This window comes from Trematomus bernacchii, unplaced genomic scaffold (assembly GCF_902827165.1).
Source record: "Trematomus bernacchii unplaced genomic scaffold, fTreBer1.1, whole genome shotgun sequence".
Classification (NCBI taxonomy): Eukaryota; Metazoa; Chordata; class Actinopteri; order Perciformes; family Nototheniidae; genus Trematomus; species Trematomus bernacchii.
The window spans coordinates 9,998,348-10,069,565 of NW_022988050.1; the positions used below are offsets into that span (position 1 = coordinate 9,998,348).

The window sequence follows — 71,218 nt, forward strand, 5'->3', positions numbered from 1 at the left end:
CATGGGCATCTACTTGATCATCATAGCAACGGTAGACATGCTGACTCGTGGCTTGTACTACAACAGCGCCATAGACTGGCAGACGGGCCTGGGCTGCAGCGTTGCGGGCTTCTTCACGGTGTGTTTGGAGTTCTGTGCAGGCAGATCCTAGCACTACATAAATAACAACACTCATAAATGTCTGCCTGTTTGTTTCCATGACAGGTGTTTGCCAGTGAGCTGTCAGTGTTCACTTTAACAGCGATCACTCTGGAGCGCTGGCACACAATCACACACGCTCTGCGGCTGGACCGTAAACTTCGCCTGAGACACGCGTGTGTCGTCATGACAGCAGGCTGGATCTTCTCCTCTATCGCTGCTCTGCTGCCCACAGTCGGGGTCAGCAGCTACGGCAAGGTGAGCGCTCTGTGAAGGCTGCACACTCTCCATACTCCCTGTGGAGAATATTACTATATGTTCCTTCAGAATTTGCTCCAGTCCATATGATTAGGGATGCAAAATGGTGAGTCAATTATTTTTCTACAAATGGACATACTGATTTATATGCATTGAAACATGCTTCAAACCATGCAAAAACAACTCATTAAATGCAATATTGTGTATGTTTGAGATGACATTCAGTAGATACAGGGCAGTTATTTTTATTAGTTTTTAAGCCAATTATTTCTCAAGTTTGATCCATAAAACATGATAAAAAAGTGAAAACTGTCAACCTTCTACAGCCCAAGGTAACATAATTAAATGTATTATTGTGGCTGACTAACATCACTGGTATTCAAGTCTTTAAAACATTAAAGAACCTGAAGATCATCAAATGTTTTTTTTACAATTAATTGATTAACAAAATGATTGCAGATACATTCTGTCAATCAACATATTCATTAATAAACTTAATCATTTGAAAATACACAAAAATGAATCATATCACACAGTATGCTCACTGAAGTGTCTGATAATGCATTTCCAATATCAAACTCAAATGTTTTTAAAGAAAGTTACAAGCTGTACAAATTCAGTTATATAAAAACGACTTAAAGGTTTTATTTTCTGGTGATGTAGTTTCTTTGTTCATCTGAATATAAAGATATTTCCATAAAGAGTAGATGTCTGTTTAATATCTTGGCCACAAACCTTTGAGAGACTTTAAAGCTTTCTTTGTTTAGCGTATTCATTCCAGTTTATATCATGATAATTCAGTACATGCAAGGCCTTTGTACACTGTGAGATTCTAGAATATGTTGATGTTCACCTGTCTGTATTTGTGTGTGTTACAGGTGAGTATCTGCCTGCCCATGGATGTGGAGTCTCCGATGGCTCAGGTCTACGTGGTGTCTCTCCTCCTCTTCAACATCCTGGCTTTCTTCTGTGTGTGTGGCTGTTACCTCAGCATCTACCTGACCGTCCGCAACCCTTCGTCTGTGCACGCCCACGCCGACACTCGCGTGGCCAAACGCATGGCCGTGCTCATCTTCACAGACTTTGTCTGCATGGCTCCCATCTCCGTCTTTGCTGTGTCAGCCGCCCTCAAGCTCCCTCTCATCACCGTGTCAGATGCCAAACTGTTGCTGGTCCTCTTCTACCCCATCAACTCCTGCTCCAACCCCTTTCTTTATGCCTTCTTCACTCACACCTTCAGGCGGGATTTCTTTCTTCTCACGGCTCGCTTTGGCCTGTTTAAAACCCGGGCGCAGATTTACCGGACGGAGAGCTCCTCCTGTCAGTAGCCAGGATAATACATTCACTCTAGATGGGTGCCCACTTTCATTTAAAGGGGACCTATCATGCTAAATGCACTTTTGTACGTCTTTTATACATGAATATGTGTCCCCGGTGTTGCAGGGAACTCACCAAGTGTCAGAAAACACAACCCTCTCTATTTTCCTCCATACCCAAATCTCTAAAAAAGGGGCTGCAACGGATCTGATAAAAACTGATCCAGATTTGAACACTGTCCTGACGTCAGGACGGTGGCGCTACGGCTATTGGGCCAACTCCACCAATCAGGAGGAGACAACCACGGACATTGCCGTTCGAAAGCGCTGGAGACGCTGTAGTACATATGCCAGGCCTGTAGATGGTGCTGTTCTCACTGAATCTGCCCTTACACAAACAGAGCTAAAAATTGTCAAATTGAGCAAAATGAGACATGGCTAAAATGCATGATCTGTTTGGTATTTTGAAAAAAAAAAGTATAAATATGCCTTATATGGGTATGGTCCTACACTATATTATTCAAATATAGCATGATAGGTCCACTTTAAATATCCATTAGTAAAAAATGTTGCTGGACTATCGAGAGTCATATTTTTCTCCTCAGACACCCTATTTCTCTCAGACATTTCTCTAGTTGGAGGAGTTATTGACATAACATACAGGATAGTGCTTCCTTAAAGTGACAAGAAACTAAACTTTGCTAAAGAGATGCACCTGTTGTCTTGTGTACAAGCTGTGGAAACACCAAACGGACAGCTCAATCCTCAATATGATGCACAAACTCCTCCTCTTGAGCTTTGGATGACATTGAATGTTGTTGGTTTTCTTGTATCTCTGATAAATATATTCAATATATTCTGCCAGCCACTGACTGACCTGTAACAAGTGTCCTTCCTAAACCATGTGACCCATGGGTGAATTTTACCGTGTGCAAACTCCTCTGACGTCATTGGCGTCACCCACCTTCACCTTTGTGCCAAGGTAAACTTTATTAGCTTTTAACCGTTTGACAGTCAACACAATACTTTGGTAATATTTACTTGGTTCTACGGTTAAAATGTACTTATCACAATGATGATACAAATGGTATGCATTGCCATGAAGGAATGAATGAATGAATGAATGGATGAATGGATGAATGTTCTATATTATTTTAATGACTGATTGAACTCCAGCAATATTCTTTTAGATATGTTATATGTTGAACTGCTTTGCCTGTCATCTCTGCTCTGTCTCACTGTGTTGTCTCCTGGGTTCTGTAGTGCCCGGAGTCTGTCTTTTTATTTTCTTCCTCCCAACCCCCATCCCCTCAGGAAGCCTTTTGACTCCTGTCAGGTCATCATTGAAAATAAGAATTTGTTCTTAATTGATTTTCCTGGCTAAATAAAGGTTCTACTACTACTAAAAAATGACATGCAAAATACAAGTAACACATTAAATAAAAGGAGACATTTTGAGTTAAAGCACTCAAATGTAATATATAATTTCTTGTAGAAGTCAAACACATAATCAAAGTCATATTTTTGTTTCATTGTATGCACAGTAGCTACGTTGACCAAATCTAGGTCAAATAGCTGTCCTAGATAATTATTGTGTTGATTTGAACAGATGGGTGGAGTTTACTGCATCATGACAACATAGATCCCAAATCAATTATTTAACTCTTGTGTACGAAATGCCATCCATCAGGTGCCTCAAAATAATGAAATAAACGGAATTGTTTTGAATCAGTATAACAAAGGTTATACGCACATAATAGATCAGCATTCAATGTTAGGATTAAATGATATTCAATAAGAAGCATACCGCAGGGACCTGCTGATTAATAATCTTCTCATAAACTCTCCAAGCCTCCACATCTCTCTATACCCTTCACTGTCTTAAAAATGAAGGACGAGTACTTATTTTGCGATGTATATACATTTATTGTTTTAAATGGAAGTATTATTATGTGTCTCTTTTAAAAAAATATCTATATCAGTGTGTTTTCTATAAAATACATCTTTGCAATGTTTTTTTTACATTTTGAATGGTGAATTTGAACGTGTGAGGAGAGTTAACAAAGGAAAACACACACTAACACACACAACATTCAGCTGTATTTGTTTTAGAAATGTTGTCCTTCATAGCATCCAAAGCTATCAAGGACAAAGTGACCCTACCAACCCCTGCTCTGTGTGCCAGGGTGGGTGGTGGGTTGTGGGAGGGGAGACTACACAGCTGCTCTTTCTGCTTATTACAGAAGGAAGGATATAGCAGCTAGATAAAACCCACAAACACTGAAGCAAGAAACCCAGGGTTTCAAGGCTGCAGCTGCAAGAAGGAATCCAAGTCCATCTCATTGATATGGATACACTGCCTCCTACATGCCAACGTTGAATGTGTGGCTGCATTTATATTCTTCAACCACCAGGTGATGCTACTGATGTGGGAGTTTTTGTGCTCTTCAAGTACCAATTGATAGTATTCCTTATAAAATGTGAAGACATAGCACATTCCATATTTCCAAATCAACGATAGAAATTTCATAAGAGATTTGCAGAATTCAGAAGTGCCCTTCTCGAATACAGATTCAAACTGTTCTGTCTGTTGCCATCTGGCAGGCGGTACTGCAGCATCCGGACTGCACCAGACTAAGGGACAGTTTCATCTCACAGGCCATAAGACTGTTAAAGACCTGAACTTTTGAAAGAACATCCATAACATCTGTTTGCAACTTATATATATCAATATTCCAATTACTGTATATAGAGTACTCTGCACAATTTCTATTATATTTTTATTTACTTGCACTATTATCTGTTTTATTGTGTTGCACTGTTGGAGGAGCCTGTGACCTAAGATTTTCATTGTCATAACTACACTGTAGCTATGACAATAAAAGCCTTGAATCTTGAATCTTGAATTTCAGTAATACAAGGGCAGAGTAAACACATAGCTGGGAGTTGAATCAAATCATTAAGGAACCAATCACTTTCCTTTTCCCACAGCCTCAGATGCAAGGACCTATAGTGCTGCCATGCTGAAAAAAGGGAAGATAAGGTGGTTTGGCTCCAGCTAAATTTAGCAAAGGAATGTTATGCAGTAGTGTAAAACATGCATTTGTCCACTTAAACATTACTGAATCACAGGGCAAAATATAAAACGGAATTTCAAGGTTTTTAAAAACCCTTAGTCCTTACCTGCCCTTACAGACAATACAGCTGAAAATCTTTAAAGTCCCTGGACAGAGTGCTGGGGAAAAATAGCACTGAAGTGTTAGGATGCTTTAAGTAAAGGTATGTGAAGATACTCCACTACAAGCAAAAGTATTGCTTTCAAACACTTGTCACAGTTTTTAGCAATGAGATAACCGACAAATAAATGGACTCATTGTTTGGTTCATAATGTTGCTGCATTAAAATATATGGTGACTTATACTGGTGAGAAGGGTGTGCTATATATTCTACTTTATAAAAATGGTGTGTAGTTTAATCTTTAGTAATGCATCAAAGATCATTGTATGGTAACCATGGTGTCACTGTCCTGTGAGAACCAAATATTTTTAAAGAAGTCTACATTTAACAAGCTCAGACAAACAGCCCTTCTCTCAGCGTTTTGACGATGCATTTTACAACTCATCCCAGAGGATTTTATTTTACCTAACCTAGGGGAGTAAAAAGTAGAGTTTTCATTGTAAGATTAAAGTGCCTCAAATTTGAGCAATTGTGCTTCATTGGATTTTTATCTGGAACTACTTTCAGATTCAATATGGGTATACAGTACTGTTGAATTAACTGTTGTAAATCAACTGTCCAACTCTACAACAATACATAATAAAGCAATACAAACCAACCAGATATCAGCAGAATGTAGTTTATTTGATAGCAACTCTGGGTTAACTTTGATTAGTTCAACCGAAGCACTTAAAATGATTGAATAGATTACCTCCCTGTGTATTCTAATGTAATTGTCCTTAAACTTATATTCATGGGTTACTTTAAATGATTAATTGCTGCTTTTGTTGAAAATGTAAAGCTCTGGTAAGAGCTCCTACATAAAGATTATCTCCAAATACAAAAGTAAAGTCACAAAAATACAAACAATTAACCTCTGAATAAAACAATGTAACACTACGACAAAATTATGAGCTCATACCCTTGTACTTTGCAGCCAAACAATGCCATCTGGTGGTCCAAATATATGAAATGATACCAATTGACCATGTTAATTAAAGTGTGCACCTACATTATATCATTGTGACTCCTGCAGACGTAAAAAGTGGCTTTAAAAAATATTGGAAATAAGTCTCACCGTGCACTCATGTCAGTTAAAATGAATTCTAATTGTATTGCTATAACAAATTGCTATAGGCTTTTTCAGTGTTTTGTTTTGAAATTCAATAATACATTGGTTTACTAAATGTGTATACTTAGTTGACATATTAAACACCCAAAGTGTAAAATGGCAGAAAGATAATTCAATGTATTTGTTAATTATTCTGTTAAAATCATTAGGTTATTCTAGTTTTTAACTAATCATAAAACTTACTTTTAAAGGACCCTTACATTTCCTTTTTAAATCGTTACTCCACTTTAAATTGTTTATCTGACATTGCATGCACTCTTCTTTGGCAGTTGCATCTCAATCTCACTTTAAGATTTTAAAATGTGAAACTTATATAAACTTCTCAATGTAAACATTGCATTCAACATGACCACAATCTCTGTCCTCCATATGCTCAGTGTCTTTCAAACACTCACATTTTCACTGACATATGGCAAACTATTAAATCAATTAGATAGAAAGACAATTGGACACAATCACAGCTATGCTCTTTGTTAATAATGGGCCACTGTTGAAATGCTTTGTTTAATATTAGAGTAGATCTCTCGTTATGTATCACTGACAATGGGGGGTGCAAAATGTATTATTTTTAGCATTATCATTGCCTGTGCATTGATCAAATCGCCGCTTGACCGATCCCGAACCCCAACAAAAAGGTTTGTCAAGTCGTCTGATATGAGGCGGCTGGTTGGTCGCTGCAGACGTATATTATATAACGCCAAAACTGATTGGTTGAGAGGACACTCTGCTCTTTTTTTCTCGCGATTGTTTCCCGTGTGGGTTAATGGCTCCTCCTGCTACAGACTGAGACGGAGCTGGCACCGAGCAGCGATACGGGGGGAGCTGTACCACCACGGAGGAGAAAAAAAGCGATAATACCCCAAATACCAACGGGTTTTTGATTGCAATTGCTTGGGTGTATCCGGGAAAAGGGCTGTGAGGGTGGTAGTTTGGGTCGATAGCTACATTTAGAAGCGGGCGGTCGAGGAAAGCAGTCTATTTTTCAACAACCAACTCCCCAGATGAACTCCGTCAGAGCCACCAACAGGAGACCCAGGCGAGTGTCGAGGCCGCGCCCGGTGCAGCCCGAACGGAACAACGGGGATAGAGGTAAGCTAGGCCACAGTCAGCCAATTATGTAACAACGCGGTGTCAGGCGGTAACAGTCTTCACATAACGCCAGCTTGTGTTACCGGTCAAGTCTCCACGGCTGGTTCAGCAGGAAACACCGAGGCTTCTTGCTCTGTGGCTTAGGCCAGGCCGCGCTTTGTTTGGCTTGAGTGATTGGGACTAGCTAACACCGCTAGCTAGCTCACCAGGTTATGTGGAGGTTGGGGGTTGTCTTCGCCCAACGTAATGCGTATTTAGCTAAACCTTTAACGTTAATAGCGCACATTCAGGTAACTTCAGTTAGGGATAAAGGGGTAGTCTTCATACGTGTTGACCACAATTTGCGTGTCTTCTCAGCCGTCGCATTCCCAGCTGTCACTAACGATTCTGAGGGTGTAAATCTGCGGCGTCTTTGGACTGCCATTTTTGGGGTGTAACGTTAACAAAAACATTAGCAGCGAATGGGTGCAATGCTAGCTAGCTGCCCCAGCTATAAGAGGCCACACAAGATCAGCTGTGATAGATGATACGGCGTGTGTTTGGTGAATTCACCGAGTCTAATTACTGTGCTTGAAGTTAAAAGCTAACATAGCCAGCAGAGTGAACCCACATCCTCTTCCTTGTTCTCTGAGCTTGCTAGCCGTAGCTCGATTTGTTTACACCGCGGATTTGCCAGCTACGCAGTTCAGTTTTTAGCTATTAGCTGCACGTCTTATCGACTTGATCTGCGGTCCATCATTTGACAGTAACAAATCAGATGTGTCTGATCCTGCACATATTGGACACAGACACAAATGCACACTCTCTGATATCAGCTGTGAATGGCTAGACATTAAAGACTCGCAACGGGGCTGCAGGGGGTGCATCTGCCATTATCAATCACTAACCTTTGTCTGCCTTACCACCTATTACCCTGTCTGTTAGCTTGCGCATACAGCATGTGAGCTGAATGCAGACCATTGTGTCATAGTGTTGGCTGAAATTACTGGAGACCGCTAAGTTGTGTATTTAAGCAAAAGAAGCATGATTCGGCTTCTCGGTGCTTTAAAAAAAAAATAGCTTGGCCTTGGTCTATACTGCAGCTTTGTGCATTGAAGTGCCTCTTGAGAAAGTGGTTAATGTATGGAAATCTGTTTTCCTTTTTGTCCAGATGAGGAGGCTCCTGCAGCAGCTGCAGCAGAAATGGCTATTGAGGAGTCCGGCCCAGGAGCTCAGAACAGTCCCTACCAGCTTCGACGCAAAACCCTGCTTCCCAAGAGAACCGCTGCTGCCTCTGCCACCGCCTCTGCCTGCCCGAGCAAGGGCCCAATGGAGGTTAGACAAATCAAAATGTATTTTTTCGTGCAATGTGCATGTCTGAAAACTTATGTGTGTTAAAATTAGAGAAATGGTGATTGATTTTTTTCTTTTGAACGAACAATGATTTTGTTGCTGTACATTTTCTATTTCATTACTTAGTGCTTGCATCTTGGCATTAGGTTAATACCCTATTTCCCCTTTTTTACAGGGAGCTTCCACTTCATCAACAGAGGCCTTTGGCCATCGAGCCAAGCGGGCACGAGTGTCCGGTAAGAGCCACGACCTGCCAGGTGTGTGTTAAATCTCCGCAGCTGTGGCAAGGAGATAGTGTTAGCTTTTTTCCTTCTTTATTGATTTTTTCCCTTTTTTTTTCTGTGTGTGCTGGTTAATCTTGTTACTTTCTAATCTATTAAATAGCATGACTCCATGGTTTAATTAGCTTGGAGTGAAAATGTATTTTCATAAAGCTTACACTGAGTGTGTGTGTTGTTTTTTTTTAGCAGCCCCAGCAGAGCAATATCTGCAACAGAAGCTTCCAGATGAGGTTGTTTTGAAGATCTTCTCCTACCTACTGGAACAGGACCTCTGTCAGGCAGCTTGTGTCTGCAAGAGATTCAGCCAGCTAGCCAACGACCCCATCCTATGGTCAGTGCTGCTCAAGAGATGGAAACGTGTCATTTAATTAAAAGGCAGTCACTAAAATACATTTTATGTGCTATTTAATATTCCAGGAAGCGTCTATACATGGAGGTATTTGAGTACACGCGTCCCATGATGCATCCTGAGCCAGGCAAGTTCTACCAAGTCAGCCCAGAGGAGCATGAACACCCAAACCCCTGGAAGGAAAGCTTCCAACAACTGGTAAGTCTACGCTCATCATTTTCTGTGTGTTATCGCATGAAGAAGAATAAATTGCTCTGAAGAGCATCAATATTGTGGCACAGACTTGTTTATATTTACATTTTCTCCATATGTATGTAAAGATCAACAATGTGCGGTTTCTGTTAAGTCATATATGGCATTGCAATGAAATCCATGAACCTCACAAGGGTTATAATATCTGCTCTGCAAGTGCTTGTAAAGCTAGAACACACACAAACACATGACAGTGAATCAATATCTGTAAATATATTGATTTAGATTAGATATCTTAATATGCGTTGGGAATAATGGAAGCAAAACTATCACCACAAAATGTGTAAAACTGTAAAAATCACTTGTATGCAGTTAAATAAAAAATCTTCCGCAGTCAACTTTTGACTTTGAATGTACTTTTGCTTAGGTGGTAGTTTTTACTGTAATGTCAGTATTTCTAGAAACAATAACGCGCTACTTAGAATTTCACAAGCTGTTCCTTAGTGTCTTTGTCCGGGGACATTTGGGTCGACCTTTTATGACCAGTAGCTGCTAAAACTCTCCTTCTGCTTCTTCTTCTTTCTTTTTTAAATGCTTAAACAGTTTTTCTCAGAAGCTGACAATGAAGGCTTTCTGTTGTTCATTAACAGACAGATCAGTGCAACATGTCTACATGAGATCACAAAGCTGCTATAAGCCTGTGTCAACAATAGTATCTTGTTATCTTAATTTGTGAATCTAGAGTTTTTCACAGACTAAACATTGTCTAGGTCCACAGGCTAATGGGAGAAACACATGTTTGGTTTATTGATTATAATGTTATGGAAATACATTAGTGAAAAGATTTTAAAGGAGTTCAACCTCTTATTGTCAATGGCTTATAACTATGATATCTATGTCTAAAGCAAATCATGCTGTGTTTTTGAATCTATTGTTAAAAGTCTAAAAGGAATATTTGCATATTGTTGTTTGGGGCCACCAGTTGTTCATAATGTTTGGTTCAGGGTTTGCAGGATGGCTAACCGAGCAGGAAGAAGGAAAAAAAGCACATTTATTCTACAGAAAATGAGACACGTTTTTGTTTGTCTTTGACCCTTTTTAAAGTAGAATAATTTGGTGATTGTGTTTACAACTAGTACACACCAGAGATGTAACTGTACACAGAAGTCATGATTCGGTTTTGGGGTCACAGCTTGGTGGTAGTTTGGTTACAGCTGGGGAAATGTTTTTGTTTTGGAAAGACAAACATAAAGACCTCTAGCTTGTGACTAAGGAAGCTTAAACTGAAAGTGATCTCTAATGCAATGAAAGAAAGGGGAAAAATTGAGAAATAAAAGTTTGAATATGTGCATTTGGAGAATTACAATTGATTCCACTTTTGCAACATGCCAATGTAAATGCCATTTGCTCAAGTGATTGTTGATCTCGTTCCGTTATGTTTTAAAGGGTCCTAATCCCCAAATGACTGATCTACTCACTGTTGCTTTTTGTTGTTTCCTCAAATAAACAAATGTCTTGCTTTACTAACAAACCTTTAGTGGGATACCTACTGATTCTGTGTGATGACCAGAAACTTGACCTTGGTGTTTTCTGTGTTGCAGTACAAAGGAGCGCATGTAAAGCCAGGCTTCGCTGAGCATTTCTACAGTAACCCCGGCAGGTACAAAGGCAGAGAGAATATGTTGGTAAGTCAAAGCTAAAAGAGAAACCCTTGAGGATAAAACATGTTGACCATAGCACTGAAATCAATGCTAAGCCCAGCTAATGTAAACACCTGCTTGCATCTTCAAAACAGCCTTATGATGAATTGCTGGAATGTATACTCTGCCTGAAAGTGTTTGTACCTTTCTCCTGCAGTATTATGACACCATTGAGGACGCGCTGGGTGGAGTACAAGAGGCCCACTTTGACGGTCTAATCTTTGTCCACTCTGGCATCTATACAGACGAGTGGATTTATATAGAGTCCCCCATCACCATGATTGGTGCAGGTAAGCATGTTTCCTCCACTGGAAAGTACTTAAGGCCTTGCTGCTCGAGCCGCATGCAATCAATATCTCTCTTAAGATGGGATACTGTCTCAGCGGTCTTTATATCTGTGTGTATGAGGGTGTTAATGAGCGTTCTCTGCTTTTCTCTCAGCTCCCGGTAAAGTAGCAGACAAGGTGGTGATAGAGAATACTAGAGACTCAACGTTTGTCTTCATGGAGGGCTCGGAGGATGCCTATGTGGGATACATGACTATCAAGGTAAACCTCTCATACTTTCCTTGATTTTACTTACTTTCAATCAAACTTGGCTGAATATTACAGACACTTTTTATAGTCTTATCTCTCTGCTCCACCGTTAACCTATGCAGTCATTGTCCCATTTTTAATTATCATCATTTGTAGTTGAGGATACAATTCTTATTTTCTGGGTTTCTGTGAGAAAGAACCAGAAATGAGGCAAACGTCAAACAAAAGGGCTTTTAACGATGCTCACAGGTTCCTAAATGACTAAAAATAAATGTTGTGGTCAACCTGAACATTTCTCCCAGCAATGCGGAGTATTCGAAAGTGACACTTTGACCAAGCTTTGGAAGATGTTTTGCTTACAAAAGATAATTGCCTGATATGAGTACTTCATCATGCATTCAGTTTCAGGGAGGGTTGCACACGAGTAGATAAGTGATATTTTTTCATATGAATTCAAGCAAGAAGATTTTTTTTTTTTTTAAAGGTGCTGCATGGACTTTTAAACCGTGATGAAGGGTAAAAAGAAACTGGGCAGACAGATAGTTCCCGGAGCCTTTGCCGGTGCTCCTCTCTCGCCGGTCTGCAATAAGTCTTTTTGCCCCTGTATCTCGGTAAAGGGCTTCATCTGCATGCACCACCTGCCCTGCAGTGACAGAGCCAGCCAAAAACCAGCATAGCCTCGCCCCAGCCGGGCCCTGGTGGGGGGAAAGTTAGTAGAGTTGGCAGCGAGCCAGTAAATGGCCAAACTACCTGTTTCATTACTTATGATTTACATATACAAAGGCTAATTAGATGGTTGGATTAATATTAGAACCATCTTGTATTTGTTTTTCCTCTTGTAGTTGAAACTATAGTATGAAAACTATAAGCCGTTTCCACATTTAGATAATCATGTACTACCAAATGTCTTCCTTTTTTTTGTTTACATACAAAGCTTTTCAAATAACATTTTGAATGGCTAATTTCACAGGCCACATCACAAGAGCTTGGTTTGACAGATATGTGGAAGGTGTCATTTTTACAACAATGTTTGATGTTTGGGTGGAGTTTTGAATGCAGAGTTAAACCAGCTATACAAATGTATGTGTAAATATGTATTTGAGAATGTTAAAGTTACGTCTCTTGCATTTTCTTCAGTTCAGTTAAAAATCACTCGATGTGACATCGTATTGATCATTCTATGTTTCTTTGGTTGTAACCTATCCCTGTTTCCTGGTTGTAATCTGTTAGAGCTACAGTTTTAGCAGCACTAATGCCCTCAGTAGGAAGCGTCCTGTGTGGATGCGGTGGGTGGAAAAAGCTTGATGTGTCGTCAGTGTCTGACCTCTGCTGTTCTCCTCTCCTCAGTTTAATCCTGATGATAAGTCAGCGCAGCACCATAACGCCCACCACTGTCTGGAGATCACGGTCAACTGCAGCCCCAACATCGACCATTGCATCATCCGCTCCACGTGCACAGGTAACGCACACACTGAACACTTTTGTACGAAATATGGGTGCATGAACAGAGGAGTTGACAGATGCAACATTAGCGTCATAAAAGTAGCATTTCCTGCAGGGTACTTATCCTTCCTCTAGTATTGTTCAGGTTTATTTGTTTTTGTGTACTCCTGTGTTAAAACAGTTGAGTTCTTCCTTTTTTTTATAGTCTGAAACGGTGTCCCTAATTTTTGTATTTCACTAATTGATCAGTGTGTTCATAATGTCCCAGAAAGAAAGACTAAATCTGTCATTTGGACTAATAAACCATGAGCAGTAGCTTTTTTTGGAACTAACTCTTAATATGTTAGTTTATTCTCTCATGATAAATAGTTGTATATAAATATAACACATGCCTTGTGCATTGACGCTTAGTTTCCATCAGCTTTGCTGTCTTCATAGTCTAATTCAGACCATGTTGTATGAAATGTCAAAGCACATTTAGAGTCAATAAATCCTGGGAGAGATTTGTAGTGTGTGGACTCTACTTCCACTTATAACACGTGTATTTCGGTTTATTCAAGGCATTCATTTTGTTATTCTACAGTATTGTTGTTTTATAGTTATTTGTTAATGTATATAACCCAATTTGTGTTTTTTGAAAATGAAAAGGATATTGTGTTTGTTCATTTCGTTGCAGTTGTATATATGTCTTAAGTGTCATTTGGCTTGGCTTCCTATTTTGTATGGACATGCTTTTATTTTGAAGGAGAGTTAGCGCTGTTGACAGGAAGTTGTTGTTGCTATGGAAACAACGTGACGGACAAAAGGAGCGGAGATTAACGGACAAAAGTAATATCTACATATAAAGACGGAGAAAGTAAACGATAAAGTTTATGGTTAAGTGTTAGCACCCCCCAAAGAGGCACAAGCTCTTACGTTGATGTTGGAGATTTCAATCAATTGAATTTGGCAGCCGCAGTGCAGCGTGGCTGCCAAAAAAAGAATATCCGAATAACGAAATTGAAAACCGAATAGTGGGCCAACGACCGAATATTCGGGTACAGCCCTAGTATTTATTTTCTTTATGCTGTAAATGAATGCTATTTGTTAATATGAATAATGTGCCTCAAAATTGGATTCCAAATAACTTAAGTCTTGATGTTATCCACGTCACACATGTGTGCTGAGCCGTTTACTGACCTGTCTGATATACTGTATGAACATGTGTTAATACAGCCCTCAATTACATCAGAAAATTACCAATTGAATTATGATATGAGTCTTTATAGAAATACAAAGTTTTGCTTGTTTCAGCTTCTTAAGGATTGATTGCTCTTGTCTGTTCATGTCACTTAAAACCCTAACGTTGTGTGCTGCCTCTGTTTTATTTGTAGTGGGTTCAGCTGTGTGTGTGAGTGGCCAAGGAGCGTGTCCAACCATCAAACACTGCAACATCAGTGACTGTGAAAACGTAGGACTGTACATCACAGATCATGCACAGGTAAATCCTCCTCTATACTACCACTATCGTCCACAATACGTGCACTAATATCATGCAGGCTTCTGACTCCATGTTCTCTCGTCTGTTCCAGGGCATTTATGAAGACAATGAAATCAGCAACAATGCGCTAGCAGGAATTTGGGTGAAAAACCACGGTAATCCCATCATTAGACGTAACCACATCCACCACGGGCGAGATGTGGGGGTGTTCACCTTCGACCACGGCATGGTAAATACACAGCAACTGCTTCACATCATGCATTTCACACAAAGGAACTTCTCAGACTTCTAATTCCTCTTTCTGTGTTTCAGGGTTACTTTGAGAACTGTAACATTCATAGAAACCGCATAGCAGGCTTCGAGGTAAAGGCCTACGCCAACCCCACGGTGGTGCGCTGCGAGATCCATCACGGCCAAACGGGGGGCATTTACGTCCACGAGAAGGGGCGGGGGCAGTTTATAGAGAACAAAATCTACGCCAATAACTTCGCCGGTGTGTGGATCACGTCCAACAGCGACCCAACGATACGGTGAGGATGAAGACTTCCCACAAGACACATATGAGCAAAATGTGATGTTATTGGAGACAGGAAATATGTTAAAGGGGACCTATCATGCAAAATGCACTTTGTGATGTCTTTTATACATAAATATGTGTCCCCGGTGCGTCGGGGAACTCACGCAGCGTCAGAAAATAAAACCCTCTCTTTTCCTCCGTACCCAAATCTTTTAAAAACGGGTGTACAACGAGCGGATGCAGATTTCCATCCGAACTGACGTGTCCATCCGTGGTGACGTCGGCGGACCCACAGAAAGTTGCTATCAGAAACAATGCCTGACGTGTTTTGGACGTCTTTGTTTACATTAGCAAGCCTCGCTAACACTCAGAGCTAACCTGTACTGTAGAGCACATGTGTTTTTAAAAATCAGGAAATATAAAAAGGAACTCACCTTGTGATAAACCTGCAAGAGAAAAAGCATTTGAGCTCCATACTATTTCAGAAATAATCCTTGACGTGGTTTAGAACAGGATGGCGTTTTATCACAGCAGAATTTAACTTTATCTCCGGTAGAATTCTGATCGGGCATTAGCTCCGCCTCCTCTTATTTATTTATTTCAAGCTAAGGACCCAAAATCTGCGTTTCTCTAACAGGGCTTCAAAAGAGGGGTTTGAGCAGTATGAGGCATGGCTACAATGGGTGAACTGTTTGGTATTTTGAAAAAAAAACTTCACAGACATGTTTTATATAGGTATGGCCCTACAATATATTTTTCAAATATAGCATGATAGGTCCACTTTAAGTTCAACATGGCTGATTGTTATTTTGGAAGAAAAAATAGTTTTGTAGGAAGTTTGATGTCTCTGTCTCTACCTGCATGTTTATTCCAATGTTGTGTTTATTCCTTTTGTATCCAGGGGAAATGCTATATTCAACGGTAACCAAGGAGGGGTGTACATATTTGGAGATGGACGGGGTTTGATAGAGAGTAACGATATCTATGGTAACGCCTTGGCGGGAATCCAGATCCGAACCAACAGCTGCCCCATTGTACGGCACAACAAGATCCACGATGGACAGCATGGGGGCATCTATGTGGTAAATATCCTTTGGAACATGGTTGAAATGTTACCCCTTTCCCCAGCAAGTACACTTTTCAGGTTTTAATAAAAGCTGAAACGCTGCCCCGTCAGAGGTGCGTGACACTGATCCTGCTCTGTGTTTCAGCATGAGAAAGGCCAGGGGGTGATCGAGGAGAACGAGGTTTACAGCAACACCCTGGCTGGAGTGTGGGTGACCACGGGCAGCACGCCGGTCCTCCGCAAGAACCGCATCCACAGCGGCAAGCAGGTGAGATTAACGTGGTCTAACATTCACCCTGTAAACACACGTGGAGCAGAGATTGTCATTAACTTGGCTGATTACTACTCTTGCAATCGATTGTATTTATTTTGTAAGAGCTATAATTAACAGCATACACGCAAACCTTTTTGAGACCGATCTGTCATGGAAAACTCAGGAGTATGTTCATAAATAGACATTAGCTTTTTAAATAACTTCCCACAAATCTGTATCAAGTCAAAATATCTTCTCTGATTTCAGGCAAAGTGCTCTATATTACTGGACAAATCCATTGCAACTCAAAAAGAATCTCACTATATCCTACTTTAATTTCCCAGAAGACAATTGGTGCATTATTTTATGACACATTTTAATGTTGATTTTATTTATTTTGGACTTGCGGGTGTTATGGATTGTGAGCTTAATGTGTACATTTGACCTGTACATGAGACTATAGGAGCAGCCACTGATCATGGCCAATCAGCTGACAACCAGTCAGTTTTTATCTGAGGCTAATCGATCGCTGCTTCTGATGACATTTCCACAACTGATGTGGTCTCGTGTGTTTTGACTTGCACGTGTCAGAAGCAGCTGCAATGACTCTATTGGATGCTATACTCTCACATTTGGATTTGAGTGACAGCAATACTGTACACTTAGTTAAACATATCAAACTTATTAAAGCCATTCAGACTTTTAATTTCCATTCACAATTCTTGGTTTCTTAAGGAATCTGGTTATGATTTGGCACTTCATAGTTGTAAAAAGAGTTGTTGAAGATGCCAGATAACGTGAGTTAGAGTTGTGTATTTTTCCCAAAAAACTGAATTATGTTAAGTAATAAAAATACATACACCTTTCAAAAAGTATAAAATGCTCTTTCACTAAGGTCTGGCGGTCTCAGCATCATCTCACTTCTTCTGTCTTCTCTCTCTTCTGGGATATTTTGTATAGCTAAAACACTCTGACCATGCTGTTTAACAAACCTGTATGATCTTTTCTCGTGTTAACTAAACGTTGTGATCACCTGTCTTTTTCTATTTTTAGGTTGGCGTATATTTCTATGACAACGGGCACGGTGTGTTGGAAGACAATGACATCTACAATCACATGTACTCTGGTGTACAAATAAGGTAACAGCTTCCTCCAGTCTGCAGTGTGCTCTCCTAACATAGATCATATGAAATGCATCTCTAAAGTCCTGAATGTTTCTGATCATTTTTGTTGATTCTTGACAGGACCGGTAGCAACCCAAAGATCAGGCGCAACAAGATATGGGGGGGGCAGAACGGAGGGATTTTAGTTTACAACTCAGGTCTGTATCTTCTATTCTGCTGCTCCCCTTGTCCCAAATGTATTGATTGTGTATCGGCATGTCTAACCCTGATGTTTAATACAACAGGTCTGGGCTTCATCGAGGACAATGAGATCTTTGATAATGCCATGGCGGGGGTGTGGATCAAGACTGACAGCAACCCCACGCTGAGACGAAACAAGATTCATGACGGCAGAGATGGAGGCATCTGCATCTTCAACGGAGGCAGAGGTACCTAAACGCCTAAAGTCTTAAACATCACATAGATTTTGGTGCACGTCTGAAACTTGATCGTACTATCAATGTACAATTGAGCTTCATCGTTTAAATGCACACCCTGCAGTTTGTTCCTGCACATCTACAGTTTGAACCATGATTTAATTTTCTCTTTAGGTCTGTTGGAAGAAAACGACATTTTCAGAAACGCGCAGGCCGGAGTGCTGATCAGCACCAACAGCCACCCGATACTCCGCAAGAACCGCATTTTTGACGGCTTCGCTGCAGGTATTGAAATCACTAACCACGCCACAGCCACACTGGAGGGCAACCAGATCTTCAACAATCGCTTCGGAGGCCTGTTTCTGGCCTCGGGGGTCAACGTCACCATGAAAGGTAACTGCTGCTTTTTGGACATTACCGCTCTGACCGGCCTGGTTCCAAGCTGTTAGGATCTGCTTCCTAATCTCATTTCCTGCCCCCCCCCCCTCTGTCAGATAATAAGATTCTGAATAACCAGGATGCCATTGAGAAAGCAGTGAGCAGAGGGCAGTGCCTCTACAAGATTTCCAGCTACACCAGCTACCCCATGCACGACTTCTACAGGTAGGCTGCGACGCATACAGGAAATCAAGTAGAGGTGAAAGGAATAAGATACTAAATGTATGTTTAACCAGTTTTATAGTCTATTGTTTTTAGTGACAGTTAAACAAATATCTTTTATAAAAATAATTGTTTGATTTCCAACAAGAAGTTGAAGTAAGTTCTAATATATATATATATATATATATATATATATATATATATATATATATATATATATATATATATATATATATATATTTTTTTTTTATTTGATTTTGTAGACCAGCCGATTGATTAAATGTTTGCATTTAGGAAACATGATTTCATTTCCATTCATTTGGTAATTTTCTAAATGTACAAGAATGGCCATATGTCTGCCATAAATCTATTTGTTTCCCTTCTCTCCAGATGTCACACCTGTAATACAACAGATAGGAACGCCATCTGTGTTAACTGCATCAAAAAATGCCACCAAGGGCACGATGTAGAATTTATACGGCACGATCGGTAAGACATGTTTTGGTTCCTTTCTGAAAATTGTTCTAATGACTACCACATCATGGAGGTAAAAAATAATCTGTTTTATAATCCCTGACATTTATTCCCTTTAGGTTTTTCTGTGACTGCGGAGCGGGAACGTTGTCCAACCCCTGCACGCTGGCGGGAGAGCCCACGCACGACACGGACACTCTGTACGACTCGGCGCCGCCCATCGAGTCCAACACGCTGCAACATAACTGAAGGCGTCCGGTCCAGTTACACCCTCCCACATAAGCATATAAACACATTACGTTGCACACAGCCATACGCACGCACACGATGACACACATTACACACACATATCAACTCGCAGCCATAAGGACCCAGAGAGACTCTGTGATTGCGGCGCTCTCAGATGGGATGGAGGTGGAAGAGGCTGCAGAGGAAGCAGCTTCCGCCCCGCTGCACGCTGCAGGCACACACAGACTCCTCAAGAGGGAGCCGTGGAGCTGAGAGTAGACAGAACGGCCACAAGAGAAGACAGAACGGCCACAAGAGATTCCTCACTGAGTATTTCTTATTGCAGTCTGAAGACAAAGATGGGAAGGGGCTAGGCAGAGGGGCTCGGTGGCAGAGTGTGAAGTTCCCCCCGGTGTTCATCCTCGGCTCCCAGCCCACTTCTTCTTCCTCACAAGAACTGCTGTCAAAGTGACTTCCTGCTTCCTCGCAGCTGCCATCCCCATTGGCTGCCCAGTTGTAATTAGGCAACGGATGGGCGGATGTTGCTCTTAGTGTGGATAAAGAGAAAGATAGTGTGTGTGTGTGTGTGTGAGACGGAGCACTTGGGCTTTTTAAAAAAAAAAAAATATGTTCTGATCAATGGATTTTATTTCAATGCTTTCTCATGTAGTTTTGTATTTTCAAGCAAAAAAGCTGACTGTATTTGATTGTCTTTTATTTTATTATATATTATTATTTTTCTTTGGTTAGCATCCTCCTCCCACTCCAGAAACTCAAATGTCCCAGTGGTGAAGTTCTTTCTGTGAAAGAGAATCTCGTTTAAACACTAAAAACCCTCTCCGATATATTAGCTAAAATGGCAGGTGGGGGGCTTACCCTTGTATAAAGGTGTGTATGTGAGTGTGTAATGTACAGTGAAAGTTGTGTGTGTGTGTATATGTTTATAAGTTGATGCAGTCAGTGTTTTGAGGAGAGGGTTTCCATAGGAGGCGTCAGAGCTCCTTTGAACTGGAACTGATGAGTCCCTCTGCAGACGTCCCCACCCTTCCTCCCCCCTTCTCTCCCCCGTGTATCGTGGTGACTGTGGCTCCTCATGCAGCCTGAATCGTATGCATGTACCATAACATCTAGACTTAATATATTGTGAGTATCAATAACCATTATGTAGATGCTAGTTGGAATTCAAAAAGGGGTATACTTTCTTAGAAAGACAAAAAAGAAAACAGGAAACTGGCCATTTCTAAGAAAATAAAACTTTATTAGATCACAGGTGTCTGTCTTTAAATTCCTGTTATGGTGGTTCACCATGAATGTCTGGTTTTATGATTTGCTGCTGAAGAATCTCAAGTGTTTGGACATGCATTATGTATTCAAACAATCTGCTTTTTTAAAATGGCAGTAACGGGGGCAAGAAATACAACTCAAACATATCCAGTAATACTTTTTTATTGCAAAACTATACATTTAAAGCGCTCTAGTGGTTACTTACAGCACATGAACTAAGAGGTTTGTTTGTCTCGATTCTTAAATCAAACTGTTTTTGCAGGAACACAGCGTGAAAGGATCTCTGTGATATACGTGTTGTTTTTGGAGAGGAGCTCCTGCTTCATCTTCCTCAGCGCTGTCTTCACCTCTTCTTCACTCATGGTGGCAGCAGGGAGAGACTTGGCCTTCTCCAGGAACTCCTGGATCAGGGTTTCCCCGTCCTGAAGCAGAGAGGCACATCAGGTCAATTGTTCCTGAGGGATGTTACTACTGCCAGTACACCACATCCATCTGTATACAGTCATTACATCACTTTAATGATAGTCTGATGCTGGGAAGCTTGATGGAATTGTACTAGGTAAGGTCAAACCTATTGCCGTTTGTGTACAATTTGTATCTGTAAAATGTCAATTCTTAAGGAACCCTGAAGGGAAAACCAGCTTTTCAGCCTCAAAACAACATTTACTGTATGTATTTTAAATATATAAGTATAGTACATCATAAAAAGGATAATGTCATACTATACCATATATTCTAAAACGTTTGTCCTAAATTGCCATTGAAAAGGTCAGTATGTCTCAAACTGTAAAGTGCATTTATGTTTAAAAAAAGAAGAAGGTATGAACACTTTTTATCATTGGATACCACAAATAATATAGAATTTAGAGAAACATGTCATGCTTCTAATGAAGTTGGGGTCGGGTTCTTGTTTCTAATGAGGCCATGATGCATGATTATGTAGGTTGCCATGACAGCTGGACGGTGAAGCACTGAGCCCTACTTGTTTGTCCGTGCGTCGTCTCTTGGCCTCGGGCCCCTTCTCCTGCTTCCCCCCCGCTGGTTCCTGGAACTCCTCCAGCTCCTCCGCCTTTTCCTTCGCCATGGCCACCACCGATGGCGGGAAGCAAGCCAACTCGGCCACATGGATACCGAAACTCTGGTCGCACACACCTGAACACAGAGTCAGGCGACGGGTCAGGTCACAAAGCTTGTTACACTACATTCATAAACTCCCCAGCCCTAAATATGTGCCCACCGTGTTTGATCCTGTACAGCATGGTGAGAGTGTTGTGTGAGGTCAGAGCGGTGACGTGCAGGTTGTGGACGGTGGACTGCTGCGCTGCCAGGGCCGTCAGCTCGTGGAAGTGAGTGGCGAACAGACAGAAGCAGCTGATTTTGGAGGCGATGTGTTCGCTTATGGCCCAGGCCAGACCAAAGCCGTCGTACGTGGACGTGCCTCTTCCGAGCTCGTCGATTATGATGAGAGAGTTCTCTGTTGCCGAGCTGAAGGGGCAAAACGTGCAATGAGAAAAATGCGTTGTGCATCATTTTTAGCTGTTGGCAATTTGTGTGTTTGTTGTTACCGCAGGATGGCAGCCGTCTCCAGCATCTCAGACATAAAAGTGGACACTCCTTTGACCTGGCTGTCTCCCGCTCCCACCCTGGCCAGGACGCTGTCAATCACACTAAGCTCCGCCTTTTCACACGGCACAAAGCAGCCGATCTGCGCCATCAGAGCGATCACTCCCACCTGACGGATGAACGTCGATTTACCGCCCATATTTGGTCCTGTGGAGACAAGAGTTATGTTTGACCATTGTCATGTGCCTTAATTCTCAGAACTAGGGGGCAAATTACAATGTTTACAGATAACAACCTGACCTCTGGGATTGAAACACAATTCTCACACACAGGGAACAACACAGAAAGAGATTCTTCTTTGTTTGTATTGGCTGTTGTTTGACTGATCTCTGAATTGACGGAATGGGTGAAAAGGAGACTGAGAAGTCTCTTTTTATTCTTGAAAAGGGGATAATACCAAAAAAAGTCCCTTATTTACTCCCATAAGCTTTGATGTGTTTCTCAACAGACTTGCAATGAAAGTGTTTCATATGTCACTTTGGAAGTGCGATATCTGGTCACACCTGTAATGATGTAGAAGTTCTTCTCTCCCTGGGTGAAGGTGATGTCGTTGGGGATGAAGGCGGTGTCAGCGTCAGTCTCCATGCAGGGATGTCTGGCCTGCGTCAGCTCCATCCGCCTGCATCCGTCCGCCAGCAGGCGAGGCCGCACGAACGGCACAGGAGCGGAGACGGACGCCACGGCGAAACTCACCACGGCATCCAGCTGCGCAATCACGTCGCTCATCGTCTGGAGAGGATCCACGTAGCCTGGTGGGTGATAAAAGGTTCAGCACTTCAAATGAATTAGCAGAGAAACACGAGACTGCAGCATGTGCAGGCTCCGAAAAGATGTGTATCTGGTTAAAGAACACCATCTGACTAGAATGTTATTCAACTCTCTGTTTAAAGTACATGACAGTGTGTTGCCCTTTGAAGAAAATGTGCATGAAATCATTTACTAGAAGGTCACATAAGACAAATCCGGGATCATCGTGCCGACGTAACGTCTTCTGTCTCAAATCAATGCCATGCCGATGAGCCACAGTGAGCAGCATGTGATGGCGTTCCTCACCTGAGGCGATGTTGATAATCTCTTTGACAATGGCGTCCTGGGCCCCTTCGTACTCCTCACGGTTCTTAGTGTACTCCTCGTTCAGAGAGCTCAGCTTCCTGTAGACATGCGAGACAACAGAGAGTCAGCTGACAGGAAGAGAGCATCTATACGAGGAGGACATGAGGTGTGTGTGTGTGAGAGACTGACCCGTTTGTGAAGCGCACTCCGTTCTTCTGGACGTCCAGCGTGCTGAACTTCTTGTTGTTCCTCAGAGTCTTCTCCTCCTTGCAGGTGACTCTCAGGTAGAAGCCCAGCATGGCGTTAGACTCCAGCTTCACCGTCTTACCAGCATCCAGACCTGAAACACAACGCTAGTGCGGTGAGCTCAGACACCAATTCAAACATCAGTGGAATCACATACATTAATGTACAGACAAAGAGAAAAAGGACCATACACACACTTTGCAAAAACGTATACACTCTATAAAATAGGTAGCCACATAAATGGAAACAAATGTACAAAACACTGAAATAGCTACATTTGTTTGAAGAATATAATATAAGTGTCTATTGTGTTTACTTTACTTGTTCTTATGCGATAAAGTTAGGCTTGTATTCACTTAAAGTGGACCTATCATGCTATATTTGAATAATATAGTGTAGGACCATACCTATATAAGGCATATTTATACTTTTTTTTTTTTCAAAATACCAAACAGATCATGCCATGCCTCATTTCGCTCAATTTGCACTTTTTTAGCCCTGTTTTTGCAAGGGCTGATTCTGTGAGAACAGCACCACCTACAGGCCTGGCATATGTACTACAGCGTCTCCAGCGCTTTCGAACGGCAATGGCCGTGGCCGTCTCCTCCTGATTGGTGGAGTTGGCCCAATAGCCGTAGCGCCACTGTCCTGACAGTGGCGCACGCAGTTGACACACGCAGTTGCGTATTTGGCTCGAAAAGCGTGGGATGTTGGTCATTTTCTCCATCTAGGATGACACGCCTCCCAGACGTTGGATTTCGCTCTTGAGGAAGAGTTATTGACAATGCTGTATTCTCCGAGCTTCGCCTTCACCTCAGCCATTTCGAATGTGGCGCACTCAGCAGCAGATTGATGCGGTGCAGAGGTTAGGATTATGCGCGGTCCCGCAGGGGATAGGTCTGAGGATTTAAACATTAAATTAAATTATTATTTGTAATATATTTATTATGCAACACCCGCGACCCGAGCCGCATCTTCTTTGTTTTACCCAGAACCGAACCTGGATTTTTTTTTTTTTTTTTTTAAATACCACCCGCGAATCCCTTTTTTTTTACCCGCTGGTACCCGACCCGATGCAGGACTCTGATGTAAACATGTCACAGCAGAGCCACTAAATACAAGTATGAACCTGAAAATTAGCATAATTAGCACAATTTTAACAATCAGTTTGACATGTTCTGGTTTATCATAAAAATGTCTCAACAGATCTGAGTTACTGCCATCACACATTTCCTGGGAGAAGGACATAAGGGTGGCCAATTGGCAAAAAAAATAAAGATCTCAATCAAGTCAAAATGTGTCTATTGGAATCATACAAAGTTAAATGTTTCTATAGTTCCAAGTAAAATGTAACAACATTAATTTCACGGTGTTGGACAGATGGCTGCTGTTTAGGAGGCTTTCTGACCGTCTGTGGGAATCTGCCACAGAGATCCTCCACACTGATAAACCTAAGAGTCTATACCGTCTGTACTAGGAGACAAAAGATTAGTTATCTGTCAGGAAAAGTTGATTTGTAACACTGGGTGGTCTGGCTGCTCAATGGAAAATTGTGTTGAATTTGAAGATAAGAGCTCTAACCTGCTTTAGCTGAAGCAGTAGAAGTGTTTTTGTCCTTTCTTTTCTAATGTGAAAATAAAAAAACTACCATGAGTAAAATCCTATATTAAAAAAAAACACATTTAGAATTAGTTTTTTATTTTTCGTTTTTTACAAACATTGAAGTTTAGATGGCCTACAGACAGAGACTTAGAAAACGTCATTCTTTTTTTATATATAAAGACAACATTCTCAAAAATAGTTTATGTTTTTTTCCATTCAGCCTGATATTTAATCTTGGTCTTTAATTTGTTTACGATCTGAAGAATTTACTACACTGAAAAAAAAAGCGCTTGATGACCTCACGGTGTAATCGACTTGCTTTGACTTTTTTGTCAGCAGATGCGTGCAGTCACTCCATTTAAATACAGAATAAACTCATTTTCACAGATATCCGCTAGATAGATAAACTTGGTCTCAGTGCCGTGTGTGTGTGTGTGTGTGCGTGTGTGTGTTTGTCACCTAGTTCTCTGGCTGCACTGTTCAGCACCACCTTCATGCTCTCCTCCAGCTCGTCCATCTTTTCTCTCAGCTCGCTCAACACGGGGTCGAATGACGCCTTCACCAGGAACTCATGGTGGTCAATCTACACAAAACATGCAAGAAAAGAAACATGTAAACAGCGTGAAGAATTAAATAGAATATTATGGGAGCAATGTTCTTAAATTGTACATAAAATACTAGAGCAAAGACCTGGTTCATGTCCAGCGTGGTTTCAATCATCTCCTGGTATTTAACAAAGTCAGAGTGCAGGTCTCTGAGAGGAGAGAGGAACACCGCCTCCAACAGAACCTCGTAGCTACCTGCAACACACACAGGAAATCAAGCTATGTAGTACACACGGAAGATAAATGAATGCACTGCAGTGTGTGTATGTATGTGGGCTACTAATGCATGTTAATCACTAGTTTATCAGCTACACCTCCAGCATTCACTCAAGTGCACATTTACCAAAATATCAAACAAGAAGTTTTAGAATTCATAAAGAATGTAAGCAATTTAGCAACAATCAGAAGGTTGAGGGCTATGCTGCATTGCTTTTGATAACTACAGTACAGATTAATTGTATATGAATGGGCTACAGCAGCTGGAGACTATGTCAGGTAACAAGGTGTTCAGTGGAGAGAAAAGTGACTCTTTATTAGGTTCTGGACTAGTAATGGACAAATCCAGAATTATTTTTGCATCATGTTGACAGTAAATAGCCAGATTAATGAAGATGATGATGAAGGCCATAGGAGGAGCAACAAACTGCACCAGCAAAATCAATTGGCCCCATAGTGTACAGTGCAGTAACACATAGCATGACCTGCAGCTTTGTGTACCTGAGTATCTCTCCAGGGCGCTGATGAGTGTCGGGAGGTGGCTCACAGCCTGGTAGACGCGGTAGCAGTCCTGAAGAGTCGCAGAGTGACGCTGGAACTTCTTGGACAGACGGTTAAGGTCCGGAAAACGCCGCAACAGATCTTCCTGACAGGTCTGTCTGAGCTCAGAGTCACACACAAAGCTCTCCACCATGTCCAGCCTATAAACACGCCACAAAAAACACTATAAGAATCCTCAGTTTGTCCTATGAGCTTATTGAATTTCCCTAGAATGTCTCAAATGTATCTTTTTTCTAAATGTATCTATAATCAGGGGTGCACATCACTTTTTTTAGTGAGTTACTCAGATGAGTACCAGGAGATAGCGTTTGGTACTCAACCCACATGAAGCGTGGTTTTAATAAGTATAGTCTTCCTCACTGTCCCCCTCCGTGTCTCCTTCACTGTCCTCTAGTTCCTCTTCTTGCATGGTAGATGATGAAGATGCACCTCCCTGTCCCCGTTTAATCCTCCCATTTGCTTTCTCCAAAATGTGAAGTCTTTGCATTTCCTGAGGCCAAGTTGAAGGATACCAAGAAATGATCACCTGACTTGAAGTCATATCTGATTTCAGATGTGGGAAGTAACCAAGTACACTTATTTAAGTACCTTACTCAAGTACAATTTTAAGATACTTGTACTTTACTTGAGTATTTCTATGTTATGCTACTGTGTACTTCTACTCCACTACAATTCAGAGGTAAATGGTGTACTTTTACTTAGACTTTAGTTCCACCTGTAGTAAATTCACCAGCTACCCTGCACAATACAAAGTCATTACAACTAGCTGCACCTTTACCAGCCTTGATAATTAATGCATCAATAATTATAAAACATATCATAGATATTATTCTGAAATGGACCAATCTGCACAATGACTACTTTTACTTTAACTATATTTGGATGATAATACTTTTCTACTTTTACTTGAGTAACATTTTGAATGCAGGACTTTTACTGTAACACAGTATAGCTACACTATGGTGCTTCTACTTTTACTCAAGTACAATATCTGAGTACTTCTTCCACCTCTGTCTGATTTCAAACTCTTCCATTAAGTTTGCAGCTCTGTGTTTTGCTCCAACTTGTTGTAAATTAAACGGCAGCAGCTTGACCACAGAGCGTGAATGTTGCGATCAGCTGATTTGGCGCAGTTCTCAGTGTGTGTGCGGTTCACAAGTGACATTAATTCAGATTTGTGTCATGTACCTGCGTACCAGTTATGTGCACCCCTGTCTATAATGTAGGTATCCGACACATTGAAATAACAACACACATGTCATTTTATCTTTCAACAGCTTCTTGATCTATAAACTGAAGGTCCTGGTTCATTCATATTATATTACGTAGCTTAAATCACTGAACAGACGTGAGGTGATCCACTGGTGAGAAAACAGAGGTGATGGGCTTCAATTCTGCCAAGACTAACGCATTCAAATACGCCTCAGAACATGAAGAAATCTTTGGTCTCGACAGTTTGGTCCCATCGCTGTATTACCTCTCCTCTATTTTGGTTTTGTCCATGAGAGGCTGTTTGATCCACTGGTTGACCAGCCGCTGACCCTGCGGCGTGCGGCACTTGTTCAACAGACCGGCCAATGAATGAGCTCCACTTGTGTCATCGGGGGCTCCCTGCAGGAATCCATTAACAGGTAAGGATAATACACATTTCCCAGGGTTTCTATAACACATGTTTATCCCTGGGATAAAAAACAACAATTAAAACACATTTTTGATCATTAGCATCATTAGCATAAGCACAGCCTCACCAATATATAATGCTCCAGCAGCGGCAACACACGAGGCTCAGTACACACTATCCTGGGTAGTTTTCATTTCATGACCACAAGGCTTAAAGATTTCAACTTTCTCTTGAGAAATAATGTTCCGTCTGCCAATTATGGCATGCAGGACATCTCTAGTCACACCATGAGCTCTGTGGCTTTGGGAAAGAAGCCAATCAGAGGCACAATGCTTCCTTGTTGAGTTTGTGAATTTGGTCTGCACTCAAAATCTAAAAAGTACATAGTTTAAGCTGCAGACTTAAACTTTGTCTGCGTATAACGCTGTTAGACGCTCACATTACAAAACTCAACTTAAAATGTGGAATTCCTTTTTTACCTCCATTGTATCCACAGGTATAAGGTTGATAGATATGTGAAATAAACCCTTGTCAAACCAAACTGCATGCATGACAGGTAAGACAAAGAATTGTTCTTTTGTGATTTGGATTCCCTGACCCTTTCTGTAGTTTCTAGCTTCTTAAGTTAATTGGGTGAAAGCCTTGAAGACCTGGCTCCTGTCACTGACCTGGAAGAGGTTGAGAGCCCTGACGGCAGCGTTGTCCAGCCTCATGTACTGACCCAGGTCCAGAGAGGTCAGACTAAAGGAGTTAAAGTTGGACTCGTCAGAGAGCAGCTCAAGGAAACGCACCACTGCAGCCAAGCACGACATGGCCACCTGAGAACAAAACCACACACAGACTACCATAAGTGAGAGGGGATATCAAGCGCTTGGAAGATAAATAGAGATTTTACAGTAGCCAAATCTGGCATTTACATTATCTTGTACTGGATACTCGTGGGTCAACAGTTGTCAAAAGGTTTTATATGTTCCATGGGCTTATTATCTAAGAAATCTGAATATTAAGGATCAGATTGTCCTGTTCAGTGCACTTGGGTACAAGTTCAGAATGCTTGCTTACTCATTTATTTCTTGTTTTGTTACACTACGAGGGAATTTGCAAGATTATAATTATAATTTCTCCTGGGAAAAACATCATGCAACAGAATCTATAGTAATGTATGTGGTGCTGTTGGGTTTCTAACTCCTTGAGTGTAGGAGAGCTCTTTCTATGTGATCACCTGTTTGTCCAGCTCCGGCAGCGTGCTGCTCGCCACACTCTCTCCCTTCTTGGCCCTCAGCAGCCGGTTCAGATCCTGGACCGTGTCTTTGCTGCTGAACTCCGCTCTCTTTCTCTCAGAGACCAGCACGCCGCCTCTCTCCACCACCTACACAAACACAGAATAACAACGATGTCTTCACACCGTAATTGCACATGCATTCACAACCTATTTCTGCCTATACTGTTAGTGGGCGTAAAAAAATGAATACATTAAATATATTGGAAAGATCCAGTTAGACTTCGAAATTGATTGGACAAGACATACAAAATCTGGTCTTGGCAATTATTATGGGCATTTTCTCCCATTTTATAATAATTATTTTTGTTGCAGCGGATTTATTTTTTGCTTTTTTGAGACGTATACATTTATGGGAGTTTCTCATACATAGGCTACAATACAAAAGCTGCAGAAGCTTAAATATTAATGAACAGTTTTTTATATTTATGGAGCATATAGTCACTCACTTAGACTTCCTAAGTGAGTGACTATATGCTCCATATTTAAGATGGAGGGCAGAGGTTTTGCTGTCATCAGTCCCTGACCACCACATACCTGCCGTAGTTTACTGCTGTCAGTGTTGCCATCGCCCTGGGCCAAGAGACACTCTTTGGGGCCGATCTGGACAAGAAGAGACTCCAGGTTGGAGAAGATCTCGTTGTCAGGAAACTCACACACTCCCATCGTCCTCTGGGCAGCGTCCACATAGCCAACCCCGACCACGCGCTGTCCGTCAGCTCCTGTAGCAACACGCACGGCTACAACTCCTGCACCCCCCACTGCTCCGGTTCCCCCGCCGAACAGAATCTCTTCAAACTGAGTCAAGTTTCCTGGAGAGGCCTGAAAGGGAAGAAAATGGGCATATGGACCACAGGCAAGAGATATAAAAACAGAGAAACAAACCTTCCCTACAATAACTTAAGTGGTGAACCAACATTGTCATATTATCATCTTTTGTTAGCGAACAGTGGCTAACAAAGACATCAAGCAATAACAGAGCATCTTAACTCAGTTTTTAGTCTCTACCAAATCTTGAGGGAAATTTCTGGCAAATACACAATGAGACGAAACTTACTATAATTATTGGTAAAGCACAGAAACCCTTTTCACGTTGCCAGTGTTTAAGCAATGGCTTTTGAGAAGGATATTAATTAATTGCTTTGTAAAATTGTTCAAGATCTGAAGATTTATAAAGATGTTTGACGTCTTTTAACACTTTAAGACGCCCTTATTAGGGTGATCAAAGTATTTAAGTGGATTCATACATATAATATATATATATATATATATATATATATATATATATATATATATACACACACATATACTCTTGTAAAGAGTATATATATATATATATTCTTTACAAGAGTATATGTGTGTATATATATACACACACAAGCAGGTGTGTGTATATCAAGGATATTTGATTAATATTTGATTAATTTTCTGTCTATGCTTGGATTCTAAAGACGTCGACTTTTAATGTAATGTAATGGTGGTCATACTTTATGCTTATGTTGATCTCTGATTATGTTGTTTTTGGTTTATTTGATCTCGATATAACTAGGGGAGGAAGGATTTCATAATGTATTGTTCTGATTATTATGCTTCTTCATTCATGCACTACTGCTGAGTCTGCGTTACCCTGATGAATGCTATCTATGTTTGTTTGATGTGGCACACTGCAAAACCAATTGCACTTCGGGGACAAAGAGACTGGGCACACAGACATGTCATCGGTAGTCATCACGATACCTTGTACTCGAGCTTCCAGTCTTTGCTGCTCTTGCTGTGGTTTTTGTAAACTTCCACTCTGTACTGCCTCACCAGCAGCAAGTCTCTCACAAAGGCCTCGAAGTTCATCTTGCTCAGGCAGACACTTTCCAACTTGCGACTCCCTGTAGACAAACACGCCCATATTAGTTTTAAAACAACTGTTTGCCCACATGTTATGCAAAGCTCTTTAGCTAATGTGGCAGAAGGTGTGGCTAATACATGCATTTGTAAGTTAGCTAGCTTAGCTTGCATCTACAACTGTTAGCTTGCAGCCGCCAGTCTGCAGGCTCCAGCTACTTGGTTAGCTAGCTAGTGGTTAGGTTACCTGAGCCCAAATATTTGATGACCCCATTCGTCTTGAAAACTTCCTTGGCCGCGAATACTGCATCTTTTCCGTGGACAGTGTAGAAGTCATTACGGTCAAATATTCTGAAAGTTGTGTCCGGTTTCTCCGGCATGGAGAAAATAAAGCTTAGAAAGCCACTTTCGGCTGCACTGTCCATAGACAGGTTGTGTTTCGGTTGCACCGCCATGCTGGAATCTCCCGCCACCACTGTGGCCAAACCGGAAACTACGTTCTTCTTCTTCTTTATACGGTTTTATGGCGCGTGGCAACCAGCGTTATAGGTGCATTACCGCCACCTACTGTATTGGAGTGTGGACCAGAATGATCTACCTACCCCCAAAAAAGAATAAAGAAAGAAAAGAAAAATGTTTAGTTGTCTTTATTTATTGAGTTTGTCTTAAATACTATAAAAGTCTCCCTGACCCAATGTCTAATATATCTTTGAGTGTTGGTTGTTCCACTCCAAGCTTCCTGATTTCTGTCTTCAGAGTTTGTCTTTCTTGTCTGTATTTGTCACAAAACAGAAAAACATATTCTACTGTTTTTTTGACCTGGCAGTTTTAACCATAGATATATATAAACACTAGATGGCTCATGGGAGATTTTCCAGCGTAGCTCACCGGCCGCCATCTTGCTACAGTCAACAGCTACTCTGGTACGCGCTATGGTAGCTGTTGTAAGGTGAGTGATCTGCACAAAAATACTCTTAACTCGCTGAAATCGTGACTGATTTACAAACGGTTTGGTTTATTATAAACATTATTAGCATGGCTATGATACAGGATGCTTGGACATGTTGAAATTGCAGCTTTTCTTTATGTATGTGTGGTTGTATTTATTAGCTGGCTAATAACAAGGGCTGTGAGTGAGACCTAGTATTACAAAGTTGACCCAGCAACTTTACACCAGTGGGAGAGGCAGAACTGCTCTTTCTTTTCAACATAACTTAAGTTACACATGATTTCTTCCAAGTGGTTTGGCTTGTGAAAAACATCTTACATTTAGATACATTATGATACAGGAAATTGCTGGCTTTGTGTTTACAGAAGTACCTGACTATGCCGGACTTTTGTGCAGCCTACGGATGGTCTAATCGCCGCAGTCGGGAAACAAGAACCCGTGGAATCACCTTTCACGTGTAAGATATGACAATATTATGACTATAATTAGGATAATCGTTAATTACTTAGTGGATGTATGTACATTACAAGTTCTGCTACACAGGATCAGTGGGGCTATGTGAGATAATAGTATTGCAAGATTGTTGTTGACCCAGCCTCTTTAGAATATGTTGCTACCATTTCTTTACACAATTATTTAATGTTTCTTTTGGACACCTTTTTTATAACTCTTAGTGTGGTTGTCTTATTCTTAAAGTATACATACATTACATACATACAATTACCCCAAAAATATGATAATTTCGGTGTGTATTTTTGTCCTTACCCTTAATGTTAAAGGAAAGAAGGGAGGAAAATATTGACAATAATTGATATATCTGGCTACCTTTCTCATGTTTTTAAGGTTTCCCAAAACCGGAGAGAGGAGGAGGCAGTGGGAAGCTGCCCTAAGAAGGCAGGACACTGCTCTGCAGTGAGCACTTCAGTTGTGAGGACTTTGACAGGACGGGGCAGACTGTCCGGCTTAAAGATGGTGTTGTGCCAACAGTATTCAACTTCCCAGCTCATCTTCAAAGGGTATGTGTATCATTGGCCAACAAGAATTCAAGGTGTATAAGATTGATATATAAATATGTGATTAAATGTCACACTTTAGTTTTTTTTTCTGCAAGTTTAGGAATAAATAATGTGTTGTGTATTACAGCACATTTTAAACACTCAAAATGTCTTTAATTATGTTTATTTTAGCCGGAAGCAACAAGAAGCACAACCACTTCTAGAAGAGCGGAAGATGAACCTCAGCCTAATGTTGTGAGTATTCTGAATGTGGCCAAGACCAGAGAGATGGTCATTGATTTCAGGAGGGTGAGGACGTCTCCTCTGCCCCTGTGCATTCTGGGAGAGGATGTGGCTGTTGTGGAGGACTACAAATACCTGGGAGTGCACTTAGACAATGGGCTGAACTGGAGGATCAACACTGACGCTGTGCACAAGAAGGGGATGAGCAGACTCTATTTTCTGAGGAAGCTGAGATCCTTCCACGTGTGCAGCAAGATGCTGGAGATCTTCTACCGGTCTGTGGTGGCTAGTGCACTCTTCTTTGCTGCGGTCTGCTGGGGGGGCAGCATCAGAGCCGGTGACACCAGCAGGATCAATAAACTGATCAGGAAAGCTGGGTCAGTCATCGACATCAAGCTGGACCCCTTTGAAGCTGTGGTGGAGAGGAGGACACTGAACAGGCTGTTGTCCATCATGGATAACCCCCCCCCATCCTCTCCACCTGCAGCTGGACAGTCAACGGAGCTCCTTCTCCAACAGACTGCTGCAGCTCCACAGTGCCATAACTCTGTACAACAAATCACCTCTGGCTGGAAGATAACTCTCTGCTCCATAGTTTATCTTGAATATAACCACGTTGTACATTTTACACATATATAATCTGTTCAATATTTAATAGTTAAAGGTGGGGTATGTAAGTTTGAGAAACCGGCTCGAGATACACTTTTTGTTATATTCCATGGAATGCTCTTAACATCCCGATAGCAATGAATATTTTAAGTGCTTTGACAAAATATCCATAAATAAATATCATCTGTGGAAGCCGTAGTACTGTAAAAAGCACGACCAATCATCTGAGCCGGCCCGGCTAAAATAACTGGATGGCCTACCTGCCTGTCAGCCTTCCATCTGTGCACAAACTTATCTCGTGCCCTCATTGGTCATGTGCGCGTTCGTGTGTGTTGGAGGAGGGGCTCTGTAAGGAAGTAGCAGATCTTTTCCGGCTGTGTATTTTCAAATTCAAGCGCACTCGAGCTGGTTTCTCCAAAATTACCTACCCCACCTTTAACATTAATATTCCATATGCCTTATATTTATGTATATGTATATTAGATATATATAATATCCTGCCAAACTCAACATGTATATTATTTTCCTCTTTCTTTATTTTCTTTATTTTTCTTGCTTATTTCTAATTTATTGTAAAATGCCTTGTCCCTTATGCTGCTGTAACTAAAAATGTTTTCCCAAATTGGGATCAATAAAGTACCATCTTATCTTATCTTATCTTATTTGCATGTGGAATGTCACTAACAAATGAGAGCATCATATGGCTTGTCATATTAAATCCTTTATCTCGGTGGTACCCAGGAAGGTCTATGATGGTGGGGAGAGCCCAATATCATTTGAGGTGGTACTCTGTGTAAAAAGTTTGAGAACCACTGGCCATCTCACTTGCTCTATGTCACTCATACACTTGAATAAACATGTGCAAACATTGAAACTACACCCAGGGGTTGGCAACCTTTACAATCAAAATAGCCATTTTTGTCCAGAGCCTCAAAACATATTTCTGCCTTATAAGGGGACAAGCCTATTAAGATCAATTTCTTAAAAGTACGCTGAGTTGTGTTTTCTGTTGGAGAACGTAAAACATTTTTAGGAGAATAGAAACCACACCAAGTTGTTGTTCTTAATAATAATAATACATTTATTTTGGGGGGCCGCCTTTCATAACCGCTATAAGCACTCATTCCTACCTATGTCGATTAAGCTTCTTAACATTCACATGAAATGATATGTAGTCAAATGTAATGAAATGTACTTTTTTTTAATGTTGGCCATGAGGGTTGTGCAATAGGTCGCCATTGTCAGTATGTACGTGTGTGTATTGTGTTTGTTCAAACGGTGTATGACTGATGATATGTGTATGTCTCTTAATGTCCACTATGTTTGTATATGTACATGGATGCACTGCAGGACGGAGTCCAGAACAAATTTCCTTACGGGGACAATAAAGTATATCGTATAACACCCAAGGACACCTTACAGGGCATAGGGGCAATATAGGGAACAATTAAAACTGGATTTAGTGAGATATCAGCCGGGGTAAGACAAGACAAACAACAGTAAATGGACTACAGAAGGACACAAAAGGACACAGGGTACAGTTTATATTATTCTTGGGCTTTTTTCGACTACAAGAACTCAGCGCACCGTGCTGTGAAGTGGTAACGTATTTCAAAGGTTCTGGATTTGTTTACAAATCTAGAAACTAAATACAAAACTAGGACGATATGAAGATCTCATGTCAAAAATAATTGTGATAAATGAGACAGAACTGGCCTGTCTGTGAGCTCATTTTATGTTGGTTTGGTTCTTCTGATAAAGGTGTGAATATCTAAATAATATACCACCATATGCTATTGTCATTAGTTGTGTCCCTGTTCTTCAAGCTAAGGCATTGCTAAATTAACAACTCTTGGCTTACAGAGTGGTAACATGAGACCGATTTTTATATATAAAATATAAATATATATTAATTTTATAATTTATTTTAAATATTAACAATATAATAAAATAAATGGAAATATATACACCGGCAAATATTTAATATAAATACCTTGTGTGTGTGTGTGTATAGCTATTGCTTTATCTGCTTAATGTTATTTTCATATGAAAGTCCATGATTATAAGTATGCAGTATCATAACTACATATTTGATGTTTATAAAAAACCAAACCGTTTGAAAATTGGTTGAAAATTGAGCAAGCTATGGTTATTTAAATAGTAAACCATAATGTTATGAATGAGAGCACTGCCTGTAGCAAGATGGCGGCCATGTGGCAACGTCGGTCTCCATTGGCCAGCAGCGCAGGTGAGTCATCTAGTGTTTTATATATATCTATGGTTTTAACTACGTTCTTCTTCTTCTTTGGGGTTGTTTGTGGATTGCAAAGCAACGTAAACTATGCGTACAGCCTGCTACTGTATCGCAGTGTTTTGATTCATGCATTGATTGTTTGCATACAGCCTGCTACTGTATCGCAGTGTGTTGATTCATGCATTGATTGTTTGAAGAAGTCATATTAGCATTTTTACTTTTTATAAGCCTATTTTGTCTTGAATATTTCTCATTAAAAAAGTATGGATTTTTAAATGTACAACATCATCATTTTGGCATCTTACATGTTTAAAGCGAAATGATTATATTGTGTATTATGAATCGTTTGCATATGTATGTTAGTTTTACAACTGACATGGACAAAATTAAAAGAATGTTTGAAGTTCTTAAAGGACTTTGAGTGCAGTCAAAGAAATTATATAATTCGTCAGCTGTGGGGACAATAAGTGTTTTGTTCTTTTAAATAAAAAGGGCAAAACATGAAGGTTAATTTCATGCCTGCATGTGAGAGTTACGTGACACATCTGCTCCCTTTTCGAGGATCAGTGAAAACCCATGCAGCCTTTAAGTTTCCAAGAAACTGCATGAATAATGTCATCAGCAACCATTCAATACTAACGTCTTGTGTTTGTTTGTAGAACAACAGTGATACTGTGTTAAATACAGGGACTGCATAATTGTTAGAACGCCTGTTGACACGGCAGTGAATGGCCATGACCGCTGAAGACCTGCCACACGTGAATATTACTTGTGATGGTCTGAAAATTAGGTATTGTGAACCTTGGCACTATGACCACCATGACTCAATATATGACCTGTCAAAGTCCTTAGGCCGAGACTCTATCAAGCACAATACATTTGGAGCAGTTTGGAGTACTCTCAAGTTTCAACAACTTCCTCTTTCATGGCGAGTGTCTCAAAATGGCGGCGACGCAACGGCTAGGGCTTTCCATGTAAAAGAAAGCTTTTAATAACTTGTGTTTCTTAAGAAGGTCTAGACCCAATGTGAAGTCGATCAGATTTAATCTGTAGGATATATTTGTTAAGGTACAGAGCCATTAGATGTCAATTATACACAAATAAATCAAACTAAATTCAAAATAGCTGAATTTATTTGTTCAATGTGTGATACTTGTGCTGTGCAAATATCGTAAATCTAGGGTGAAACGTACATCCACTGCTGCTTCGTTAAAGTTTTCACATAGAATATATATCAGTTTATAACCCACTGGTGAATTTATAAACGGCGGTTGCTTTTGGTGTTTTAATGAGACTATTAAACGTCATCACTCCGAGCATTTGACGCCATTAGCTTAGCGGTGGTGACTGCAATGTTTTTTTGCTAATACCTTCTATTTTACTGAAGCTTTGGCCCGAGGTGTTTTTAGTTTATGACAGAAACAGTTTTTATCAAATCAACAACTTCTACGTTTTATAATGTATTAGGAGGAAGTATTCAATATTGTATTGAAGCTATAATAGTGGCGCTAAGGTACAAGTAGTGCTTATACATTTAAATGTTAGGTCATGTTATCATCACATTAGCTGTTTAATAGATTTATTCCCAAATAAACTTTCTTTTTAGAGTGGGAATATTTCACAAATACTTCAAACTCAAATTTACAAATCTATTTACAGTGAGGTTTTTGTAATATAAGACATTGTTTTTCAACTTATTTGAAAAACATATAACTTCCTCCAAACACTGAGCAGAGTTTTCTTTCCAAATCTAATTATCTAAAAATAATATTAGATATTATTAAAAAATATAATTATTATTAAATATTCAATGTCTGGAACAAGCTGACTCATTTAGTAAAAAAGTACACTTTTTGTGAGCATTTAGAAGTGAAGGACTAAATTAAATGTTTGTCCAAACCTGACAGCATGACCAAAATGTTCGCTGTAACTCTAAAAAGATGAATGAATCCTATTTGACTAAGGACAATTTCTGATCAGGTGACCTATTTTGGATTGAAACAATTCAATTGATGAACTGTAAACCTCCATAGTAAGTACACACGATGGGCAGGAGGAGGGCAGCTCTGAGCCATCATGGACATTAAGGAGCTCAGGGTGTCATGAGCTCAGCAGCACAATTGTTCGTATTGGCTGTGAGAACCGATTCTCCCCTGTTAATAGCAGTAAGCACGCCGTCACTGACAATTTGTTTCAGATGTAATGAGCCACTGTTTCATCCTCCTCCATCCTGCCTTTTCTTACAATAACTTTTTAACCACCCTATAGTGTCCATTTATCACTCGTTCTAGAGCTTTGTTCTGGGCTGAAATATCCATTGGATACCCTTATACAGTATCTTCATGGTCGCAGAGGATACATCTTAATGACCTTAGTGATCCCCTGACTTTTTATGGGGAGCATATCTGTACTGAAGGTCCTATGTCCCTCTGCTCACTATCCTCTTAATATGATGCATTAATGAGACATTTAAAATAGTCTTATGTTCTCAGTGAATCTTTTCCCGAAGGTCAATAATATCGGTTTATGGCTACATGGGGGGGATTTCCTCACATTTCTCAGGAAGACATTTTTGAGACATTAGACATTCATATCTCAACAGAGGTTGAATTGATTTTTACCATTTAAACTGCATTTGACACATCCAACTCCCTTCACTCTCTTGTGTTTGAACTGGGAAGATAGCCCTAACCAATCTCTTACAATAAGGGTGCTGGGTATATCCATATTTCATCCATGTCATGTTAAGGAAAAAAGGTCATTTGTATCCCTTGCAGGGCTTTCCATATTATCCCAACATGTTTAAACACACATAAGTCCAGTCTTTTAAATTAAATGTTTTAAATGGCAATGGAAATGCCATCCTGATATTCATCACAATGTGGAATAACACTTAGCACACCTTGTTTCATGTTACTTGAAGGTCTCACAATGACATTTGACATGATAGTTCAAATGATGAACCTATCAGCAAAACTGAATAAGCCTCATGAATGAGCAGCAACATTTCTTCAACTATAGTGTGTTTGATTTGGAAGTTCCTACAATTTTAGAAAGAAATATTGATGAGCGTAAAATGTATTGCGCAGCAATATTTTTTGTTTCGAGAATGTGCACTCTGCACAAGTAAAGTAAAGTAACTAAGTTCATAAACTCAAGTACTATACTTGGGTACAATTTTGAGATACTTGTACTTTATTTAAGTATTTCAATGTTTTGCTACTTTGTTCTTCTTCTCCTCTACAGTTCAGAGGTAAATGGTGTACTTTTACTCCACTACATGTATTTAATACCTTTAGTTACTTCACAGATGTGGATGAATGATGTGAAATATAATCAAGTGTTAAATCAGACTTTAGTTCCACCTGGAGTAAATTCACAAGCTACCCTGCAGTATACAAAGTCATTCAAACTAGCTGCACCTTTACCAGCTTTGAGAACACTTTCATGATCAATCATTATAAAACATATCATATATATTATTCTGAAATGGACCAATCTGCACAATGACTACTTTTGCTGTCGCTACTTTAACTATATTTTGATGATAATACTTTTCTACTTTTACTTGAGGAACATTTTGAATGCAGGACTTTTACTGTAACAGAGTATTCCTACACTCTGGTACTTCTACTTTTACTCAAGTACAAGATCTGAGAACTTCTACTTGTACTCAAGTACAAGACCTGAGTGCTTCTACTTTTACTCAAGTACAAGATCTGAATGCATGTATGCTAGTTAGCTAGCTCAACGATTCATTAAATAATATTGGGACAGAAACACTTTTCAGTGCACATCACGCTCTGCCGCTCCAACAGGGAGCTCTGCTCTGAACACCCCGTTCTAACCAGCGGTCCAGTCTGTGCCCGCACAGTTAATATTAACGAACGCACCGAGCAGCAGAGCCTTATTATACATCCATGAGCAGAGCTGACAGGCAGGAAGACTTGTGCTCGCGCTTCATTATAATATATAAAAAAAGAACACCATGCGTGTCATGATGGCACATAACAGCTCGCGGCCGCAGATTACTCCGGGTCCCAGACCCCCCCCCATACCCCAAACATATTTTTTATTGCAGATCTACATGAATCACACAAACGACCTATTTTGGAATCAAAACGGCGAATTTCGCCGAAAGGTGACAAGTTTGCATCCCTGAATACTGATCAATGATTTGTTTTTATTCATGTCTAATATACCTGGATTTTGCTTTTTAATTATTGATTGTATATCATTTCATATACGGATTATTACACACACAGCTGTAAACTAAGCTTTTTCTAGGTTAAATTGAAAGGAAACATAATTAGCATAACTGTAAATAAATAATGCCTGAGCTCCACGTGAAGTCATGAGCCTGCAGTCAGAAAGAGGTCTGTCTGATTTCCAGTAAAGAAAGATAATGAGAGTAAATGATGATTTGTCAAGTGATGAACAAAACTCAGCTACATGCCCTATGGGTTTCAAGAGGGGGGGCTCTCTGTGATGACATTCAACCTGCTGACGAAACTAATGTCAAGGCGGCACCTTGACGATCGATGCACACGAGGCACCCGGTTTGGGCTTTATAAATACGGTGAGCACCGGGAACAGGACTATCTCTCCAGACCTGCACGGTATCTCAACTCCAGGACTATCTCTCCAGACCTGCACAGTATCTCAACTCCAGGACTCTTCTCAGCTCTCTGTTTCCAGAGTTAAACACACCAAATAAACAACTCCAACATGAACGGCCACTGCAACGTAAAGGTCAACGACACCGTGGAGGAGTTCCACTGTAACAACAGCGACCTCCTCATCGACAGCAAGAAGTCCGTCGTGCACCGCAAGCACGAGACGTCCCGCAAAAAGGACGAGGACCAGTCCCGCTTACCTGCGCTCGAGGCCGCCTACACGAGCATCCTCCGGGAGCTGGGGGAGGACACGGACCGGCAGGGGCTGCTGCGCACGCCGCTGCGCGCCGCCAAGGCTATGCAGTTCCTCACCAAGGGCTACCACGAGACCATCGAAGGTGAGTCAACAGGTCCTTCTGTGGGGGGCTTTTCTCTCGAGGATGCAGGGTGGTTTTATAACACAGTCACCAATGTAGTATGGTCTTGTTTTTATCTTACTAATGAGAAAAGTGCACTGCAAATACAACACCCTGCAAACTGAAATGCAGTTTTGTTGATTCCACCTGGAAAAAGCTGTAGTTTGTGATGGGAACATTTTCATTTGTATATAAACACCTTATTTGATTTAGGGTTTAGGAGTTTTCTCTACAGCAGAAGTTCCAAAAGTCTAGTAATTCACGTATATGATAATGCAGTATAGGCTTTTGAATAAAATTGGACTGCTGGTGGGAAAAACAAGATTTTCTAGTGATATTTAAGTGGATATTCTTTAAAACCTGTGTGTTTGTGTCCCCAGATATCTTAAACAACGCCATATTTGACGAAGACCATGATGAGATGGTGATTGTGAAGAACATAGACGTGTTTTCACTGTGCGAACATCACCTGGTGCCATTTTTTGGCAAGGTAAGACAAAGCATGTGGAGTGTTAGTGGGTTAACAGCAAATATTGGATCATCATTAAATTGGGTTTCTAAGCCATGTAAGGTCAGCATTTGAATTGCTAATATTTGCCATCCTTTGATTACGTTGTAAAAGATTTTGTGTTTTATATTAGATTTCTTGTTTTTTATATTTTATGTATGCACCATGACATCAAGTCAAATTCCTAGTATGTGCGAACCTACCTGGCAATAAACCTGATTTTGATTATGTGACCCCTGCACTCACTGGCTGTCATCTCTCTCTAGGTTCACATCGGGTACATTCCCAACAAAAGAGTGGTGGGACTGAGCAAGCTGGCAAGGTAACACACACACACACACACACACACACACACACACACACACACACACACACACACACACACACACACACACACACACACACACACACACACACACACACACACACACACACACACACACACACACACACACACACACACACACACACACACACACACACACACACACACACACACACACACACACACACACACACACACACACTGTATGTTTCTGGTGTTACTGCAGGCTGGCTGCGTTCTTCTGTTATTTCAGCGCATTGACCTGGAGGATTAAGTCTAAGCCCAGTGGCCATCATCCAGTCCCCTCATCAGACACAAGTCTGAACTCTATCCGCTCTCGAGCCATGAGAAAATCCCTTCAGACCTGTGGGAATCACCAGTTATTATCACAGCCTCTATATCGGTCACCTTCTTTCTCCCTTTCCTAAAATATCACACCATCTCTGAATATACAAACCCAGAATAACAGCAACAGTGTCGTTGGGTTTCTTAGAAAAGCTTGCAGTTGAGTCTTGCACTACAAATTCAGAGAGTTCCGTAGGGTGAATCATTCACAGATGTACAGTAGGGTCTGTACAGTTAGACAGCCAGAGTAGAGGCCAGAGGCCTGTACTACGAAGCTGGTTCAACCTAACCTGGATATGTTTGAGTTAGCCGGTTGGCCCAATCCAAAACATACACGCTTGTTGTGTCTCGCCAGATTTGTTAGTATTATTTCTCTGTTTAGTTCATATTGTCAAGTCCGCGTCTGCCAACCCTTTTTTGTTGTCTGTCATTTCCTGTTTTACTTTGTGAGATCCTTCTCTAATTTCAGGTAGTTTGACTCCTACCTGGTCAGGTGTGCCAATTGACCTGATTACCTGCCCCGCCCTTATTGTTTGCACCTGTGGAGTCCCTTGTATGTGTATTTATTCCCTGTTTTCTCTGTGCCAAGTGCCAGATCGTTTTGATTCTTGTGATGCCTGTCAGCCAGTTGTGTTCTGTGCTACAGTGAATTTAGGTTAGCTTTTGAGAAGTCTTTTGAGCGTTTTTGTATTATATTGTAATATCACCACAAGTAAATCATCTTTTGTCTGGAGTCGTGCATTTGGGTCCTATCATTTTTGTGTGTGCCCCAGTCGTAACATTACGATCTGGCCAACAAATGGACTCAGCCGACTTTCAAACCCTGAGAGCAGCGCTCTTATCTCAGGCTCAACGCCTGCGGCAGCAGGAGGAGGACATGACGGGCATAAACCAGGGAGTGAAGGCCCTGACTGACAGCCAGAGTGAGTTTCATGGTGCGGTTACGACGCAGATCAATCGTCTGGCTGAACAGTTCCATAATATACTCACTCATTTGGATAGTGTGCCCGCCGCTTCTTCCGACGTGGCTGCCCCAGCCCCAGAGACTACAGCTGATTTTCTCGTGCCAAATTCCATGATTCGTCTTGCTCCTCCTGCGAAGTTCTCAGGCGAGTCTGGTAATTGCAGTCCTTTTCTAACTCAGTGTGACCTGCATTTTACCTGCCTGCCTGCTGCTTTCCCCAGCGATTCAGCCAAGGTGGCGTTCATTGTGTCCCACCTCACGGGAAGAGCGGAAGCCTGGGCTACGGCGGAGTGGGCACGGAACTCTCCGGTGTGTAAATCATTACAACTGTTCATTGAGACTATAAAAAAAATCTTTGACCGAACCACACCGGGGAGAGAAGCTGCCAGAGCCCTGACACAGATCTCCCAGCAGAATCAGAGTGTGTCTGATTACGCCATTGACTTTCGCACTTTGGCCACGGACAGTGGATGGAATGAAGACGCACTATATGATATGTTTCTCAGCGGACTCAGTGACTGTGTGCGGGATCTTCTTGTTCCTCTTGATCTTCCGCCGGATTTGGACAGTATGATCGCCTTGGCTATACGCACAGACACTCGGCTGCAAGAGCGACGGAGGGAGAAAGCCAGGAAAGCGTCACCTCCGCTAGCCAAACGAGGAAGCTCACCTCCTGCACGGTCTCCACGACGGCCCGGATTTCGTACCCACTATTCCTCCTCTACCGTGAAACCTGCTTCGTGGACCACAGAAGAGGAACCCATGCAGCTCGGAAGGGCCAGGCTGTCTCCCGAGGAAAAGCAGCGGCGTCTCCGGGACCGTTTATGTTTCTACTGTGGGAAGCAGGGACATTTCCTGGGAGCCTGCCCGTTAAAAGACGGGGCTCACCAGTAAGACGGAGGGTGCTGGTGAGCCGACTGACAACCGCAGATTTTCCTTCACGTTCCATGACCCAAGTAGAGGTTAGTAATAATGAGCACAGCATATGTTTGAAAGTACTAGTAGATTCAGGGGCTGACGCTAATTTAATGGACTAGCTAAATGGTTAGCTAAACGTTTGAAAATTGCCTCCGTGCCTTTGACTCAGACACTTGAGGCTAGCGCTCTTGACGGTACTCTCATGTGCAAAGTGACTCATAGAACCATGCCTCTTAAAGTAACTATTGATCATGACCACACAGAGCATATGACTTTTCATCTGTTTGATTCTGCACAACATGCAGTAATTCTGGGCTATCCCTGGTTGTGTAGACATAACCCTCACATTGATTGGCGGACTGGTAACGTTTTGGGGTGGGGAAGCGACTGTTCTCATTCGTGTTTCAGGAAAAAAACTGCTGAAACTGTGAGAGAGCCCATTATAGACACTGACATGGAAGATGAAAGTAGCCAAGACTCAGACTTCCCCGACCTTTCGAACGTGCCCAGCTGCTACCGAGATCTCAAGGAGGTGTTCAATAAGACTAAAGCGACTTCCCTTCCTCCTCATCGCACCTATGACTGCGCCATCGATCTCCTGCCTGGGTCCCCCTTGCCCAAGGGAAGACTGTACTCTCTCTCTGCTCCAGAGAGAGAGTCTATGAGGGAGTACATAGACGGCTCTCTCAAAACGGGCCTCATCCGTCCCTCGTCATCTCCCGCCGGAGCTGGTTTTTTCTTCGTCGAGAAGAAGGATGGATCCCTGAGACCCTGCATCGACTACAGCCCTCTAAACGACATAACCATAAAAAACAGGTACCCCCTTCCGCTTATGGCCTCAGCGTTTGAACTTTTGAAAGGTGCTAGAGTTTTTTCAAAACTAGACCTGCGTAACGCTTACCACTTAGTAAGGATACGGGAGGGGGACGAGTGGAAGACTGGTTTTAACACTCCAAGCGGACATTATGAATATTTGGTAATGCCTTTTGGTCTAACAAACGCACCTGCAGTTTTTCAGGCTCTCATAAATGATGTGTTGAGGGAGTTTTTGAATCATTTTGTTTTTGTCTATCTTGATGATATTTTGATTTTTTTCCCGTGATGAGGATTCACACGTTCCTCATGTTCGCCAAGTATTAAGGAAGTTGTTGGACAATCAACTTTATGTAAAGGCTGAAAAATGTGAGTTCCACGTCAGTTCCACTTCATTTCTGGGTTTCATCCTGGGTCCTGACCAGATAATGATGGATCCTGCTAAAGTGAGCGCTGTGGCTGATTGGCCCACACCCTCTTCCAGGAAAAAAGTCCAACAGTTCCTTGGATTTGCAAACTTCTACAGGAAGTTTGTTAGGAATTTTAGTTCTATTGCCGCACCTATGCATGTACTCGCCTCTCCTTCTGTTCAGTTTGTGTGGACTCCACAGGCAGACCAAGCTTTCCAGAAGTTAAAAAAGGTGTTTACAACAGCTCCAATACTTACCATCCCGGATCCTCAACGACAGTTCACGGTGGAGGTGGATGCCTCCAACGAGGGCATCGGGGCGGTCCTCTCACAGAGGGCAGAGAAAGACAGTAAGCTCCATCCGTGTGCCTACCTTTCACGTAAATTGTCTGCTGCTGAAAGAAACTATGATGTAGGCAATAGAGAGTTATTAGCCGTGAAGGTAGCACTGGATGAGTGGAGGCACTGGCTAGAGGGGGCAGGACAGCCATTTATTGTGTGGACAGACCACAAAAATTTGCAGTACATACGCAAGGCTAAGAGGTTAAACTCCAGACAGGCACGATGGACCTTATTTTTCAATAGGTTTAACTTCACTCTCTCCTACCGTCCTGGCTCACAGAACACCAAACCTGACGCGTTATCCAGGCTTTTTGACCCAGAGGCCCTTTCCAAGGAGACCGAATCCATTCTACCACCCACTCGGGTAATAGGAGGGGTGACATGGCCAGTTGAGGCTAAGGTAAACCGAGCATTAGAGGGAAAAACTGTACCCAGCGGAGGTCCTCCTAACCGTCTCTTTGTTCCCCCATCTGTCCGCTCTGATGTGATTCACTGGGCTCACACGTCTGTACTAACATGTCATCCAGGTATTAAAAGAACTATGTACATGATAAAACAAAGGTTTTGGTGGCCTAAAATGGAGAAGGAAGTAACTGAGTATGTGGCAGCCTGCACTACCTGTGCTCGGAATAAGACCTCTACCCAGTCTCCCATGGGTCTACTGCAACCTTTATCCATTCCAAGCCGCCCATGGTCTGACATCTCGCTGGATTTTGTCACTGGACTGACGCCCTCTGCAGGTAACACCACCATCTGCACTGTTGTGGACAGATTTACCAAGATGACTCACTTTATCCCCATGCCTAAATTGCCCTCTGCTAAAGAGACAGCAGAAGCTCTTTTATCTCATGTTTTCAGGTTGCATGGTTTTCCTCGAGATGTGGTGTCAGACCGTGGGCCGCAGTTCGTTTCCCAGTTTTGGAAGGAATTCTGCAGCCTGATAGGAGCCACTGCCAGCCTCACATCTGGTTACCACCCACAGGCTAATGGTCAATCAGAGAGGATCAACCAGGAACTGGAGACGTGTTTAAGGTGTCTGGTGTCCCAGAATCCCACAACTTGGAGCAAGCAGCTGATATGGGTGGAGTATGCCCACAACACCCAACCTACATCTGCCACGGGTCTCTCCCCGGGTCTTTCACTGCGCCTATGGTTACCAACCTCCTCTTTTTCCAGAAGTAGAGAAGGAAGTGACTGTCCCATCAGCACATGCTCTGGTGAGGCGGTGTCGCAGAGTCTGGGCAGGAGCCCGCCAGATTCTCCTGAAGAGTGCTGCTCGCATGAAGAAAGCAGCAGATCGACATCGTCGTCCTGCACCTGCCTACAGACCCGGGCAGAAGGTTTGGCTATCTACGAGAGATCTACCCCTATGTGTGGCCTCCAGGAAGCTGGCTCCGAGGTTTGTGGGTCCGTTTCCCATAACCAAAGTTATTAACCCGGTGGCTGTTCGCCTGCGCCTGCCCAGGTCCCTGAGAGTTCATCCTACCTTTCATGTTGCTAAAGTCAAACCCGGTTCGTGAGAGTCGTTTGGTTCCTCCAACCAAGCCCCCTCCTCCCCCCCGGATGTTAGACGGCGGTCTGATCTACGACGTCAAGAAACTGCTAGCAGTCAGGAAGAGAGGACGTGGCCGACAGTTCCTGGTAGACTGGAAAGGATATGGTCCAGAACATCGGTCGTGGGTACCAGCAAGCTTCGTTGTGGATCAGAGCCTGATAAATGACTTTTTCAGGCTAAATCCACAGGACTCTGGGCCGTCCGGAGTCGGCCGTAGAGGGGGGGGTACTGTTGTGTCTCGCCAGATTTGTTAGTATTATTTCTCTGTTTAGTTCATATTGTCAAGTCCGCGTCTGCCAACCCTTTTTTGTTGTCTGTCATTTCCTGTTTTACTTTGTGAGATCCTTCTCTAATTTCAGGTAGTTTGACTCCTACCTGGTCAGGTGTGCCAATTGACCTGATTACCTGCCCCGCCCTTATTGTTTGCACCTGTGGAGTCCCTTGTATGTGTATTTATTCCTTGTTTTCTCTGTGCCAAGTGCCAGATCGTTTTGATTCTTGTGATGCCTGTCAGCCAGTTGTGTTCTGTGCTACAGTGAATTTAGGTTAGCTTTTGAGAAGTCTTTTGAGCGTTTTTGTATTATATTGTAATATCGCCACAAGTAAATCCTTTTTTGAATCATCTTTTGTCTGGAGTCGTGCATTTGGGTCCTATCATTTTTGTGTGTGCCCCAGTCGTAACAACGCTCTGGCTAAACTGTACTACGACGCTGGTTATCAAGTGGATCGCTCAAGCCAGCCGTGTCCTATCTAGTTAGGTGCGCGTTCACATGAAAGGGGTGGTATCTGGAGCATTCGACCAATCTCAAACATGGACAAGCGTACTGACAGCGCAGCGTCATACTTCCTGAATGAAAAGTGAACTTTAATATTAGTCAAATATGAAGAAGTTAAACTTTAAACATCCATGACTTAAACACTTTATCCAGGATAAAAGCCACATAGCTGGAAAAGCAGAGTTTTCCCTGAAGTCAGCCGGCTAAGCGAAAATCCGGCTTCGTAGTACAGGCCTCTGGACTGTTACCACTCCGTGTTTATCAAACGATTAATCATTATTACGCCGGATCTGTAATCACTGCTCTTCTTTTTGCTTTCTGCAGGATTGTAGAGATCTTCAGTCGTAGGCTTCAAGGTAAGCTCCCAAAGAAATATGCAATATAATAGTATTTGCATTTAATTACAGCACTTTTCTTGTAGTTTACCGAATAATTTGAATGCATCTGGTGTCATGATGTTTACATATATGTTATTGTTTCAGTTCAAGAGCGTCTTACCAAGCAGATTGCTGTGGGAATATCAGAGGCTCTGCAGCCAAAAGGTGTAGCTGTGGTTATTGAAGCATCGTAAGTACACACACACAAACACACTACTTCCATTATCAGCATAATGAAATCGGAAACAGCTCTTCCACTTAATACACATTTTTAAGGTCTAAGCCTCTCCTCAATGCTGTAGCTGCAAATCTGATTGTGACATGTGTGTGTTTGCAGGCACATGTGTATGGTCATGCGTGGTGTGCAGAAGATGAACAGCCGCACAGTGACGAGCACCATGTTGGGGGTTTACCTGGACGACCCCAAAACCCGGGAAGAGTTCCTGACTCTTTCACGCAGCCCCTAACAGACGTCATTCACTCCCGGGCCTTTGTAACACACGGAAAGCTCTAGAGTATCTTTGGATTCTAATCTGACTTGTTTATTTGTATTTACAAACCACTAGCAGGAAACAAGCTGCGGTTTGATGCAGGGTCTCTGGAGCTCGCCTCTATACACTGACGCCTGATAGATTTCAGTCCTGCTGCAGAAATCCATCACTGTGAACATAATAGGAAATGTAAGACTCACATTCTTGGTGCCTTTGGTAGATATTTTACAGTCTTACATGGCAATATTGTTATAAAGTATGAAACCTAATGTGTTAAAATGTCAGAAATTAAGATGTTATCTGTTTTTAATTTGAAATATCATTGGCGCTTTAGCTGTTACTCTTACACCCTTTCTTGCTTTATTATCATATTTAGAATTTGTTGATTTTAAACATCAAATGATTTATGTGTCATTTATTGATACATTCATAAAGTCTTTGTAATATATAACATTTATAAAGATACTAATTATTTTATCTGCTGTCCAAAGTATAGAAGAAATTATGCACTGAAAAAAAAAGATGACCAATGATGCATGTATTTGGAAGATTCATTGCTTTAATAAAATGAAGAAAACATTACTAAAGTTGTCAGCATTACTTTGTGTCGATAAGAGAGAGCTGTCCAAAAGGATGTAAGAGATGTACTGATTTAGTCAAATAACCTTTATTTACACTGATTTATTTTGGATGAAAAAAAAATAAGGAAGGGAAACATTTTTGTAACAGCTTTTATTTGCCAAGCTTGGGAGAGAAGGTGGAACTTTTTTTGTGTATGATGTGAAAATAGTCAATACTGGCTTATTAGCACTAAATACAGCTAAGGCTGATGGGAATGTTATTGGTTTTGCTGGTATTATAGACTAAGTCTACATCATTAGTGCACAAACATTAGATTCGTTGTTTCCTTGAGTACCATTAGGCGCGTTCACACCGGAGTACTTTTCCCACAATAGTTCATCAGAACTACGATATATTTGCGTTCACACCAAAAAGCCCCAGGAACTAAAGTAGTTCAAATTAGTTCATCTGACCCGCTTTTCAGTCCCTGCTATAGAGCAGGGACTGTCGTGGGAGAAAATAGTTCATACGTCTGATTGGCTGTGTGGAATGCAAACCACGCCCCGTTTAACTCTGAATTTAACTCTCAAGTGAGAGTGAGCTGCGTTGCTATCCAGCAGTTGTTTTTAAGGGACTGTTTATGTCATTAACAGGTTCCCAGAGGAAGTAATGCAGCACCATTTAAACCCACTTAGCCCGGCCCTCCCTACACAAACACATGGGCTTAGTGACAGACACTGAATGAAGCTTTGGGTTGGAGTAGAAAAAGGTAAAATGGTGGGAATTAGGCTATGGTCATACCCTATTTTTATACACACACAGAATACTTGAATACACTTATTTGATGATTTTTAGGTCACAGACGCTTAGGTTTAAAGTAAGCATATCAAATATATTTCTGGGTGAAGGTAATGTCAATGACTACAATTAAAATGACACATGTCCCAAGGAATTTCATTCATATTGTAAATATATGCAGATATCTTACACAAGAATTCAAGATTAAGTATGAATGCAGTAAGGAGTGTGAACGCTCTATATCAGGGGTCTGCAACCTTTTTGACCAAAAGAGCCATTTTGCCCCCTTTTCCACACATCTTTTTTGTCTGGAGCCGCAAAACATATTTGATAGCTTGATAGCTTATAAAGTTGGATATATTGTTACATCATAGACAAAAACTACAGTTTTTTTGCATTTATTATTTATTACATTATAAAACTGTTAACCTCTAATAAGAAACAAAGAACTCTTATACTGTAAGGAGAATTAAAAAAATACACAGGCCTACTTTAAAATAAATCAACACAGCACTTGGGGAGTCCTCTGCACATTTGAAGAAAATGAATATAATTAAAATGGGCCCACTTTGAAATAAATAAAACATATAGCTGCACCCTAAAAATAGTTGTGATTGAATTATGACTGAACATCGTCAGCTGTCTTCCTCTTCCGTGTTTTTCCTCCAATACGCAGTGGCGTTTTTATATGTACAAAAGTGGTGGGGCACAAAAAACTTAGATGTCTATATATAAGCTTCTGCAGTGACGTGCAGTGAGGTTCATGGCTGCTGAGGCACTGGCACTGACTCTTCAGGTTTACAAATATTATATTTTGACCTAAACCAAAATATAATATTATTTTCAAAAGCTTTTTTTGTCTGATGCTTCGATTAATTTTAAACAGACAGTTCAACAAAAGGATACCCAAAAAATGTAATTTTATCATTTAAATATTGAATTGTTCTCTCTTAGTAAGATCCCATTTTCAATAAAATGGCGGTCTTACCTTGACTTGAAGATGAAGTCCATTTTCCTATTCTTCTGGACAAACATTTCTATTACTTTTTTGTAAAAGTCCTCCTTATCTTCTTGTAGTTTCAAAAGTCTATCATAAATCTAATCCATAGATTTATGATAAAAAAATTATAAAAGTAGGGTAGACATGTGGATGTTATCCGGCTAATCAAAACGTGCATTTATCTAACAGGTACGTTTCCCACAGATCTTATTTCGAGCTATTTTCTAAAATCCTCTGGAGAAATCTCATTGCTTTTTTGTGCTTACTTCCTGGTTTTAGGACGCGCCACTGCAGCTCTCTCGTCTCCTCTTCACACAGCACACTTTTCGCGGCACACGTACTTACAGCCAATCAGCTCTGAATGATTTGAGATGACGTATGGTGGGGATGGTAGCTCCGTGCCCCTCTGGTCATTATTTTTTTGCCACACACATTACATTACAAAATACTCTGAGCATGCGCAGTGTAGTTTTTACAGTCACGTTCACTTCACAGCGAGAGGAAGGGGCATAATCAGGTTTTGTCCCACATGGCTCTAAACAGCTCAATAGGCACACACTGTGACTGTAGACACACTAATTAGAAGAAGACAGACTAAAACAGCAATGTACAGACGAATCAGATGATTAAACATGATCTTAAAATATATTTTATATATTTTTTTATTTATTTTTTTGCATTTTTGTAATCATTATTTGTAATACTTTCTGCTGACACTAGGTGGGGCTGTGCCCCACCTGCCCCTAATGACCAGTCGCCACTGCCAATACGTAAAGGCTGCAGCACCTTTGACAACTTCTCTCTACATATCAAACATACTGGTAAGCCAGCATCGTTGGCTGTGAAAGCAGATAACTCTGTCCACGCAGAATGTATCCATAGTTCGCTCATCGAGCCGGGGGTCAGGTTATTCACCTGCAAGAAAAGGCGCTGGCGCGGGACCGTAGCAGGATGTGACGCATATTTTAGTTGACCTAATTACCAATTACGGACCAATTTCCCCAAATCTGTGGCGGAAGATGTAAGGCGGGGCCTCTCATATGACGCACACCTGCACACTTGCTAGCGTGTTCCACACTTCGTGGGTGTTTCTCAATCGCGAGTACGCTTGCTTGGTAGCACATGTCTGCCGAGCATCTTGCTTCAGAAGCGAGTCAAGAATACTTCCTGCCATTCGGAAAACGAAGAGTGGAACAGGCTAGCAAGTGTGCAGGTGTGCGTCATATGAGAGGCCCCGCCTTACATCTTCCACCACAGATTTGGGGAAATTGGTCCGTGCGCAAAGCATTGTGGGGATTTTAAGACGGCGAAGTCTACTCATGTGCAGACTCGATATTTCTCCAAACGGAGTACGCTGGGCTCGGTAGATTTCCAAGTATGCTGGAGATTGGAACAGTACTTCGGCGGCACTCGATGACGTAGTATGCTTGAAATAGTGGCTCTGAAGCAGCTTTACTCGCGATTGAGAAACACCCACAGTATCACCTCAAAACACAAGATACGAAACATTTTCAACCGTGCAACAAAATATAAATAGTCCTTCAAATATTTTTATTTTATTTCCTTCTTATTTTTGTCTAAGCTCAAGGGAGCCACAGCAGAGGGCTTAAAGAGCTGCATGCGGCTCGAGAGCAGCGGGTTGCCGACCCCTGCTCTTTATGACAGCAAGCAAGCTCTGGTATCGCCCCTCTTGAAAGCTGGTGATCCCACGGAGTTGAATAACTATCGTCCTATCTCAAATCTTTCTGTGTTATCAAAGATTCTTGAGTCCCTTGTTTCTACTCAGCTAAAACTTTTTTTTAATTCACACAACATCCTTAACCCTATGCAATCTGGATTCAGATCAAAGCACAGTACTGTGACTGCCAGTCTGAAAGTCTTAGACGATATTAAGGCTGCTTTGGATAAGAAATCAGTTTGTGTTGCATTGTTTATTGACCTAGCCAAAGCATTTGACACTGTAGATCACCACATTATGTCTAATGTTATGTTGGTGTCTCGTTTCGGTCACAATGCCATTTGCTGGTTTCAGAGTTATCTAACCGACCGTACTCAATGCGTCAGGTTGGGTAGTACTGTCTCTGACCCTGTCACCTTGGAGAAGGGAGTTCCACAGGGCTCTATTTTAGGGCCCTTGCTCTTTTTATTATATGTAAACAATATTTGTAATCAGATGCAATTTTCTACCTATCATATGTATGCTGATGACACTATTGTATACTCGTGTGCTCCTTCTCTGGATATGGCCGTTTCCAATTTAAAATCAGATTTTATCACGCTGCAGCAAGGCAAGGCAAGGCAAGGCAAGTTTATTTATATAGCACCTTTCAACACAAGGTAATTCAAAGTGCTTTACAAAAATGGAAGACAATTTAAAAATGGCATTCAAAATCAGTCATTAAAAAGGAAAGATAATAAAATAAACATTAAAAGAAAAATTACATGGATAAAAGTTAAAAGTTACAGTGCAGTTTAAGATGTGAATAGTTCAATTAAAAGCAGCGGCAAAAAGAAAAGTCTTCAGCCTGGATTTAAAAGTAGTAAGAGTTGCAGCGGACCTGCAGGTTTCTGGGAGTTTGTTCCAGATATTTGGAGCATAATAACTGAACGCTGCTTTACCATGTTTAGTTCTGACTCTGGGGACAGAAAGCTGACCAGTCCCTGAAGACCTGAGGGTTCTGGATGGTTCATAATTTAGCAGTAGGTCAGACATGTATTTTGGGCCTAAACCATTCAAAGCTTTATAAACCAGCAACAATATTTTGAAATCTATTCTTTGACACACAGGAAGCCAGTGTAAAGACTTCAGAACAGGAGTGATGTGATCCACTTTCTTAGTGTTAGTGAGGACTCGAGCAGCGGCGTTCTGAATTAGCTGCAGCTTTCTAATAGATTTTTTAGTGAGGCCTGTAAAGACACCATTGCAGTAGTCGAGTCTACTGAAGATAAAAGCATGGACAAGTTTTTCCAAATCCTGCTGTGACATTAGTCCTTTAATCCTAGATATGTTCTTTAGGTGATAGTAGGCTGATTTAGTAACTGTTTTAATGTGACTGTTGAAACTCAGGTCAGAGTCCATGACTACACCTAGATTTCTGGCTTTATCTGTTGTTTTGAACATTGCAGACTGAAGCTCAGCGCTAACTTTTATACGTTCTGCCTTGGCTCCAAAAACCATTACCTCAGTTTTATCTTTGTTTAATTGGAGAAAGTTCTGACACATCCAGTCATTGATTTGTTCAATGCACTTACTCAGTGTTTGAATTGGAGCATAATCTCCTGGTGAAATTGTTACGTAAATTTGTGTGTCATCCGCATAGCTATGGTAACTTATTTTGTTGTTTTTCATTATCTGAGCCAGTGGTAGCATGTAGATGTTAAAGAGAAGAGGCCCCAAGATGGAGCCTTGAGGTACCCCACATGTCATATTTGTCAACTCAGATGTGTATTTACCTATAGAAATAAAGTTTTTTCTGTCCTTTAAGTAGGACTCAAACCAATTTAGAACTGTTGCCGAAAGTCCCACCCAGTTTTCTAGTCGGTCTAGTAATATGTTGTGGTCAACAGTGTCAAATGCAGCACTGAGATCTAATAATACTAACACTGAAGTTCTGCCACTGTCTGTGTTTAAGTGGATGTCATTGAAGACCTTTACAAGAGCAGTCTCAGTGCTGTGGTTTGGACGAAATCCTGACTGGAACACATCCAAACAGTTATTTAAATGCAAGAAGTTACTCAACTGTTGAAATACTACTTTTTCAATGATTTTACCTAGAAATGGCAGGTTTGATATTGGCCTGTAATTGTTCATTACTGAGGCATCTAGATTATTCTTTTTTAAGAGCGGTTTAATGACTGCAGTTTTCAGGGCCTCTGGAAAAATACCTGAGTGAAGAGATGTGTTTACTATATGAAGTAGATCTGAGGCCATGCAAGGAAAAACATCTTTGAAAAATCCTGTTGGAATAATATCAAGGCAGCAGGAGGAGGATTTCAGAAGTTGAATAATGTCCTCTAAGTTTTTACCATTAATCTGATGGAATTGTGTCATGGTGTTTGAATTGATATTAGGTGGACATAGGGACAAAACATTTGCTGTACCTGATGTAGAGGCACTGACTGCTTGTCTAATTTTCTGAATTTTGTCAGTGAAGAAGGAGGCAAAATCATTGCACGCCCTGGTGGATAGAAATTCAGAGGCTACTGACACTGGGGGGTTAGTTAGTCTGTCGACGGTAGCAAACAAGGCACGTGCGTTGTTTTTGTTTTTGGTAATGATGTCAGAGAAGAAAGACTGTCGTGCGTTTTTCAATTCCAAATTATAAAGGCCAAGTCTCTCTTTATAGATTTCAAAGTGAACCTGGAGATTTGTTTTTCGCCACCTACGTTCAGCTTTTCGACACTCTCTTTTTTCTGTTCTCACGGTCATGGCCTTTCTCCATGGAGATATTTTCTTGCTAATCACTTCCTTTACCTTAGTTGGAGCAATGGTATCTATAACATTTTTAATTTTTGAATTAAAATGATCTACTAGCTCATTTACTGAGATGTTAGCAGGGGCAAGTGTGGATGAGAAATTATGAGTAAACATTTCCCTAGTATTTTCAGTTAAATATCGCTTTGTGGTTACCTCTTTCTGAACATTTTTGTGAACAGAAATAGAGCTCTCAAAGAAAACACAGGAATGATCAGAGAGTGCAACATCAGTCACCACAACCTTTGAGATATTCAGACCCTTTGAGATAATTAAGTCCAGAGTGTGCCCCTTATTGTGCGTGGGCTCTGCCACATGCTGAGTCAGTCCATAGTTATCAAGAACACAAAACAGTTCTTTAGCCCCTCTGTCCTGGGGGTTGTCAACATGGATGTTAAAATCACCAACAATGACTAAACGGTCAAGGTCAATACACACTATAGACAGCAGTTCAGTAAAATCATCAAAAAAGCTTGCACAGTATTTGGGTGGTCTATAGATATTTAGGAACAGAGCTCGAGAGGAGCATTTCAGCTGAAGGGCCACATATTCAAAAGAAGCAAAGTCCCCATAAGATGTCTTCCTGCATTGAATGGAATCATTGAACAAAATAGCAACTCCACCCCCTTTCTTATGCATTCTTTCCTGACTCATAAAACTAAAGTTGGGAGGGGTTGATTCGATAAGAACAGCTGCACTGTTATTTTGTTCAATCCAAGTTTCCGTTAAAAACATAAAATCGAGATTGTGCTCAGTGATAAAATCATTGATTAAAAATGTTTTTCCTGCCAAAGACCTGACATTTAATAAAGCTAGTTTAAGTTTGTTAAATACACTATCAGTAAAACATTTTGTGACAAGCTGTGGCTGACATGGAATCACTGCTAAATTTGATAACCTCACACAAACGTTTGAGCACTTCCTGTTTCTAAGCTGATTTACCGCTCTTAATCTATTACCTATCAACACAGATATCGGCAAAGCTACTGGCAGGCAGGGCCCCGGCATGTGCTGGAAAGAGTTGAGAGTGCCATATGCCCTTGAGCCTGGACCCAGCACATATCAGTAAAAGTTTGTTGCGTTTTGTACACACACATCCTTATCAGGCTTCGGAGACTGCAGATGCTTTCTTGAAGGGATGGGAGGTGGTTGACATAGGCACAGTGATGAAGACGGGGGAGATGGTGCGCGTCTCTGCTTCGGTGATTTTGGTGGGCGTCGTTGAGGGGCGGGGGTAAAGGACATGCTGCCAACCCTGCATCTCGCCTTCATGCGGTCATCGAACTCCAGGGGGGAGGGCGAGGGTGAAAGGGTGAGCGGAGAGTAGAGAGAGCTGGGAGATGAATGAAGAGTATCCTCCAAGGCGTTGACAGGGGGGGTGACGGGCAGTGGAGACTCCTCCATTTGTGTCATAGGTCTCCCATAATCAGAACATTCCTCAGGCGGGTGCAGTGATGCTTCTTCAGGGTTTTCTGCGCAATGTGTTGTGTCTTTCTCCTGTTTTGATTCCTCTTGCCGCTTGTCCTTGGCAGAGGGAACAGATTGCTGACGCAGGCAGTTGAATATGTTAGAGATAAACAATTTCACTCCTGACTTGTTCAGGCAAACTCCATCTGCCTTAAAAAGATGTCTGCGATCCCAGAAAAAGTTAAAATTGTCAATAAAATGGACAGAATGGTCAGTGCAGGCAGCTGAAAGCCACATGTTCAATGCAAACAGTCTGCTGAATCTCTCTACTCCTCTTCTGACTGGCGGTAGAGGGCCACTGATGAACACCTCCGCATTTAGAGAGCTGACAGTTTCCAACAGACATTTAAAGTCTTCTTTCAGCGCTTCTGACTGTTGTTTCACAACATCATTTGTTCCAATATGTAGTACCACATTCTTCACAGTCGGATGTTCAGCCCCAATATGCAGGATCTTCTCAGCCAAGTCGGAGACCATATCCTTGGGAAAACAGAGTACTTTGGTGTTGTTCTTACTACACAGACCTTTTACATCTCTTACAGCAGAATCACCCACAATCAGAGTTTCAGGCCCAGCCGTTAGCTTTCCCTCTAGCCTTTTACTTTTGGAGTAGCTATTGGTCCTTACCCTGCTGTGTGAAGAGGACGGGTTATCCAGGTCATCAGAAAGAGATCTCCGGTTCTCGGTCAGCGGAGCGTATCTGTTCTGGATTGGCACACTTGGTGGTTTAGGAGGATTGTTTGTAGTTCTCCCTTTAGCAGCTGTCCACGGCTGTTTCCTAGTATGAATAGGGGTTGAAGAGGCACTCTTCCTGGGTGATAACAATGCAGGCCAGCCGGTCGCATCACAGATTTCAGAGCGCTGGGCTCTGCCTGTTATTCGTCCTCCCAAATCCCATGGAAATGATTTACTCTTAGGCTTTGCACCCAGAGAGTTCCAGGGAGGACTACCACTTGTAGATTTATTACCCAGTACACAGCCCTCCTGTTCCTTGGAAACCTTGTAGCTGCTAACTAGCTGTGAGTTAGCATACCCTTTTCCATTATCTTGCAACACTGGTAAAGTGGTGTTATTCCCACAACATAGTCCATTCACTTCCACGTTAACTTCCAACCGTTGCATTTTCATTTCCAACACAGCCATCTTCTGTTGAAGTTTGTGGAAGTCATCTGTAGAGAACGGAGGCATTTTGCTACCAACTAGCTTAAGCTAAATAGCATGCAGTAGCCTACCAGGCTTTAGCTGTTGCTAGGCCACGCTACTGTAAGACTGAGGTCGTCGTAAAAATGTTGAAATATGGCTGAAACCCTCCGTCTATTTACGATGAATAACTGTCCCAGTGATAAGTTAATGTCCAGGAGCCGCTGCTCGAAGTTTTCAGAGAATAAGAATAGGAAAATCAGCATAAAAAGTAAGCAGAGGCAAGAGCAAGCAGAAAAGCGTCTGCACTGTAAGAAAGATAACAGTAAGCAACCAAGAGGAATATGTCTAGAAAACACACTCTGGCTGAGTGATTTAGCTTGCAAAATTTAGAAGCAAGCACTTCTTGATTCCAAACTGCTATTGAACAGTAAGAAAACCAAAGCAATGCTTTTTGCTCCCAAGTCAGCATCCTCCTCTTGCCTCTCCATTGACACCCTTGATGGCGTTTCTGTTGAGTTTGTTGATACCTACAAATATCTGGGCTTTTGGTTGAACAGTAATCTGAACTTTAAACACCATATTGAAGTTTTAACAAAGAAATTGAAATTCACTCTTGGCTTCCTTTACAGACTTAAATGTTGTTTTTCAATTTCATCCCGTAAAAGGTTGGTCTCTGGCTTATTCCTGTCCCAGCTAGACTACGGTGATACAATCTATAGATTTGCCTGTCCCACTGTTTTGGCCAAACTTGACCCACTTTACCATGCTGCACTGCGTTATATATCAAATGCACCCTATAGGACTCATCATTGCACACTGTATAGCCTAACTGGATGGTCCTCACTTACTATGCGTAGGATGCAGCACTGGTTTTTATTAATGTATAAAGCCATTTTAGGTAAGCTTCCACTCCACATATGTCAGATTTGCCCCAGTTTGTGACTCTTACAACCTCAGATCCAGTACCTGGATACGGTTCCAGGTACCTACTGTACGGACTGAGGCTGGAAAAAGGAGTCTTTTTTATTATGGTCCTTGGTCTTGGAATGACCTTCAATCACGCCTTAAACTGAGGGCACTTGTCTCTATATCATGTTTTAAATTGAAGTTGTCTGAAGTCCTCACCACCAGCTGCTCTTGCAGTAACAGGTAGTGTACTTTTCTTACTGTCCTAATGTGCACAATGTAGTGACTGCTTTTTCGTCTTTTGTTTTCTTAGTTATGTTCTCTGTATTTTATATGTTTGTGTTATGTGTTATGTGTAACGTTGCTGCCTTCTTGGCCAGGTCAGCATTGAAAATGAGATTTTATCTCAATGTTTTTATCTGGTTAAATAAAAAAAAAAAATGATGAAGGCAAGAAAAAGAGGTAATTGGGGACATGTGGGTGGTGAATAAGTCCAGCTTTGAGACTGGGGATCACATCTTGTCAAACACCGGCAATAAACGGTCATCTTTTAATGAAAGTCTTGTCTTTGCTGACCTCCAGCTGATTAAATTCTCCCCTCGCTGTTCAATGTTGTGAAAGTGTACTCACGGTCTCAAGGTGACATCACTGTTGGGTGTGGTTAAAGGGTCAATAAAGAAAACTTGAGAAGTGAAACAGACTTGAATCTTTAACCGGAGAGGGCCGTAAAACTGCCTTCAAGAGACGTTAAATTATTAGGTGTTTTAGTTGTTTAGCCCTGTTGTCCTTGAAAATGTACCCACGTTATCGTCCAATAATAACGTTCTTGTCTGGCGAATAACTATGTTCAACATGCATTTAAACTTCTCTACGATGTGTAACACGACATGTTATTGAATATCGTTACTAAAACGCTCTTGTCACAACTTTAAAACTTCAGCTCGGATTTCAATCTAGATGTTTTTTTATCTTGAGGATCACCAAATCCTGCTTACTGGATCTGTGAACATGGAACATTTTATTGGTTTGTTTTCTACTACTGTGTTTATTATGTGTTGGGAAATGGTCTACAACTCAAGGTCTGCCATTGTGTTGACATCTTGCAAAACAACAAATTCTTTGACCTTAATAACATTACCTTTCACCCAATTGTTGATCCATGCCGATCATGGAAAGGACAATGATGTTACGAACTCAGACACTTAGGATGTAGGACCAAATTGCACGACCCGGGAGACAGAGGTAAAGTATTAGTAAGATACTTTATTTTCCAAAATACAGCAATGAACAACAAAAAAGGCAACTATCAAATCTCTAACCGAGATGACAAAAATAGAGGAACAAAATGAAAGCGCTCACGTAGTGAGGAATCAAACTTTACAAGAGTACAAAGAGCATAGACCTGACCATAGCAAGAGACAATACGAACTGACAAAGAACACTTGGGAGACAGGGGAATATAAGCACAGGGTAACTAGACACAGGTGGGACCAATCAGGGGCGGGGCTGACATTGATGAGCACAGGAGACACAGGTGAAAATAATCAGGAAGCCTGGAATGAGAGAAAGCAAACGTAAATAACATGCATCTCTCTAGCATTTCTGTCGGTGCACAACAGTACCCCCCCCTCTAGGGCCAACTCCTGATGGCCCAGGCTGATTGTAAAAATCGTGGATAAGCGTCTTGTCTACGATAAATGACGCAGCTACCCAGCTTCTAGCCTCAGGACCGTAACCCTTCCAGTCTACCAGGAATTGCTTCCCCCTCCCCCTATTACGGACCTCCAGTAGCTTACGGACCTTGTAAACCTCACCCCCTTCAAAGAACTCGGGCGGTGGAGGGGGCTTGGAGGCGGGAACAAGTGTGCTCTCATACACCGGCTTGATTTTACTGACGTGAAACGTCGGATGTACTCTCATAGTTCTGGGGAGTTGCAAGCGTACAGACACCGGGTTGATGACTCTGGACACCGGGAAAGGACCCACAAATCTCGGAGCCAGTTTCTTTGAGGCGACATGGAGTGGTAAGTCCTTAGTGGAAAGCCAAACATTTTGGCCTGGTCTGTAGGAGGGAGCGACCCTGCGATGGACGTCTGCAACAGCCTTCATCCGAGCTGAACTTCGGAGAAGAGCCTGGCGAGCACCAGCCCAAACTCGTCGACAACGTCTGATCATGGCATGAGCCGATGGAACCCTCACCTCTTCCTCGTTGTTAGGGAAAAATGGAGGCTGGAAACCATTGACACAATGGAATGGAGAGAGACCTGTGGCTGCCGTAGGAAGAGTATTGTGGGCAAACTCGACCCATGTGAGGTGGTCACTCCAGGTAGTCTGGTTCCGGGAGACGAGACAACGTAGCGTAGTCTCTAGTTCCTGGTTCAGACGCTCCGACTGTCCATTTGACTGAGGATGATATCCTGATGACAAGCTGACGGTGGCACCTATGAGTCGACAAAACTCCTTCCAGAAAACGGAAATTAATTGTGGACCCCTGTCGGAAACAATGTCATCAGGGAATCCATGGATCCTGAATATGTGATTCATCATGACCTCTGCGGTGACTTTGGCAGAGGGAAGCTTGGTCAATGGGATGAAGTGAGCCATCTTTGAAAATCGATCCACCACTGTTAGGACCGTAGTCTTGCCTCTGGATGAAGGAAATCCTGTCACAAAATCCATTGAAATGTGTGACCAAGGACGTTGGGGAATCGGCAGGGGCTGGAGCAAGCCCATCTTGACTTGTGATGAGGTCTTATTACACGCACACACCGGACAAGCCGCTACGTACTCTGCCACATCTTTCTTCATGGCTGGCCACCAGAAACGTTGTTGTATCCTGAACATTGTCCTTGTTACCCCCGGATGGCACGAAAGCACAGATGAGTGAGCCCAGTGGATGACCTTGGAGTGAAGAGCCTCAGGAACAAACAGCAGATTGTTGGGACACTCGCTAGGTGCTGGATTCTTGACATTCGCCTTTTTTACGTCCGACTCCACTTGCCAGGAAAAGGCTCCGATCACACGGTTAAGTGGAAGGATGGTCTTGGGCTCTACCGCAAGTGGTTCCGGATCATAAAGACGAGACAAAGCATCGGGTTTTTGATTCTGAGACCCGGGACGAAAAGAGAGGGTGAAATTGAACCTACTAAAGAATAGTGTCCACCTGGCCTGACGGGAGTTGAGACGCTTAGCCTTTCTTATATGTTCCAGATTCTTGTGATCTGTCCAGACTAAAAACGGCTGCTCTGCACCCTCTAACCAGTGTCTCCATTCCTCGAGGGCAGCTTTTACAGCTAACAGTTCCTTGTTCCCCACGTCGTAATTCCGCTCTGCCGTTGTCAGTTTCCGCGACAGGTAAGCACATGGATGCATCTTGTTGTCTTCTGCAGAACGTTGAGACAGTACTCCTCCAATTCCCTCATTGGAAGCATCAACCTCGACCATAAACTGGCGCTGGGGATCTGGAATGGTGAGTATGGGGGCTGATGTGAATCTCTCTCTGAGACGTTGGAAAGCGAAGTCCGCCTGGGGAGTCCACTTGAAAGGAACCTTAGGAGAAGTCAGAACATGTAGAGGGGCAGCAACAGAACTGAAATTCCTAATAAACTTCCTATAGAAGTTAGCAAACCCTAGAAACTGTTGGACCTTCTTCCTGGAGTCTGGTGTAGGCCACTGGGATACTGCACTGATTTTAGCCGGATCCATTTGCATATGATTAGGTGAGATTATGTATCCTAAGAAGGATACCTCTTTTGTGTGGAACTCACACTTCTCTGCCTTGACATATAACTGATTCTCTAGCAGTTTCTGCAAAACCTGACGGACATGGTTAACATGAGACTTAGTGTCTGGGGAGAAAATCAGAATATCATCCAGATACACAAACACTGAAATATTCAAAAATTCCCGTAAAACCTCATTCACAAGAGCTTGAAACACAGCCGGTGCATTGCATAGTCCAAAGGGCATTACTAGATACTCATAGTGACCACTCTGAGTGTTGAATCCTGTCTTCCACTCATCCCCTTTTCTTATTCTAACCAAGTGATATGCATTTCTTAAATCTAACTTGGTGAATATTTTGGCAGTTTGAAGTAGTTCAAAGGCAGATGTCATGAGTGGCAGAGGATAGCGGTTCTTCACCGTAATGTCATTTAGTGGACTGTAGTCTATGCAAGGTCTCAGAGACCCGTCTTTCTTTCCCACAAAGAAAAATCCCGCTCCGGCTGGAGAAGATGAAGGACGGATAATTCCTGATTTGAGTGAAGAGGAAATGTATTCGTCCATTGCTGCTCTCTCAGGTCTCGAAATCGAATAAAGTTTCCCCTTGGGAATGGGGGCTCCCGGTAAGAGATCAATGGGACAGTCAAAATCTCGGTGAGGAGGTAGCGACATGGCTTTGGATTTGTTAAAGGCTTCCTTTAAATCATGGTAACAGGAAGGTACCTTCTGTAGATCAGGATAGTCGGGGTGATCTATAATGATTTTACGAGAGTCTGTTGGTGCATTAACAGGTTGTGAAAGTTTACACCTGCCCATACAATCCTCTCCCCATTCCTTAATTTTCCCTGAACGCCAGTCAATGTGAGGATTGTGGATCTTTAGCCATGGAAACCCCAAAATAATCGGGTGCTGAGCCGACTCAAAAATATGGAATTGCATGCTCTCGGTATGGTCCTTATTCACAGTAATCTGAATGGGCTCAGTGCAATGGGTGACTGTGAACAACAAGCGGCCGTCTAAGGCACTGGCATTAATAGGATGAGATAGCGGAACAGTCTTTATTTCTAGCTGATTTACTACGCCCCAGTCCATAAGACTTTCGTCAGCCCCTGAGTCTATTAACACACCCTGGTCAATGGTTTGATTGTTAATACAAATGTTTACCTGCGTAACAGGTCGAGGAGGAAAGTCTGCGGGAAACTTGCTCACCAGCGCCCTCCTTTTGACTGGTGAGCACGATCTTTTCCCGGGCATGAAGCGAGTTGATGATCCGACTGGCCGCAGTAGAAACAACAACCCTCCCGTAGACGGCGCTGCCTCTCCTCCAGAGAAAGCCTGGTTCTTCCCAGCTGCATGGATTCCCCGGAGTCATTCGGAAGTGTAATCCTCTGACGGTGTGGTAACATGGGCTGGACATCCTCGGCTGGCGGCGCGACCCACCAAGATGCATTCTGGGAGCTGGGAATAACGTCTCGGTTGCGTCGACGCTCCCTCTCTCTTTCCCGAAGACGGTTATCGATCCGGATGGCCACGGCGATGAGAGATTCCAGATCCCGGGGTGTCTCCAGTGGAGCCAGCTGGTCTTATCGGTTCCGAAAGTCCCGTCATGAAGGCGTCACGAAGAGCCGGAACATTCCATCCGCTGTCCGCTGCTGCTGTGCGAAACTCGATGGCGTAATCAACCACCTGGCGGTTGAGCTGGCGTATATGAAAAAGTTTTCTGCTGGCCTCTGTAGCAGGCGATGAGTGGTCAAAAATACAACTCATAGTCTCTATGAAATCGGTCAATGAGTAACATAGTTCAGTTGCTCTTGACCATTCTGCAGTAGCCCAGGCTGCAGCTCTTCCCGTTAAATGAGACACAATAAAAACGCCACTTTACCATGGTCCGATGAAAAGGCTCCTGGGTTGTGTTGAAAATGCAGATCGCACTGTACCAAAAAGGCTCTGCAATTAGAAGAATCTCCGGAAAATCTCTCCGGAAGAGCCAGCCGTAAAGGGGAAGAAACAGCCTGACTTGGGAAATCAGCTGGAGCATTGACAGGCAACCTCTCAGTTGTGGATGACGTCACCGGAGGAGCAGTCTGTTGGTGAGTGAAAAAATGATTCATTTGGACAGCCAGTTGTTGCATCTGTGTGGATAATGCTTCCTGAATCCCGGCCTGGCGTCCTCTTAGTTCTTGCATTTCCTGGTTGACTAGGCCCAGCTGTTCCTCGTGATGAAAGATCTTCACGCCCTGTGCTGACAGCGCTGCGTGAAGCGTTCTTGGGTCGGCTGGGTCCATAATGGTCAGTTCGTTCTGTTACGAACTCAGACACTTAGGATGTAGGACCCAATTGCACGACCCGGGAGACAGAGGTAAAGTATTAGTAAGATACTTTATTTTCCAAAATACAGCAATGAACAACAAAAAAGGTAACTATCAAATCATCTAACCGAGATGACAAAAATAGAGGAACAAAATGAAAGCGCTCACGTAGTGAGGAATCAAACTTTACAAGAGTACAAAGAGCATAGACCTGACCATAGCAAGAGACAATACGAACTGACAAAGAACACTTGGGAGACAGGGGAATATAAGCACAGGGTAACTAGACACAGGTGGGACCAATCAGGGGCGGGGCTGACATTGATGAGCACAGGAGACACAGGTGAAAATAATCAGGAAGCCTGGAATGAGAGAAAGCAAACGTAAATAACATGCATCTCTCTAGCATTTCTGTCGGTGCACAACAAATGAAGCATATCAAAGTGCTTAAGTAAATGAAAGGCAACAATGGGGGGGGGGGTTTCCGAATGGAGGAGGCTGCTGTTGTTGTTCTTGCTCTTTCATGCTACTAACTTATTCTTATGTGGGCATGAATGGGTTAAACGGCTCAGCGGCTAGACGCCTCATGCCTTCATATGAACTCAGAGGCTTCAAAGAGTAGAGCGCTCCTCGCCTCCTCTGCATGTTCCATACAGTCTGCAGCACTTTTACTCATACAGTACAAGGCCTAGAAAAGTGTAGGTGGGTGGTAAAAACACACATATGTACTATATGTTGACACTAGGAAATATGGTTGACGCTAACATTTGTGCCTTGGTGAAAGAATTCAGGTTATTTCAGCTCTGAAATAACATCACTGCACTTTTGTGGTGCTGTGATAAAGTAGGTCTGGGGAAAGCAAGGGGGCTTCCTCTTTCCACATCAATAAGATAAGATAGGAAGTGACATAAGTTCCTGCAGAGCGCTATGCAGCTGTGGCACGAGGCTGAAAGTGAACGCTGCATGTGTTATTTTTTCTTAGAAAGAAATAACACTTGCCAAACTTTAACGGCCTGTCCACACAGCAGCGTTAAAAAAATCTTGGAGGTGGGCGTATCTGAAGCTTGGGGATTTTTTGCGAGCAAGGCACCAACAACCAATCACATGAATCTCCCGCCCCCGACATACGAAGCAAAAAAGCCCGAAGTAAACTGGATATAAACTCCCCAAACAGGCGAAAACCTACCACTGTCTCTGCCACCTCCCTCCATGCCTGGCTCCTCCGGTTTATATCCCGGTAGGTAAATAGGGACTGGTCATAAAGCACCGGGTGATTCCCTACCGCTAATTTCTCCTCCATTTTTTGGAATATGAGGAAATGAACTGCGGTATGTCTCTCCCAGCTTACACGCGGTTTGATTGGCTAGCGCTTGAACTGTCAGATTTGCATACACAGGGATTTGATTGGCTGACGCTTCCACCTCAGCTTCAAAAGTTGAACATTGCTCAACTTTGAATCCTGAAAATCCTGAAAATCTCCGCTCTGCTGCCCACAATGCAGTTCGGCGAAAAGTGAGGCAAAGTGACGTCACCCCATTCAAAGTGAATGGGCAGAAGCGTTCCAAGATTTTTTAACGCTGCTGTGTGGACGGGCCGTAACTGATTAAAATCCCTGAACCCTGATAGCGACCGCCAGGTTCACAGTGAGTCACAGCCTGTGGTGTCGCCTGTATTTCAGCCGCTCGGTAAACAAGGTAACAGATTGCCAAACTGGAGAAAGACACCACAGGCTGTGACTCACTGTGAACCTGGCGGTCGCTAGTTCAGGGTTCAGTTTACAAACAATGTTTCTCTGGCCTCGGTAACTTCTCGTTCTCATGCGCTTTCTGTGATCTAACTAAAGATCGCTTTTTCTTTCTGTGAATATCCATACTTTATCTCCTCTGGGTTTATTCATTACATTTTTTGTTCTGGCAAGATACCCAAGAAGAAGCTATGTAGACGCGAAGGGAAAATCATCTTTAGCCTCAATCACACGATAAGAGGACACTCTCAACCCGGACTTAATCTCTTTACTCTGAGGACGAAAGTGGAGATCAAAAGGTTGCGTGTAGGCTGAGTGCAGTTTGTGTCTTTGTGTATCGTAGGTAAGACTGAAATAAAAAAATAAAAGACTCAGTTAAAGGAAACACATGAGCGAAACACATGAGCGAAACACATGAGCTCCCAAAAAAGTATTTCTTCAGTCTGTGTCACATCACTAGTCTCTCTGTCTTCTTCCTGTTCATTACTCTCTCTGTCCTCTACTCTTTCTCTTTGTTCAATCTCTCCCTCGTTGTTCACTTTTTGCTCCTTCTCACTTGTCGCTCCTACCAGTGAATTAAAAGCAATTCAGCAATTTAGTTCATTTCACTTGTTTGTTTGCATTATTTTTTTTATTTAAATCTGTTTTGTTTGATTCTCAAAAGAGAACAAAAATGTAAGCAAATTGTGTGGTTTTATACAATTGTATGTTATATGACATCATAACTGCACTAGATATATGTTGTTTTAAAATTATGCCTATTGTCTATAGCAGGGGTCGGCAACAGGCGGACCGCGGTCCGGATCCGGACCCAGATGCCGACCGATACGGACCCGGACCTTATAATCAATACATTAATAGAGTGGCGAAGTCACGCCCATCTACTTCCGCCCCATGGGACCTTATTTCGGAAAAATAATGTATTGAAGTCAATGGAGAGAGAAAACGTATCTTTCGATCCCGTTTGAATTGTGCCATGAATTACACATATGATGTTTGTCAATCTTAAAAAATAATTTCCATGTCAAAAAAGTCACAGTTTGTCGTAAAACTGTTGAAATATAAGACTATGAAAAATACGTAACTAGAAAGACTACAAATCCCAGAGTCGCGTAAGTGATGTCACAATTGTTTTCCTCCACTAAGATCTAAGATCAGCGCCATATAGATATAATCTATCTATATGGCGCTGGCTAAGATAAGATAACTTTAACAAGATGCCTGTGTGCTTAGTACCAGGTTGTTATTATACCAGCAATGGGTCTTGCTCGTTCTTTCGCTTCCCGTCTGATGAAAGGACCAGGAGTACTCTGGATCATGCTAGCTAGTAGCTAGCACGTTAGTTAGCATTACAGCCTTGTCATTTTTATTAGCCTTAACATGAAGTAACATTAAGTAACCCAAAATGTTAAACAGTAAGAGTAGTCATATTTCGTGAACCCTTTGAATAGTACTGTCACCGGTGTGATCATTCTATAATACACCATTTAAGCCCGGGGGAGAAATGCTAACGCTAACGTTAGCATCGGCGATCTTCTCTACTTCATGCTATCTACACAAATGGTTGACATTAAACATTAAAACGACCAGGCAGTTCAGAGAGAATCAAAGGAAGGCAGGCAGGCAGCTTTGCATGACATTCTTCAGGACGTGTTTCATTGTGTGATAGTGAGGTAGTCAATCGTTTTGTTGACAAGACAGTAGTGACGGCCATCTTGGTGACGTGTGTTGTTGACCAGAGATGTAGTTCATTGAGCGTTTCACACAAACAAATGTGTTACTTCACAGTTTTACGACACATTTTTTTTTTTTTGACTTGCAAAATTATCTTTTAAATTGACAAACATCATATGTGTAATTCGTGGCACAATTCAAACGGGATCGAAAGATAATCTTTCTCTCTCCATTGACTTCAATACATAATTTTTCCGAAATAAGGTCCCCTGGAGGTCCACCGGAAGGGGAGGGACTTCGCCACTCTATACATAATTTTTCCGAAATAAGGTCCCATGGAGGTCCACCGGAAGGGGAGGGACTTCGCCACAGTCTATGGTTGCGGTCGAATACTCCAAAAAAACAGCTCCTAAGTGAAACGTCATGGGGTTAAGGGATAGTAGATAGGAGAATTCAAAAGGATTTAGGAGAAGAGACTGCGGTACTTTAGAGAATCCGACTGCACTTTCACTTTTCTATACAGCGGACTACAACATGGATGTTTAATAAGAACGAGGGACTACTGTAAACTCATCTAGAGACTCTGCACCGTGCTCTGATGCTGTTGTTTTATGCTTTATGAACGGGGACAACAGAGAAACATATTCTTCATGACCAAAGTTGGAATTTAAATAAAAAAGGAAAGTGAAACTTATGCTCGTCACCCTCTCCCTCCGGTCCACATTAATACAAATGATCCCAATACGTATGATTGTATGAAAATATCTTAAAATCAATACAAATGTATTTATTATAAACGTTAGTCCTTAACATCTATCACTGTGTATATCACCATTCAAACATCTTTTAAAAGTTGAACAAACCCCACACAGCTCAGTAAAGACTGTGAAATATTGACTTTATTTGATCATTTCAGTAAAAACTAACGTTCATATTTCTCTTTTTGATTATAATACTGATGAACGTTCAAAACAAAGCACTTTGGCAACTTACCACATACGTTTTAAAATGCTTAATAAGCACCGTAACTTTCATGATATCATTTCTCGTTCATAATCGGTTGTTTCCGTAAACGGCCGACTGTTGCGTGACGGCAAATGCCGCGGCCGCAAGGCATTGTGGGGCTGCATTTTCTCCTCTCCTTTCGGTTAGGGAGGTCCAGTGGTTCCTAAGCTAAAGGAGGTTATAAAGGAAGTTTGAAACCTCCTTTCCTTTTAATTTAGAGAATTCGAACGGCACTTATCATGGCTGCCACTGAGGGACTTCCGGGTCATTTCACTCCGTTAGGAAGGTTCCTAAGCTAAATGGGCTGCGTTTCACTTGTCTTATTTTTCATTTCCTCGCTCCTCGGTCTCGGTCTCACCGGAAGTTGATTTGTCTGCGCCATCTTGAGTAGCGTCCCAATGGCCTTATTTTTGCCGGAGGACCGAGGAGCGAGGAGCGAGGAGCAATAATGGAGGAGCTATAATCGAGGAACCACCAGACCATCCTTCGATGAAATCCTCAGACACTCGCCCCGCCCCCTTACTGTGTATCGCTCACTGATTGGACGATGCAGCGCATGCACTGATCTGATGCTTCTTGACATGAGAGCAGTTTCCCAGCGGAGTGAAGAAAACACATGAAACTCACGGGACTCACTTCTCAGTTCACTCATACTGTGTTTTGTTTCAATTCATGCATCATTCAGTTACAAATATGTGATATATCTGAACAACAAAGTGGTCAAAAATTATTTTATTCATTTATTGGAAACATTTTCATGATCGCTTTTTCCGTTTTACATGTTCATTTATTGTCATTTCCATTCAGTCAGTCATTAAGTGCTATTTAACATGTTAATTTGCTACATATCCACACAAACAGACAAAGTGTCCAATCCAATGAATGTTAATCTAACTGGGTTTTGATAGATAACATATATCTTTTTCTTCTCTCAATTATTTTATTTCTATTGTGCACTCTAGTCAATATTAATCTAACTATTGCTCGTTTATACATTTTAAGAATGGCGTTTATCTTTTTTGAGAATGAGTTCTTATTTGATTTGATTTATTTGGGTCTACAACAGATGATACAAATGTTTGTGTCAGTAAATGTGTACTAACAGAGGCGGGGGTGTTTGTGAAAATAACGGGGACAGAGCTGGTATACTGTCAGACGATCAGCTGTGCAGCACACAAACGGACGTCGCTTCACGTGACCCCCCGGAGGAAAGGACGTCCCATTGCTCTTAAGGCCCCGGCTCCACGAGGACGAAAACGGGTTGAATCCGCATATTTCTCATGCGTATAGCCCTGTAAGCTCGACGACGCCGTAAGGGAAACGTAGAAACAGACCCCGCAAATGACAACGGGTCCAAAGGTGGATAGATCTGGGAACGGAGCGCTCTGGGGGGTCCAACGGGGCCGTGGAGTCGCCTATACGGTCATTCGTTTTCATAGCCCC

At 41.9% G+C, this 71,218-nt stretch overlaps 4 protein-coding genes and 1 long non-coding RNA gene across 9 annotated transcripts in view; 4 read left to right on the forward strand and 1 right to left on the reverse strand.

The window, feature by feature from the left end:
• fshr (follicle stimulating hormone receptor) overlaps nucleotides 1–1,724 on the forward strand; it is a 13,648-nt gene extending 11,924 nt beyond the window's left edge. The window contains exons 12-14 of the mRNA XM_034119560.1: nucleotides 1–118; nucleotides 205–396; nucleotides 1,275–1,724. The exon at nucleotides 1–118 is cut by the window's left edge and continues 64 nt beyond it. Coding sequence (XP_033975451.1) covers nucleotides 1–118; nucleotides 205–396; nucleotides 1,275–1,724 — 760 coding nt within the window. The remainder of the gene's footprint in view (nucleotides 119–204; nucleotides 397–1,274) is intronic.
• A 5,108-nt stretch (nucleotides 1,725–6,832) lies between these two features.
• Nucleotides 6,833–20,405, forward strand: fbxo11b (F-box protein 11b). Of its 4 annotated transcripts, none has more exons than XM_034119187.1 (21): nucleotides 6,833–7,149; nucleotides 8,300–8,463; nucleotides 8,657–8,738; nucleotides 8,949–9,093; nucleotides 9,180–9,309; nucleotides 10,905–10,988; nucleotides 11,161–11,293; nucleotides 11,445–11,551; nucleotides 12,887–12,998; nucleotides 14,356–14,462; nucleotides 14,554–14,691; nucleotides 14,775–14,992; nucleotides 15,881–16,061; nucleotides 16,191–16,313; nucleotides 17,352–17,437; nucleotides 17,543–17,619; nucleotides 17,707–17,850; nucleotides 18,013–18,231; nucleotides 18,333–18,441; nucleotides 18,829–18,927; nucleotides 19,032–20,405. In XM_034119187.1, the coding sequence occupies exons 1-21, from the start codon at nucleotides 7,062–7,064 to the stop codon at nucleotides 19,159–19,161; spliced, it is 2,676 nt and encodes an 891-aa protein (XP_033975078.1). In that variant the 5' UTR covers nucleotides 6,833–7,061; the 3' UTR covers nucleotides 19,162–20,405. The 4 variants fall into 4 exon arrangements, with proteins under 4 accessions (XP_033975078.1, XP_033975079.1, XP_033975080.1 ...); XM_034119188.1 differs by having other exon boundaries at nucleotides 8,952–9,093; XM_034119189.1 differs by having other exon boundaries at nucleotides 8,657–8,717.
• A 165-nt stretch (nucleotides 20,406–20,570) lies between these two features.
• Nucleotides 20,571–31,560, reverse strand: msh2 (mutS homolog 2 (E. coli)). The gene is made up of 16 exons (XM_034119185.1): nucleotides 31,314–31,560; nucleotides 30,968–31,110; nucleotides 29,768–30,052; nucleotides 29,174–29,320; nucleotides 28,620–28,769; nucleotides 27,808–27,941; nucleotides 26,271–26,470; nucleotides 25,639–25,748; nucleotides 25,408–25,531; nucleotides 23,290–23,440; nucleotides 23,101–23,198; nucleotides 22,551–22,796; nucleotides 21,990–22,194; nucleotides 21,662–21,909; nucleotides 21,407–21,576; nucleotides 20,571–20,846 (listed from the first exon to the last, which is right to left on the reverse strand). Exons 1-16 carry the CDS (start codon nucleotides 31,519–31,521, stop codon nucleotides 20,670–20,672), a joined length of 2,796 nt encoding a protein of 931 aa, XP_033975076.1. The 5' UTR covers nucleotides 31,522–31,560; the 3' UTR covers nucleotides 20,571–20,669.
• Nucleotides 31,561–31,908: 348 nt separating this feature from the next.
• LOC117473983 lies at nucleotides 31,909–33,366 on the forward strand. Of its 2 annotated transcripts, XR_004555076.1 has the most exons (4): nucleotides 31,909–32,015; nucleotides 32,381–32,472; nucleotides 32,859–33,031; nucleotides 33,203–33,366. It is a non-coding gene; the product is annotated as an uncharacterized LOC117473983 (long non-coding RNA). The 2 variants fall into 2 exon arrangements; XR_004555077.1 differs by lacking the exon at nucleotides 32,381–32,472.
• A 7,342-nt stretch (nucleotides 33,367–40,708) lies between these two features.
• gch2 (GTP cyclohydrolase 2) lies at nucleotides 40,709–49,533 on the forward strand. The gene is made up of 6 exons (XM_034119058.1): nucleotides 40,709–41,130; nucleotides 41,529–41,638; nucleotides 41,923–41,978; nucleotides 48,428–48,459; nucleotides 48,586–48,670; nucleotides 48,818–49,533. The coding sequence occupies exons 1-6, from the start codon at nucleotides 40,845–40,847 to the stop codon at nucleotides 48,945–48,947; spliced, it is 699 nt and encodes a 232-aa protein (XP_033974949.1). The 5' UTR covers nucleotides 40,709–40,844; the 3' UTR covers nucleotides 48,948–49,533.
• The last annotated feature ends 21,685 nt before the right edge of the window (nucleotides 49,534–71,218 follow it).

Excerpts from the sequence above, each read along its gene's own strand:
- msh2 (XM_034119185.1), bottom strand. The coding sequence starts at position 31,521 with ATGGCGGTGCAACCGAAACACAACCTGTCTATGGACAGTGCAGCCGAA. Across the intron at positions 30,053-30,967 it reads ACTGGAAGCTCGAGTACAAG|GCCTCTCCAGGAAACTTGAC; the intron begins GTATCGTGATGA and ends CTTCCCTTTCAG. Across the intron at positions 23,199-23,289 it reads GGAGTGCGCTTCACAAACGG|GAAGCTGAGCTCTCTGAACG; the intron begins GTCAGTCTCTCA and ends GCATGTCTACAG.
- gch2 (XM_034119058.1), top strand. The coding sequence starts at position 40,845 with ATGAACGGCCACTGCAACGTAAAGGTCAACGACACCGTGGAGGAGTTC. Across the intron at positions 48,460-48,585 it reads CTTCAGTCGTAGGCTTCAAG|TTCAAGAGCGTCTTACCAAG; the intron begins GTAAGCTCCCAA and ends TTATTGTTTCAG. Across the intron at positions 48,671-48,817 it reads GCTGTGGTTATTGAAGCATC|GCACATGTGTATGGTCATGC; the intron begins GTAAGTACACAC and ends GTGTGTTTGCAG.
- fbxo11b (XM_034119187.1), top strand. The coding sequence starts at position 7,062 with ATGAACTCCGTCAGAGCCACCAACAGGAGACCCAGGCGAGTGTCGAGG. Across the intron at positions 11,294-11,444 it reads CATCACCATGATTGGTGCAG|CTCCCGGTAAAGTAGCAGAC; the intron begins GTAAGCATGTTT and ends CTTTTCTCTCAG. Across the intron at positions 14,993-15,880 it reads AACAGCGACCCAACGATACG|GGGAAATGCTATATTCAACG; the intron begins GTGAGGATGAAG and ends TTTTGTATCCAG.